General features: G+C 46.4%; 1 protein-coding gene across 2 annotated transcripts; it reads right to left on the reverse strand.

Moving 5' to 3' along the window:
• Positions 1–20,094: 20,094 nt before the first annotated feature.
• nkpd1 (NTPase, KAP family P-loop domain containing 1) lies at positions 20,095–47,616 on the reverse strand. Of its 2 annotated transcripts, none has more exons than XM_078533073.1 (3): positions 47,549–47,616; positions 39,192–39,320; positions 20,095–22,299 (listed from the first exon to the last, which is right to left on the reverse strand). In XM_078533073.1, the coding sequence occupies exons 2-3, from the start codon at positions 39,253–39,255 to the stop codon at positions 20,594–20,596; spliced, it is 1,770 nt and encodes a 589-aa protein (XP_078389199.1). In that variant the 5' UTR covers positions 39,256–39,320; positions 47,549–47,616; the 3' UTR covers positions 20,095–20,593. The 2 variants fall into 2 exon arrangements, with proteins under 2 accessions (XP_078389199.1, XP_078389198.1); XM_078533072.1 differs by lacking the exon at positions 47,549–47,616 and adding an exon at positions 47,232–47,532.
• Between the last annotated feature and the right edge of the window lie 24,473 nt (positions 47,617–72,089).

Raw genomic sequence — 72,089 nt, forward strand, 5'->3', positions numbered from 1 at the left:
GACCTCGGTGTTCTTGTTCATAAGTCACTAAAAGCTAACATGCAGGTGCAGCAAGCAATTAGGAAGGCAAATTGTATGTTGGCCTTCATCGTGAGAGGATCTGAGTACAGGAGTAAAGAAGTCTTGTTTAATTGTACAGAACCTTGATTAGACCGCACCTGGAGTATTGTGTACAGTTTTGGCCCCCTTACCTAAGGAAGGATTTACTTGCCATAGAGGCAGTGTGACAGAGGTTCGCCAGACTGATTCCTGGGATAGCAGGATTGTCCTATGAGAAGAAATTCAGGAAATTGGGCCTGTATTCTCTAGAGTTTAGAAGAATGAGAGATGATCTCACAGAAATTTACAAAATTCTTAAAGGGCTAGACTGGGCAGATGCAGAAAGGATATTTCCCCCTGGCTGGGCATTCTAGAACCAGCAGACACAGTTTCCAAATAAGGGGCAAGCCATTTAGGACAGAGATGAGGAGGAATTTCTTCACTGAGAGGGTAGGAATCCATGGAATTCTCTATCCAAGAGGCTGTGGAAGCTCAATTATTGAGCATGTTCAAGACAGAGATCGATAGATTTCTAGATACTAACGACATCAAAGGATATGGGGATATCGCGAGAAGGTGGTGTTGAGGTAGATGATCAGCCATGAACTAGTTGAATGATGGAGCAAGTCAAGGGGCTGAATAGCCTACTCCTGCTCCTATGTTCCTTCCTTCACTTTAGGAAGAATGTGAGGATCCTTGAGAGGGTAGGAACATAAGAATTAGGAGCAGGAGTAGGCCATTCGCCCCATCGAGCCTGCTCCACCATTCAATAAGATCATGGCTGATCAGATTACAGCCTTAACTCCAATTTCCTGCCTGCCCCCAATGACTGTTGACTTCCTTGTCAATCAAAATCTGTTTAACTCAGCCTTGAATGTGTTCAATAACCCAGTCTTCACTGCTGTCTGCAGAAGAGAATTCCAACTCTAACAACCCCCAAGAGAAAAAAAATCCTCCTCATCCCCGCCTTAAATGGGAGATTCCTTATTTTAAAGTTGTGCCCTCTAGTTCTAGATTCCCCCATGAGGGGAAACATCCCCTCAACATCTACCCTGTCAAGCCCTCTCAGGATATTCCATGTTTCAAAAAGTTCACCTCTCATTCTTTTAATCTCCAACCTGCATAACCTTTCTTTATTAGACAATCCCTTCATCCCAGGAATCAGCCTAGTGAGCCTTCTCTGAACTGCTTCCAATGCAAGTATGTTCCTTCTCAAGTAATATGACCAAAACTGTACATTTGTAGCAAGACTTCCCTACTTTTAATTTCCATCCCCATTTGCAATAAAGGCCAACATTCCATTCGTCTTCCTCATTACTTGTTATACCTGCAGACTGACTTTTTGTGATTTGTGCGCAAGATGACCCAAGTCCCTCTATATTGCAGCATTCTGCAGTCTCTCCTTATTTAAATAATATTCTGCAGAAGAGGTTTACCAGAATGATTGAAGAAAAGGGGATTTTAGTTATAAAGTTAGATTAGGGAATCTGGAGGTTTTTTTTATTATTCATTCAAGGGATGTGGGAGTTGCTGACTAGACCAGCAATTTTTGCCCATCCCTAATTGTCCTTGAAAAGGTGGTGATGAGCTGCCTTCTTGAACCACTGCAGTCCAAGTGGTGTAGGTATACCCACAGTGCTGTTAGGGAGAGAGTTTTGGGATCTTGACCCAGCGACAATGAAAGAACAGCGATATGGTTCCATGTCAGGATGGCATGTGACTTAGAGGGGAACTTGCAGATGGTGGCATTCCCATGCATTTGCTGCCTTTGTCCTTCTAGGTGGTAGAGGCTGCAGGTTTGGAAGGTGCTGTCGAAGGAATCTTGGTGAGTTCCTGCAGTGCATCTTGTAGATGATACACACTGCTGCTACTGAGTGTCAATGGTGGAGGGAGTGAATGTTTAAGGTGGTGGATGGGGTGCCAGTCAGGCAGGCTGGTTTGCCCTGGATGGTGTTGAGTTTCTTGAGTGTTGTGGGAGCTGCACTCATCCAGACAAGTGGACAGTTTTTCATCACACTCCTGACTTATGCCTTGTGGATGGTGGACAGGCTTTGGGGAGTCAGGAGGTGAGTAACTCTCTGCAGAAATCCCAACCTCTGACCTGCTGTTGTAGCCACAGTATTTATATGCTGGTCCAGTTCAGTTGCTGTGTGACCTCAGGATGTTAATAGTGGGGGATTCAGCAATGATAATGCCATTGATTGTTAGGGGGAGGTGGTCAGATTTTCTATTGTTGAAGTTATTGCCTGACACTTGTGGCATGAATATTATCTGCGGCTTATCAGCTCAAGCTTGAACTTTGTCCAGGTTTTGCTGCATATGTACAGGGACTGCTTGAAACAAAGGAGATTGAATGGAGATTTGATAGAAGTGTACAAGATTACAGCAGGTTTGGATAGGATAGACAAGGAAAAACTCTTCCCATTAGCTGAGGGGACACAGACTTCAGGTTTTGGGAAAGAGATGCAGGGGGAATGTGAAGAAGAACCTTTTTACACACCGAGTGGTGATGACCTGGAACTCGCTGCCCAGGAAGATGGTGGAAGCAGAAACAATCAATGATTTCAAAAGGAAATTGGATGGGCATTTGAAGGAAATAAGCATGAAGGGCTACGGGGATTGAGCGAGAGAGTGGGACTGACTGGATTCTCCGTGGAGAACTGGTTTGGGCTCAATGGGCCAAATGGCCTCCCTCTTTGCATAGTAGATCTATGCTGGTTGCCTAATCTACTTTTAAAAGGGCACGGAGATCAGGAGAGACTTCAGTTTTAAAGGGCATGGAGAACCGGAGAGACTTCAGTTTGAAAAGGGCGCGGAGAGCAGGAGAGACTTCAGTTTGAAAAGGGCGCGGAGAGAAGGAGAGACTTCAGTTTGAAAAGGGCACAGAGAGCAGGAGAGACTTCAGTTTGAAAAGGGCGCGGAGAGCAGGAGAGACTTCAGTTTGAAAAGGGCGCGGAGAGAAGGAGAGACTTCAGTTTGAAAAGGGCGCGGAGAGAAGGAGAGACTTCAGTTTGAAAAGGGCACAGAGAGCGGGAGAGACTTCAGTTTGAAAAGGGCACAGAGAGCGGGAGAGACTTCAGTTTGAAAAGGGCACGGAGAGAAGGAGAGACTTCAGTTTGAAAAGATGTGAAGAGCGGGAGAGACCAGTTTGAAAAGGGCGCGGAGAGCGGGAGAGACTTCGGTTTGAAAAGGATGTGGAGAGTGGTGGGCACTTAAGTTTGGGTACTTTGCTGGGAGTCGGAGCAGAACAGAGCAGACCTGCAGGAGACAGTCGGGAGCTGAGCAGTGCTTATAAATACAGACCAGGGATTCGAATGAGGCGCGCGCTGTTTCACTGTTTCAGCTGCTGTGGGACTGCAGTCCAGGAAAAACCAAAAAAGCAACTGTGACGTTGCATGAGGCTAGTAAATTGATTGGCCGGTAAGTGTTCAGTCTAAGGGACAGTGTGTGAGAAACCAGCTTAGGACAGGCAAGTTAAGGTAGATCTATAAATAAAAAGAACTAAAATTTTAAAATAATAAACCAAAATTTGAAAACTTTAAAATTAAAATCAAACAATAAAGATAAAAAAGCAATAAAAATAAGATAATTAAGATGAACATCTAAAACACATACCTTATAGTTAAGAAGCATATAACTTTAGTTGTCAGTGGTACTAGCATTCAATAAACACAATAAACTGTAGCATAAATAGGAAGAAATTAATTAAAGTAAATTAATTAAATAACATCAGTTAGAATGGTGGGACAGGTGTTATGTTGCAGTTGTGAAATGTGGGATCTTTTGGACGCCAAGGCGATCCATGACAAACACGTCTGCAGGAAGTGTAAGCAGCTTGAGGAACTCGGGATCAGGGTTATTGATTTGGAGCTGAAATGTAGACACTGCACAACATTAGGGAGGGGGAGAAATACCTGGATACTTTGCTCCAGAAAACAGTCATACCTCTTAGAAGAGGGCCATCTGTTTTGGTTAACAGTGATGGACAGGAGCACATGACTGTCAGTGAGGCAGGTAATGGGACCGAGCAGACAGTAGGGGAGGAGGCTCAGTCTTTGCAATTGTCAAACAGCTTTGAGGTGCTCACAACCTGGGAAGAGTGTCCTCTGCAGTCACCATCTCCATGAAGCAGTCTGGGAAGAGTGCCCTCTATAGTCACCGTTGCCGTGAAGCAGCCTGGGAAGAGTGTCCTCCGCAGTCACCAGTGCCGTGAAGCAGTCTGGGAAGAGTGCCCTCCGCAACCACCGTCGCCGTGAAGCAGCCTGGGAACAGTGCCCTCTGCAGTCACCGTCGCCGGAAAGCAGCCTGGGAAGAGTGTCCTGTGCAGTCACCGTCGTCGTGAAGTAGTCTGGGAAGAGTGCCCTCTGCAGTCACCGTCGCCATGAAGCAGTCTGGGAAGAGTGTCCTCTGCAATCACCGTCGCCATGAAGCAGTCTGAGAAGAGTGTCCTCTGCAGTCACCAGTGCCGTGAAGCAGCCTGGGAAGAGTGCCCTGCGCAGTCACCGTCGCCGTAAAGCAGCCTGGGAAGAGTGTCCTCTGCAGTCACCAGTGCCGTGAAGCAGTCTGGGAAGAGTGCCCTGCGCAGTCACCGTCGCCGTAAAGCTGCCTGGGAAGAGTGTCCTCTGCAGTCACCAGTGCCGTGAAGCAGTCTGGGAAGAGTGTCCTCTGCAGTCATTGTCACCGAGTGAAAAAAAACAGTGTGATATCACAGGAAAACCATAAGTTGGTAAGTAACTGCTAGTTTGAACTACCTATTCTAAATTGATTTCAGATTAAAGGTGACTACTGGGGCCCAGGATCAGAGGCCTAACACTTCAGCTTCAACTCCGCAGAGAGGGCAAATTCCAGTAGATTATAAAAAGTATATTTTGAATCTCTATTCTAACTTGTTTTCAGATTAAAGGTAAATAGGAGAAATATTTTACAGATTGATAAACTAAAGACCAGTAGGAAATTTAAAAACAAATTGAAAAACTAATTAAATAAAATAGAAATGCAGGGCCAGGCGATGTGTTGTAGCTGCTTGATGTGGGAGCTGTTGGATCCTATTGTGGTTCCCAGTGACCACATCTGTAGCAAACGGTTGCTCGAGGAACTCTGGCTCAGAGTTGATGAGCTGGAGTCTGAGCTTTGGACACTGCAACACATCAGGGAGGGGGAGAGTTACCTGGACGCTGTGTTTCAGGAGACAGTCACACCCCTTAGATTAACTACCTTAAATCCAGCCAGTGGTCAGGGACAGGAAGGAGTGACTATGAGTGAGGCAGGTAGATGGATCCAGGAAGTAGCACTGCAGGAGCCTCAGCCCTTGCCCTTACCCAACAGGTTTGAGATTCTTGCCCCCTGTGTGGACGAGAGCGGGGACTGTAGGGAGGATGAGCAAACTGACCATTGCACCGTGATACAGGGAACCATTCAAGTGGGGGGAGAAAAGAGAAATGTAGTTGTAATCGGGGATAGTATAGATAGGGGAATAGATGCTGTTCTCTGTAGCCAGGATTGAGAATCCTGAAGGCTGTGTTGCCCACCTGGTGCCAGGGTTAAGGATATCTCATCTGGGCTGCAGAGGAACTTGGAGTGGGAGGGGAAAGATGCAGTTGTCGTGGTCCACGTAGGTACCAATGATATAGGTAGAACGAGGAAAGAGGTTCTGCTGAGGGAATAGCTAGTGGCTAAATTAAAAAAGCAGAACCAAAAAGAAATAATCTCCGGTTTACTATCTGAGCCACGAGCTAATTGGCACAGGGTCAATAAGATTAAAGAGGTAAATGCATGGCTCAAAGATTGGTGTGGGAGAAATAGGTTTGAATTCATTGGACATTGGCAGCAGTACTGGGGAAAGAGGGAGCTATTCCATTCGGACGGGCTCCACTTGAATCAGGCTGGGACCAGTGTCCTGGTGAATCCCATAACTAGGGTTGTAGACAGGGCTTTAAACTAAATGGTGGGGGGAGGGTTCAGTTGCATGGAAATATAAAAAATCAAAGTTTAAGGAGAGGGTAAGAGTGCAGGTTATTGACGAGGCTGATTGTTACCAAAAAGTGAAAGGAAGGGACAGAGTGTGTGAATGCCATATTGCACCAAAGAATCATATAAGAGTAGGGAAAATTGACAATATGGCAAACTTAAAGGCTTTGTGTCTGAATGCGCGTAGCTGTCAGAATAAAACTAATGAGTTAACAGCGCAAATAGAGATAAATAGGTATGATTTGGTGGCGATTACTGAGACATGGTTACAGGGAGAACAGGTTTGGGAGTTGAATATCCAAGGGTATTCAGTGTTTCGGAAGGATAGGCAGGAAGGAAAAGGAGGTGGTGTAGCTTTGTTAGTAAAGGAAGAGATCAGTGCTATAGGGAGGAATGATATCGACACTGGAGGGCAAGACTTCGAGTCAGTCTTGGTAGAAATAAGAAATAGCAAGGAAAAGATGTCCCTGGTGGGAGTAATCTCACCCAAACAGTAGTTCAGCAGTAGGGCACAGTATAAACCAGGAAATACTGGGAGCATGTAAGAAAGGCACGGCAATAATCATGGGCGATTTTAATATGCATATATTCTGGACTAATCAAATTGGCAAGGGTAGCCTCGAGGGAGAGTTCATAGAGTGTATTAGAGATTATTTCTTGGAGCAATATGTTGTGGAACCAACCAGGGAGCAGGCTATTCTGGATTTGATTTTGCATAATGAGATGGGATTAATTAATGATCTCATTGTAAAGGATCCTTTAGGGAAGAGTGATCATAGCATGATAGAATTTCAAGTTCGGTTTAAGAGCGAGAAACTTGAGTCCCACACTAGTGTTCTGGAGTTACACAAAGGTAACTGCGTAGGCATGAGGGCAGATTTGGTCCTAGTGGACTGGGCAGGAAGACTACAAGGTAGGACAGTTGATGAACAGTGGCAGATTTTTAAGGAGATATTCAATTCCTCCCAAGTAAAATATATTGCAAAGAGGAAGAAAGATGGTCAGAGGGGGAAAAGCATCCATGGCTAAGCAAGGAAGTTAAAGATAACATAAAGGCAAAAACTAAGGCATACCAAATTGCAAAGGTCAGTGGCAGGCTGGAAGATTGGGAAACTTGTAAAGATCAACAAAGGGTTACTAAAATAATAATAAAAAGAGCAAAGTTAAATTATGAAGGAAAACTAGCGCAAAATGAAAAACTGATAGCACAAGCTTCTACAAGGATGAGACTGGGGAGTTAATAGTGGGGAATGCAGAAATGACAGAGATGCTTAATCAATATTTTGCCTCAGTTTTCACGGTGGAAGATACTAGTACCACCCCAATAGTAACAGGTAGTGCAGAGGGTATAGAGAAGGGGGAACTTAGAACAATCACCATCACTAGAGAAAAAGTACTGAGCAAACTATTGGGATTAAAGGATGACAGGTCCCCAGGACCTGATGGCCTACATCCCAGGGTCTTAAAGGAAGTGGCAGTGGAGATAGTGGATACATTGGATATAATATTCCAAAATTCCCTGGATTGTGGAAAGGTTCCAGTGGATTGGAAAAATGCTAATATAACACCCTTATTCAAAAAGGAGGGAAGGCAGAAAGTAGGAAACTATAGACCAGTTAGTTTAATGTCTGTCATTAGGAAATTGTTGGAATCCATTATTAAGGAAGTAGTAATGGGCCATTTGGAAAATCAAAATGCAATCCATCAGAGTCAGCATGGTTTTATGAAGAGTAAATCATGTTTGACTAATTTGCTAGAGTTCTTTGAAGATGTGATAAGCAAAGTGGATAATGGGGATCCTGTAGATGTAGTATATCTAGACTTCCAGAAGGCCTTTGATAAGGTGCCACACAAAAGATTAATACACAAGATAAGATCACACGGAGGTAGGGATAATATATTAGCTTGGATAGAGGATTGGCTAACCAACAGAAAGCAGAGAGTCGGGATAATTGGGTCTTTTTCTGGCTGGCAAGCTGTAACTAGTGGGGTGCCACAGGGTTCGATCCTTGGGCCCCAACTATTTATAATCTATATTAATGACTTGGATTCAGGGATAGAAGGTACTATCGCTAAATTTGCAGATGCCACCAAAATAGGTGAGAAAGTAAGTTGCAATGAAGAAATAAGAAATTTACAAATGGATATAGACAGGTTAGGTGAATGGGCCAAAATTTGGTAGATGGAGTTTAACGTGTGAGGTTATCCATTTTGGTCGAAAGAATCAAAAGGCGACTTAATATTTAAATGGAGAGAAACTTCAGAATGCTTCAATGCAGAGGGATCTGGGTGTCCTCGTGCATGAATCGCTGAAAGCTAGTATGCAGGTACAGCAGGTAATAAGGAAAGCAAATGGAAGTTTGGCATTTATTGTTAAAGGAATAGAGTATAAAAATAGGGAAGTGTTGTTGCAACTGTACAAGGCATTGGTGAGACCGCACCTGGAGTACTGTGCACAGTTTTGGTCCCCTTACTTGAGGAAGGATGTAGTTGCATTGGAGGCGGTTCAGAGGAGGTTCGCTAGATTGATTCCAGAGATGTGGAGCTTGTCTTATGAGGAGAGATTAAGCAGTTTAGGCCTATACTCGCTAGAGTTTAGAAGGATGAGAGGAGATCTAATTGAGTTTATAAGATGCTAAAGGGGATAGACAAAGTAGACATGGAGCAGATGTTTCCCCTTGTGGGGCATTCTAGAACGAGAGGCCATAGTTTTAGGCTAAGGGGTGGTAGATTTAAATCAGAGATGAGGAGGAATTACTTTTCTCAAAGGGTCGTGAATCTGTGGAATCCTTAGAGTGCAGTGGATGCCGGGACGCTGAATAAATTTAAGGAGGAGATAGACAGATTTTTAATTAGTAACGGGTTGAAAGGTTATGGGGGGTGTGGGAAATTGGAGTTGAGGCCGAAATGAGATCAGCCATGATCGTATTGAATGGCGGGGCTGGCTCGAGGGGCTGAATTGCCTACTCCTGCTCCTAGCTCTTATGTTCTTATGTTCTTAACCTGTCTGGATGAAAACGAAGTCTGCAAGGTGGATGAGCTGGCTGGCCATGGCACTGTGGTACAGGAAGCCATTCAAGTGGGGGGAGCAAAAAGGGATGTGGTGGTAGAAGGGGATAGTATAGTGAGGGGGATTGACACTGTTCTCTGCAGCAAAGAGCAAGAGTCCAGGCGGCTGTGCTGCCTGCCCGGTGCCAGGGTTCAGGACATCTGCTCAGGGCCGGAGAGGAACTTGCAGTGGGAGGGGGAGGATCCAGTTGTCATGGTCTGTGTAGGTACCAATGATATAGGTAGAACTAGGAAAGAGGTTCTGCAAAGAGAAGCTAGGGTCCAAATTAAGAAGCAGTACCTCAAAGGTAATCTCTGGATTATTATCTGAGCCATGTGCAAATTGGCATAGGGCAAATGAGATTAGAGAGACGAATGCGTGGCTCATAGACTGGTGTGGGAGAAGTGGGGTCTGGTTTGTGGAGCACTGGCATCAGTACTGGGGAAAGTGGGGGCTGTACTATTGGGACGGTTTACACCTGAACTGTGCTGGGATAAGTGTGCTCGCAAATCGCATAACTAGCGAAGTAGAGAGGGCTTTAAACTCAGCAAGAGGGGTGAGAAATCAAGCTTGGGTAGAGGTAGCAATTCAAGGGGTAGAGTCAAGATGGGAGAGCAAAATAGTAATATGAGAAATGAGGGTCAGAGAATGGCAGGAAGGGACAGAGAGAAAAAAAACCTAAGAATACATCAACAGTCAAGACTAGGGACTGAATTTCCCAGAACTGCACTAAGTGTGGTAGTGGGCGGGTAAAATGGAGTCCTACCCGCCGACAAAAATGGCGGGTTTTCACGCTGTATCATCCGGATCCTGCCTCATTATATATTCACTCCCGTGAAACACGCCGATTCGATGGCGGGCAGGCTCGCATTTACCCGCTCGCCATCACCCCGCTGTTGGGAGGTGTCAGCTGTGGCTCAGTTCATAGCACCCTCGCCTTTGAATCAGAGGGTTGTGGGTTCATGTCCCACTCCCGGAAACCAAGAACTGTGGTTGTACTCAAAAGAGTTGCAATCTGTGACTGTTGATAACTCGAAAGAGTATCACCCCGCTGTTGCATCACGCTGGCCGCCATCTTTAAAAGGCAGCCACCAGCGAAGCGCTCATCGCCACCAGCTCAGCACCACTGCCTGGGAGACATGGCCAGCAAAGGCAAAAAGACTGCAGCCCCCCCGCTTCAACGAGCGACTACTGGATGCCATGGAGGCCCAACGTGAGTGATGTGTCCTCTTCCACAGGTCACTGCCATACACTAATTATCTCCCCTTGCTTTCACAGGCACATCTGGGAAGCAGCCGATGGAGTCTATGACCCAGAGCCTCCAAGCAAGCCCTGGAGAAAACTCTGAAGAGGAATCTGAAGGCACCCTCCCTGAAGTCCCATTGCAGCACTAACCCACGCCCTCCACTATCACGGAGACACACACCTCGGTGGGGCCTAGCTTTAGAGTAGCCTCTGGATCACATTCTGATGAGCACATCGCACTTCCTGATCCACAGCAGGCAGAGGCAGGGACTTCCCAGGTCCTCAGCACTCGGAGGAATGCTGGAGGCCAGAACGTTGCCTCTGGATGAGCCTCTGGACTCGGTCATGTCACAGTTGCTGGAGCTGCAAAGGCAAGCTTGGGAACCTCAGGAAGGAATGTCCGCTGCACTCCTCAGATTGCAAGGCACGATGGAGGAGTCCGTCCGCCTTCAGGCTGAGGTGATAGCACTGAGGTCAACACTGGCAGGATGGCAGCAGCCATGGAGACCTTGGTCCAGGACGTCACTCCTGCACTACTGTGCGGGCTTAACTTCACCGCTGATGCCATAGTTGGCCTCCAATAGTGTGTACGTGAGATGGATGCTGGGCAGCTCGATCGCACTCCAGCTACCCCTTCCGCTCGCTGAGTCAGCCAGGGGCCCTCGGGCACCCATAGGGAGGAGGATGGCTCCGGGGCCATCCACCCAGGTGCCTCTGGGAGTGACCGGCCCATCTGACTCCCCTCTTCCTATGAACTCTGCAGATCCAGCTTCACAGGCTGAGGAGGGAGCCACTGCCACACAGCAGGACCCCGAAAGCGGGCTGGGATCCTCCAAGTCTCGGCCCTCCAGAGGACGCTCACCAAAGTCATCACAGACAGGGCGTCACAGTCAGCAGGCTGCCTCCACCTCCGCTGTGGATGTCTGGGGAGCACCAAGACGTAGCGGCAGGGTTAGAACAGGTAAGGAGAATGAACTCTTTTAGACTCAACCAAATAAACTAAATTAACAAAATGAGGGATTAAGTAAACACAGCCCCTAAATTAGGATAGCTATAAAACCAAAGACAAAGTTTAAAGAAAACTTACAAACATCAAATCAAAATGTGATTAAGGGGGTCGATAAAACACCCCAGTCCCCGCGGTGCCCACCGGACACGGAAGGTCTAGATGGTGCCGGCAGACACCGCGTGCTCCCTCTCCAGGGACACCCGGACGTGAACGTAGCCACGGAAGAGGGGCAGGCATTCGGGTTGGATGACCCCCTCGATCGGCCACTGCCTGGACCTGTTAATGGCTAACTTGGCCAAGCCCAGGAGCAGGTTCACGAGGAGGCCCTCCTCCCTCCTGGCCCCTCCTCTGCACCGGGTGCTTGTAGATCAGGAGCGTGGGACTGAAGTGCAAACCAAACATTAATAAGAGGTTCTTTAAATAACTGAAAAGGGAGCGTGGCCAACAACACCCTACATAAACATGGTCCACGGACTCCACAAGATCGCAAAAAGGAGAATTAGTTGCACAGCCTGGGCACGGGTATTAATCACTTGTATATAATGTTCACTATTGTCAATAAACCCCTAAGAATGTCTCCCTGCCTGTGGCTCCTTGTTCTGATGAGCAGTGTTTGTGTTACTCAGGTATGAAACCTTTCTGCACAAGATAAAAGGCAGGTGTCTCAGTCCAGGGCCTCTTCCCTGTGCTCTGTGCGGCCTTCAGACCACAGTGATGGTCCAGCCTCACATTCCCTGGACACATTACTGATGCTGCACCTCGGCAGTGCTGGTCATTGCTGCCAGAATGTAGTGGGCAGGCACCACAGAGTTCTCTCATTCTCTCTATGTGCTCACAGCACCTTTAAGGTGAGGCTGACCCCCATCACACCAGCACCTGCGACCAGTGATGCTGTGCACCAGCTCCTGAAGGGCTGAGGTGCTGAAGGCGGACACAGCACCAGATGCATCTAAAGTTTCATGGCTGCGCCTCTGAGATGGCCCTGATCACAGAGTGCAAGCGAGCTGACCTTGGCCAGACAGGAGTCAGATATTCTCAGAGGCCATGTGAAGATCTATGCCGTGTCCTCACTGCATGTTGTCATCATCCTCCTGCGATCGAGCGACTATTAGGGCCTCCACTGTGTCTCCATGACAGGAGTATTCTCACAGAGGGTATTGGTGCTGCAATAAGCTAGACTGGAGCCAAACGTTCACAACTGCGATGTGAGGATCTACGGGGACACCTCACTGCATGTTGTCATCATCCTCCACAAACCTGGCAGCTATGAGGGCCTCCCGCCTGTCTAGCCAGTGCAAGAGCCTCATCCCCATCGTCATCACCACGGAGGACCCCCTCACCCTCATTCCATCAGCGTCCTCCTCATTAGAGGAGACACGCAGCTCCTCCATCTCCTCAGCCAGCTTCTCACCCCATTGTAGCACCAGGTTGTAAATGGTGCAGCAGATGACGACGATGCGTAATACCCTCTGTGAACTGTATTGCAGGGCTCCACCAGACTGTTCCAGGCACCGGAGCCGCAGCTTCAGCATCCCGGTGGTCTGCTCCACCAAGTTGCGAGTGGCTGCATTAGCCTCATTATATCATCGCTCTGCTGCAGTCTGAGGCCGCCGCACAGGTGTCATCAGCCACGGCCTCTACCCTTGCCCCTAAGGAGCCGAACCTGCAGCCTCTGTGAACCCTGGAAGACTGCAGGGGATCTGCAAGCGACTCAGGATGTAGGTGTCGTGCACACTCCTTGGAAACCACACGCATACCTGCAGGATGCGTTTCTGGTGGCCACATACCAGCTGCACATTCAATGAGTGGAAGCCCTTGCGATTGATGAGGCCCATGGAGTGTAGCGACAGAGACTGAGCACTATATGAGTGCAGTCACTCGCACCCTGCACCAGTGGGAATCCCGAGATCAGGTCAAATCCAATGGCCCTTGCATCCTGGCTGTCCCGGTCCTGGGCAAAATGCACAAAGTTGTGTGCCATGGAGAAAATGGCATCTGTGACCTCATGGAGAGTTTTCCCCCTGATTCCCATTGACCCAGTTTTGCTAGGGCTCCTTGATGCCAAACTCTGTCAAATGCGGCTTTGATTTCAAGGGCAGTCACTCTCACCTCACTTTGGGAGCTCAGTCCTTTTGTCCATGTTTGAACCAAGGCTGTAATGAGTTCAGGAGCTGAGTGGTCCTAGTGGAACCCAAACTGGGTGTCAGTGAGCAGCTTATTTCTAAGCAAGTGCCGCTTGATAGCACTGTTGATGATCCCCTCCATTACTTAACTGATGATCGAGAGCAGACAGATGGGGTGGTAATTGGCCAGGTTGGATTTGTCCTGCTTCTGTGTACAGGACATACCTGGGCAATTTTCCACATAGCCGGGTAGATGCCAGTGTTGTAGCTGTAATGGAACAGCTTGGCTAGGGGTGCAGCAAGTTCTAGAGCACAAGTCTTCAGTGCTGTTGCCGGAATATTGTGAGAGCCTGTAGCCTTTGCAGTAACCAGTGCCTTCAGCCGTTTCTTGATATCACATGGAGTGAATCAAATTGGCTGAAGAATGAAATCTGTGATTCTGGGGACCTCTGGAGGAGGCCATGATGGATCATCCACTCGGCATTTCTGGCTGAAGATTGTAGCAAATGCTTCAGCCTTATCTTTTGCACTGATGTGCTGGGCTCCACCATCACTGAGGATGGAGATATTTGTGGAGCTGCCTTCTCCAATGAGTTGTTTAATTGCCCACCACCATTAATGACTGGATGTGGCAGGGCTTAGATCTGAGCAATTCGTTGTGAGATCGCTTAGCCCTGTCTATCACTTGCTGCTTATGCTGTTAGGCATGCAACTAGTCTTGTGTTATAGCTTCACCAGGTTGACACTTCATTTTTAGGTATGCCTGGTGCTGCTCCTGGCATGCCCTCCTGCACTCTTCATTGAAATGGGGCTGATCCCCTGGCTTGATAGTAATGGTAGAGTGGGGGATATGCCGGGCCATGAGGTTACAGATTGTGTTCGAGCACAATTCTGCTGCTGCTGATGGCCCACAGCGCCTCATAGATGCCCAGTCTTGAGCTGCTAGATTTGTTCAAAGTCTATCCCCTTTAGCACAGTGGCAGTGCCACACAACACAAAGGAGGGTGTCCTCAATGTGAAGGCGGGACTTTGTCTCCGTAAAGGCTGAGTGATGGTCATTCCTAGCGATACTGTCACGGACAGACGCATCTGTGGCAGGCAGGTTGGTGAGGATGAGGCTAAGTATGTTTCCCCTCTTGTTGGTTCCCTCACCTCTTTCCGCAGACCCAGTCTAGCAGCTATGTCCATTACTCAGCCTAGTGGTGCTACTGAGCCACTCTTGAACATTGAAGTGCCCCCCCCCCCTCAAAGAGTACATTCTGAGCCCTTGCCACCCTCCAAGCGATGTTCAACATGGAGGAGTACTGAATCATCCAGCTGAGGGAGGGCAGTACATGCTATTCAGCAGAAGGTTTCCTTGCCCATGTTTGGCCTGATGCCATGAGACTTCATGGGATCTGGAATCAATGTTGAGGATTCCCAGGGCAACTCCCTCCTGACTGTATCCCACTGTGCTACCATCTCTGCTGGGTCTGTCCTGCCGGTGGGACAGGATATATCCCCAGGGATGGTGATGTTGATGTCTGGGACATTATCTGTAAGGTATGATTCTGTGAGGATGACTATGTCAGGCTGTTGCTTGACTAGCCTGTGAGACAGCTCCCCCAATTTTGGCACTAGCCCCCAGATGTTAGTAAGGGGGACTTTGCAGGGTCGACAGGGCTGAGATTGCTGTCAATGCTGGGCAGTCTGTCTGGTTTCATTCCGTTTTTGTGGTTTTGTTACAACTGTGGCTTGCTAGGCTAGGCTATTTAAGAGCCAATCACATTGCTGTCTCAGCCAGCCCAGGTAAGGGCAACATTTCCTTCCCTCCCTAAAGTGAACCAGATGGGTTTTTACAACAATGGTTCCATGGCCATCACTAGGCTTTTAATTCCAGATTTTTATTGAATTCAAATTCTACCATCTGCCGTGGTGGGATTTGAACCTAGGTCCCCTGGCATTACCGCGGGTTTCTGGATTACTAGTCCAGCGACAATACCACTGCGCCACCGCCTCTCCCCTAATTGGGAAGAGTCAACATGGTTTTGTGAAAGTAACATCATGTTTAACCAATTCATTGGAGTTTTTTGAAGGAGTAACATGCACAGTGGATAAAGGGGAACCTGTAGACGTGCTGTACTTGGATTTCCAGAAGGCATTTGTTAAGGTGCCACATCAAAGACTATTACAGAAAATAAAATGCATAGTATAGTGGGTAACATATTAGCATGGATAGAAAATTGGTTGGCTGCAGAGTATGCATAAATGGGTCTTTTTCTGATTGGCAGGATGTGACGAGTGGCATCTCACAGGGGTCTGTACTCGGGCCTCTACTTTTTTACGATTTACATCAATGACTTAGATGAGGGGAGTGAAGACATGGTAGCTAAATTTACAGATGACACAAAGATAGGTAGGAAAGTATATTGTGAAGAGGACATGAGGAGGTTGCAGATGGATATAGATAGATTGAGTGAGTGGGCAAAGATCTAGCAAATGGAGTTTAACGTGGGAAAATGTGAAGTTGTTCACTTTGGCAGGAAGAACAAAAAAGCTGAGTATTACTTAACTGGAGAACGGCTGCATAATCCTGAGGTGCAGAGGGATCTAGGTGTCTAATGCATAAGTCACAAAACCTTAGTATGCATGTACAGCAAGTAATTAAGAAGGCTAATAGAATGCTGTCCCTTATTACAAGAAGGATTGAACATAAAAGTAAGGATGTTGTGCTTCAGTTATACAGGGCATTGGTGAGACTGCACCTCGAATACTGTGTGCAGTTTTGGTCTCCTTGTTTAAAGAAGGATGTAAGTGTATTGGAGGCAGCTCAAAGAAGGTTCACTAGATTGACACCTGGAATGAGTGGGTTGTCTTGTGAGGAAAGGTTAGAAAGACTGAGCTCGTTTCCACTGGAGTTTAGAAGAGTGAGGGGTGATTTGATTGAAGTATACAAGATCCTGAACGGCCTTGACAAGGTGGACGTCAAAAGGATGTTTCCTCTTGTGGGTGAGTCCAGAACTAGGGGGCACGGTTTTAAAATTAGGGGTCGCCCTTTCAGGACAGAGATGAGGAGAATTTTTTTCTCTGAGGGTTGTGCAACTTTGGAACTCTCTGCCTCCGAAGGTGGTGGAGGTGGGGTTATTGAATATTTTTAAGGCAAAGGTAGATAGATTCTTGTTAGGCAATGGAATCAAAGGTTATTGGGGTTAGATGGGAATGTGGAAATCGAAGCACAAGAAGCTCAGTCACGATCTTATTGAATGGCGGAGCAGGCTCGAGGGGATGAATGGTCTACTCCTGTTCCTAATTCTTATGTTCTTATACTCCTTGTGGTAGTGAGTTCCAAAATCTTATCATTCCCTTGGTAAAGAAGTTTCTTCTACATTCCCTCTTGGATTTATTAGTAACTATCTTGCATATATAGCCTCCTTGTTCTGGACTCCCTTATAACTTCACTAAACTACTAACCCCTTGATGACTCATCTCTTCACTTAAAGAATTGTAAAACCAAATTAAAAATGCATGTATACAGACAGGGTCTCAGACTTCCAACCCCCAATTCACAAAAACCTCTAAATTAAACCAAAGCCAGGTTTCACCTTTCTTAACACCCAAAAACAAAATATGAATTAAACTTAAAGCTATACCTTGTTCCTAACAAGCAAAGATGGGTAAATCAGTGAACTGAGCCATTAGATCAGAATTTGATTTAATTACTGGCAGAGGCAAGTCAGTTTCTCTATACGGCCTATAATTTGGGGCTGTAATGATTGGTGCATGAAGTGGAAACACCAGGGGCAGGATAATCCCCCTGTCGGGGGCGAAGTTGAAGTATGTGCGCACCTCCGACAGGCGCCCCTGGTCGGGGGCGCGACGCCATTTTACGTGGGTGGGCCAATTGAGGCCCGCCCAGCGTGACGCCTGCACAGAAGCGCTATGCACTCCCTGTGCGGGCGGGGGGGAACCCCTAAACCTGAGTGCGCTCATTCGCGCATGCGCATGAAAGAGCGCACTCATCTCCCTGAGGCTAAGTGCTGCCTCAGGGAGATCGGCTGTACTGTCAAAAATATTAAAAATAGAAAAAAAAAATCCCTGACATGTCCTCTCATGTGACAGTCACATGAGTTGGGACATGTCCATAATTAAAAAAAAAAATTCAATTAAACTTTTTAAAACCTACGTGAAACCTCATCCCGCCCATGGATGAGGTTTTGTGCTTTTTCTAATTCCCGCCAGGGCTCCTGGCCTGCCCGCCAACCTTAAGGTTGGACGGGCAGGTCCATTAATTATTTTAATGACCCTGTCAATGGCCTCAATTGGCCATTGACAGGTTGGCGGGTACACAGCTGATTTTGCTGTGCCCCCACCTAGCTGAAAATTTAAATGGGACGCGGTGACGTCGGGAGTTCCGCCCGATGTCATCCCGTGTCATTTTACGCATCGGCAAACGGGGGGGCTCATGTAATCGTGTAATCACAGTGTTCTTGTGTGATTGGCTTGTAAGTGCGATGTTGGGGCAGTGTAAAGGATACTTCATTCTGTATGTAACTCACCACTTGGTGATGTGCATGAGTTAAGTGCCAGATTGGTAACAACACCATATCAACCTTGGCTCAGCTTGGAAAGACCAAGAACCTGACTGGACACAATTTAAGGTAATATTAATACTCACTTTACTTTACTCTTTTGCATGTAAAAGCAATAATATTGCTGTCAACATAATGACTGAAAACAATTTCTGAATCGGAATAACACAGCATTAGATGGGTGTTCAGTTTAGCATAGATTATTTGTAAAATTTAATCTACAAGATTACAGTAGGTGTTTAACAAAGTTACATAGAATTTACAGCATGAAATCAGACCCTTCAAGCCAACTGGTCTGTCCAGTGTTTATGCTCATTATGGGCCTCTTCCCCCCCTTCTTTATCTCTTCCTATCAACATATCCTTCTGTTCCTTTCTCCCTCATACACTTGTCATAGCTTTCCCTTAACGCATCTATTCTTTTGGCCCCAGCTACTCCTTGTAGCAAGTTCCACATTTAATCACTGTCTGGGTAAAGAAGCTTTTCCTGAAATCCTTATTGGATTAATTAGAATCATAGAATGGTTACAACATAGAAGCCATGCTGGCTCTCTGAAGGACCAATTCACCTTGTGCCACTTTCACACCTGCAGCCTTGCACATTCTTCCTTTTCAGATAATAATCCTCTTGAACTCCTCAGTTGAATCTTCCTGCATTACACTCTTCGGCTGTGCATTCCAGATCCTAACCATTTGTTGGATGAAAAAGTTTTTCCTCATGCCACCGTTGCTTCTTTTGCCAATTACCTTAAACCTGGAAAAACTCAGCAGGTCTGGCAGCATCTGCGGAGAGGAGCACAGTTAACGTTTCAAGTCCGAATGACCCTTCAATTCTGTTGAAAGGTCATTCGGACTCGAAACGTTAACTGTGCTCCTCTCCGCAGATGCTGCCAAACCTACTGAGTTTTTCCAGGTATTTTTGTTTTTGTTTTGGATTTCCAGCATCCGCAGTTTTTTGCTTTTACCTTAAACCTGTGCTTTTTGGTTCTTGATCCTCCCACCTATGGGAACAGTTTTCCCTAACTACCCTGTCCAGATCTCTCGTGATTTTAAATACTTGTATCAAATCTCCTTTCAACCTTTTGTTCTCCAAGGAGAACAACCCTGCTTTACCAATCTATCCAAGTAACTGAAAATCCTAATCCTTGGAACTATTCTCATGAATCTTTTCTGTACTGTCTCTAATGCCCTCATATCTTTCCTAAAAGATGGTGCCCAGAACTGGACACAATACTCCAATTAAGGCCAAACCAGTGTTTTGTATAGGTTTATCATAACTTCCTTAAGTAGAATAAACTAGTTGGCATTATATAGGTTTATGGAATAGTTGAGCTCGAGTATAAACACACTGACACATATGGATATACCTAGGGTGACTGGAGATGAAGACCCTTTTGCAATAATAATCAGAAGTGATAATAGGACAATGGAGCACCATTCTTGTGCTGTCTCAGATGGTCCCACTACTCTTTCTCCATAGCCCTGCAATTTGTTTACCCCTTCCAAGCATTTATCCAATAGCCTTTGGCAAGTTACTATTGAATCTAATTTTACCCTCTCAGGCAGTGCATTCCAGGTCATAACTCCATAAACAAAACAATCTCCTCACCTCCTCACCAATCTCCCCTCTGGTTCTTTGATTATCAATTCAATTATCTTTAAATTGACTATCTTATGGGCCCTAGTTTTTCAGTTAGCCTTTGTAATTTAAACAGCAAATGAACAGAAATGGGTTTTAAGTCTATTACTTGGATGGTATTTGTATAAGACAAATGATATACAATGTCTTTTTTTGGGCAGCATATTTAGAGTTCAATTTTTGCAAATTAAATATTTGAGCTAGGCACTAGTCATTTTTAACATCGATGAGTTTTTTCAAGCTCTGAAGTCTATTAATGCAGGCTTTGGAAGTATGTAATCACTCTCCCTAATTTTCATTCTCTGATTTGTTACTGATTTTCTTTTCCTAATTTCTAGCTACACATCTTTCCTATACTTAGGATTTTATTTTATTACATTTTTACATTTTTTTATTTTACATTTTTATTTACATTTACATTACATTTTACATTATTACATATAAATATTACATTTGCGTTAACTGAGCGACGCTGTTGGATTATACCTTCTATGCCTCTGACATTGTCACAGAAACAACCGATGAAATGCAGTTAAAAGGTTCATTTTGAAAGCCTCAATTTATGAAGGTCTTGGAGATGGTGCAGAGGAGCTTTGAGGGAATGGTAAAGCAGGGATGACGGATATCAGTTATATGGAAAACTGAGAGAGGCTAAAATCTTAGAACAGAAAAGGTTATGGGGAAATGTAATTGAGGGATAAATGTTGGCCAGGCCTCTGGGAAGAACTCTCCTGCTCATCTTCAAAATAGTGCTGTATAATTGAGGTGCTCTCCGACTGTTCAATTCATGGGAAAAGCTGTTTTTATCTGCTTCAAATCCTTTATTATTATTGTATGTTTGAGGTAGTATGATTCAACAGTTGGGCCAGTATACTTGAGGAATCATTGACCCGTAGAGAAGTAACCTTTTAAGTGTGGAGTTTGTTTTATCTTTTTTCCCTCACTGTATGACCCCTCATTCTAAACTCGTAGCATTGGCAGGGGATGAGCTTGCTCTTCTCCCTAATAATCTGCATCCGAGAAGTAATTCCATCTTCCTCTTTAAGGAATAATCTAGATTAATTGTATATGGCAGGATAATTTTTGCATCTTTAACGGTGAATTTGTAACTGATTGATAGAAACTTCTGAAAGATTTCGGGATCTCCATCCAGTGTCAATAATTTTTCAATGCTGGATTGAATTAATGTCAGCCTGTCTGAGGAGTTTTCAAAAATGGTCCACAGTAGCATATTGTCATTAATATTCTTTTCATTGCTTAACTCATTCCTCTGCTCTTCATCTTCCAAGCATTGCCAGATCCAACTGAGGCGGCATGGCCAGCAGCTGGCTAGAATAACCCATGCTGCAATTCTTTGAGGAGGAAAGGAACTCATTGAAACATTTCTTTCCAGCATGAGCCCCACCATAATTGGAATTATGTTTACTATCCTCCTCATCTGCAGGAAGTTGTCCTCAATGTACTCATGCAGGTTACTTTCTCTTTCCATTAAGCACTGATAGGCCTGTCGGATGTGATGACCTGTTTTCATCTTCCCATTTCTTTCCTTAGAAGGTTGGCCATGTCCACTAGAAATGTTAATCAGCGGCACAATTTCCAAAGGGTTTCCCTGACATTTGTTTGCTACAGGTCGTTCAGGCTCCAATGGGGTGTCTTCCATAAGGGCACTCTTGCCATCCACTATCTGCTGAATAAAATTGAGTTTGGTCTCACTGTCCATTTTTGGGACAGAAAATGGCAGCGTCACAATCCTGTTAAGGAACTCGTAGCCATTATCTGCCATACCCTTGAGAGTATTAGATTTCTCCACACAGGCAACGATAATGCTAGGATCAACAGCCAACACTGAAATAAAAGGAGCGTCTGAATCTGAAAGAAGGATGTTCATAGCATCTAAGACTCCGACAACTTTATCTGGAGTACACCTGTCAAGGCTCACGATTTTCAGCACAATTCGAATCTTTCTTCGTTCAAAGATTTCTATGTAGTGGATGAAGTTTGTAAGAATTTTAACTTCTTGCTTTACATCATTCATGAACCCTAGTTGAGTGCTGAAGTCTGATTTGTTCATTAGGCTTTCCATTTTGGCCCTTTGGCTGACTAAAATATTCTTGCCCACCATGACGGAGTTCTTCATTGTAAGGAGAGCAGAACATCCAATTAATCCAAAACCAACACCTTCCAAGGCCATGAGGTAATCACTCCCCGTTTCACCAACAGAAAAGCCAAACTTTGAGATGACTAGTAATAGTGCCAGAGCTATCGACAGGAGGAAACTGAAAATAAGCCAAACTGGAATTCCAAGGATTTTTTTAGATACCCATTCACAGCTGGATTCACTTGTTTGTATAGTGGCCTGGTGACCAAGAGCCCTAACAATGCTGGTTGGAATGCATCCAAACTGATCTTTAATGCTATCACACAATGTTGTTATAAGTCCAGCCCACAACTTTTCACTTCCCGCAAATTGCCATGCACTGAATTGAATGAATATAAATCGGACATTTTTCCGCTTTTGATATCGTTCTGTCAGTTGAGGCTGGAGGAAAACCAAATGCAACAAAAGGGAAACAAATCCAAGACCAGTGGTTGTCCGAGGTTTCTCCTGGGTCCTCGTCAGTTCTTTTTTCTCTCTGTTAAGCACTTCTGATATCATTTGTTCTATAAAAGGATGATATTGTCAGCACACACATTTACTTTTAAAATACAAATGTTTAGGGTGACATTTATAAACTTCAGCTGGGAATGTGCATTCATCCTTGGTTCACAGGTACAAATTGAACTTCCTGTACTTTTTTCAATTATTAACATCTCCCTCCATTTGCTAATTATCCCTATTATTCTGTAGACAGAAAGAGCTCCCATTTATAAAGCACCTTTTACAAACTTGGGGTGTCCCTAAGTACTTTTCCAGTAGCATAGTAAATATATGTATGCTATTGCACTGTAGGGTCAAAGGGTTAGGCAGGACCAAGATGGTGAAGGGAGTTGAGATGCTCTTCATTAACAAAAAGTTGCATATGATCAACACCTCAAATAGCCTCTCCTAATCAAACTCCTATAGCCCGTGCTGATCCCTTTTTAGAACTGTGGGTAGAGATGTAAAGGCAAGTGGTTGGCACTTCAAAACCAGAAAACTCCAAGTATGTGTGGCTCTTCACCCTTGGCTGGCAGCATACCTATGAGAGGGAAAACTTTGTTTTAAACCCTTGCCACCCATCTATGGACCAAATAGTGAAGTCCTTGTCAGTTGACAGTGCGGAAGAACACAGCCACTGCCAACGGACTGGATGGCAAAGGAGAAAGGGCAAATGAGATTCTCCAGCTTGTTTAGCAAATCATCTAGGAGAACAACTCCAAAATTAAAACTCGCATCCTCTCAGCTGCTGTGCTTGTGGCACATGTTGCACCAGTGTAGAATTAGCTGCCTCAGATGGGAGAATGAGAGCACATCTGCACAATTCCACCCACAGAAATAGGACCTTTTGCTTTACTCCAGTTCGACCTGTTAGAGTTGAAATGTGGGAAATTGTAATCATTTACAGTCACAATGTAATGCATGTTCAGGTGAAGAATGAAGTCAGTAAGAAGTCAGTTGAAAGATAATGTAACTAAGTTTGGATATGATATACCCCCCTCCCTGAGCTTTTGACTGTGTTGTGGAAGAAGTTGATCTATTACCAAATTCAACAACATACTAAGGAGTTGAGAAAACAAACTGATAAGTACTGGATCCAGTTGGTCTACAATTTGGAATTGGAATATGAATTTTGAGGTTCATCCTTGAATAAGGATTATACATCAGACCTTGATGCTGGTGCAGTTAACAATAGTGATGGACCTATTGGCTGACTTGTTTTGCTGGGCGAAGAAGATGAAAGCAAAGAAGTTAAACAAATTAACGGCCCAGGTGTACCAAAACCTTGAACCTTGTAATACTCAAGCTGCCGCCTGTGTGCACAATGAAGTGTAAGGGTGCATCTTGCAGAGTGTTAGGAAAGCGTTAATGGGCTGACTACAAGTTCAAAGTAATGTTTGTTATGTGGAAACCAAATAGGTGTAATACTTGCTAATTACATCGATATTTGTTAATAGCAGTTATACTGTTGAAATGAATAGAACAATTTGAATTGAACTGTTTATCACAGCAAACCAGTTGAAATCAGCAGAGGCTGATTGAAACCAGACATGTAATCACAGGAGGGCAGGCTAAGCCAATGGAAGACAACTTGGGAATATGCAAACCAACCAACAGACAGTCATGCACCCAACTAACCAATCCATATCCAGAAGAGGATTGTGCAAGAGTTTTTTCAATAACTATATTCTGTATGTAACCCCCTGAAAGAGTCTGACACCAAAGCACTCAAAAAAGAGGACAGGAAAAAAGATACATCAATGGGTAGAATGGGTAGGTCTCAACAAGGAAGAAAGGAGATACATATCAATGGGAAGATTCCAGGTGAACTAAGCAGTCAACAATCCTAGTCAGCAATCACTCCAATGTGGTCTACAGTAATCTCAGACTGACCACCTAATGGTAACTATGATTCAATTAATAGAAAATGCCGGAAAAACTCAGCAGGTCTAACAGCATCTGTGGAGAGAAAAAAAAAACAGAGTTAATGTTTCAGGTCTGGGAAGAGTGTCCTGTAGTCAGCATCACGATGAAGCAGTCTGGGAAGAGTGTCCTGCAGTCAGCATCGTGGTGAACCAGTCTGGGAAGAGTATCCTGCAGTCAGCATTGCGGTGAAGCAGTCTGGGAAGAGTGTCCTGCAGTCAGCATCACTGTTAAGCAGCCTGGAAAGGGCATCCTGCAGTCAGCATCGTGGTGAAGCAGTCTGAAAAGGGTATCCTGCAGTCAACATCGCTGTGAAGTAGTCTGGGAAGCGTGTCCTGCAGTCAGCATCACAGTCTGTACTGGAGTGCTGCTTTGGGAGTTCGGTGAGGAGGGGACGAGGTGATCCTTTGAGTACGGCCAGGTAAGTATTTACTACTTTTATCACTTATAGTTTTTAAGGTCTTATTTTGTGGTTCATCATTTGTAAGGGCTATATTCTGTAACAACGAGGGGCAGGGAAGAAGGGCCCGAGAGTAATTGATATTATTTGATATTAAGTATCTTCCAAAAGGTTTAATTTAATTTAAAGGGGTCAGTCATGGCAGGAGAGCTCAAAGCCGTGGTGTGCTCATCCTGCTCTATGTGGGAAACCAGGAACACTTCCAGTGTCCAGGGCCAGCATGTATGTGGGAAGTGTCTCCAGCTGCAGCTTCTGGAAGCCCGGGTTTCAGAGCTAGAGCGGCGGCTGGGGACACTGTGGAGCATCCGTGAGGAGGAGAGTATCGTGGATAGCACGTATAGAGAGGTGATCACACGGCAGGCTAAGAGTCCACAGGCAGGAAGGGAATGGGTGACTGCCAGGCAGAGCAAGAGGACTAGGCAGGCAGTGCAGGAATCTCCTGTGTCTATTCCCTTGCAAAACAGATATACCACTTTGAATACTGTTCAGGGGAATGGCCTCTCAGGGGAAAGCAGCAACAGCCAAATTCGTTGCACCACGGTTGGCTCTGCTGCACAGGGAGGAGTAAAAAGTGTGGGAATGCAATAGTTATAGGAGATTCAATTGTAAAGGGAATAGATATGCGTTTTTGTGGCCTCAAACAAGACTCCAGGATGATATGTTGCCTCCCTGGTGCTAGGGTCAAAGATGTCTCAGAGCGACTACAGGACATTCTGAAGGGGGAGGGTGAACAGCCAGTGATCGTGGTACACATTGGTACAAACAACATAGGTTAAAAAAGGGATGAGATCCTAAAAGCAGAATATAGGGAGTTAGGAAGTAAGTTGAAAAGTAGGATCTCAAAGGTAGTGATCTCAGGATTACTACCAGTGCCACAGGCTAGTCAGACTAGAAATAGCAGGATATATCGGATGAATACGTGGCTGAAGAGGTGGCGTGAGGAGGATGGTTTCAGATTCCTGGGACATTGGGACCGGTTCTGGGGAAGGTGGGACCAGTACAAACTGGACAGGCTACACCTGGGCAGGACTGGGACTGATGTCCTAGAGGGAATATTTGCTAGAGTGGTTGGGGAGGGTTTAAACTAAAATAGCAGGGGTTGGGAACCTATGCAAGGAGTCACAGGAGGGGGATTCAAGGACAAGAACAAAAGACAGAAAGGGGAATAAGAAAACTGATAGGCAGAGAAATCAAGGGCAAGAATCAAACAGGACCTCAGTGAAAAATAGTGGCAACGGGACAAGTAATGTTAAAAAGACAAGCCTTAAGGCTTTGTGCCTTAACGCGAGGAGCATTCGCAATAAAGTGGATGAATTAACCGCGCAAATAGATGTAAACAGGTATGATATAGTCAGGATTACGGAGACATGGCTGCAGGGTGACCAGGGATGGGAACTGAACGTCCAGGGGTATTCAGTATTTAGGAAGGACAGACAAAAAAGAAAAGATGGTGGAGTTGAATTGCTGGTTAAAGAGGAAATTAACGCAATAGTGAGGAAAGATATTAGCTCCGACGATGTGGAATTTGCATGGGTAGAGCTGAGAAACACTAAGGGGAAAAAAAACATTAGTTGGGGTTATATATAGACCCCCAAACTGTAGTGGTGATGTGGGAATGGCATTAAACAGGAAATGAGAGACACATGCAATAAAGGGATATCTGTAACTATGGGTGACTTTAATCTGCGTATAGATTGGGCAAATCAAATTAGTAACAATACCGTAGAGGAGGAATTCCTGAAGTGTATACAGGATGGTTTTCTGGACCAATACATTGAGGAACCCACTAGAGAAAATGAGGCCATCGCACTGGCCAGATGAGGCAGGTGCACTCGGAAGGCCCACGTAGCTGCTAGATTCGTGGAGGATGATGATGTCATGCAGTGAGAGAAGTCTATAGATTTATGCATAATCTCTGAGAATGTCTGTCTGCTGTCTGGCTGAGAGCAGCTCGCTTGCCCTCCGTGATCAGGGCCAGACACAGAGGTGAAACTTTAAATGCACCTGATCCTTTGTCAGCCTTCAGCACCTGCTGATGATATGCATAATTCTCAAATCCTGCATATTTGACAAAAAAACCACCAGCAAGAAAATCCAGATGCCATCAAGCCAAACACATGCTGCAGGCCAAACTAAAATCATTAAAGAGCCCATGGTGGGGACAACAAGGCTGCAGAGCTTCAGGAAGCTGCTGATGAGCATGAACTGAAGTCTCTCCGTAAAGGCCTCTGATCTGTGTATGGTCCCAAAACCAACGGTACAACACCCATCCTCTCAGCAGTCAGCAACCAGCTCCTAATGAGCAAGCATGAGATTCTCTATTGTTAGGAAAAACACTTTATTAATCTCGTGAACCAAGAATCCACAGTGTGTGTGATGATGCCATTTAATCACTTCCACAGTATCCTGTTCTGGACGAGGTTGCCCTTGATCCATCCCAAGCTGAAGTCATCAAGACTATGAAGCAACTGTCTATGGGTAAATCTCCAGCAGTTGATGGCATTCATTTTTTTAAAACACAGTCATGTGATGTGGGCATCGCTGGCTAGCCCAGCATTTATTGCCCATCCCTAATCATCCTTGGTGGTGAACCGCTGCAGTCCATGTGGTGTAGGTATACCCACAGTTAGGGAGGGAGTTCCAGGATTTTGACCCAGCAAGAGTGAAGGAACGGCGATATATTTCCAAGTCAGGATGGTGAGTGGCTTCGAGGGGAACTTCCAGGTAGTGGTGTTCCCATGCATCCGCTGCCCTTGTCCTAGATGTTAGTGTTGGTTTGGAAGGTGCTGTCTAAGGAGGCTTGGTGAGTTCCTGCAGTTTGTAGATGGTACTGCTGCCACTGTGCGTCGGTGGTGGAGGGAGTGAATGTTTGTGGAAGGGGTGCCAATCAAACAGGCTGCTTTGTCCTGGATGGTGTTGAGCTTCTTGAGCGTTGTGGGAGCTGTGCTCATCCAGGCAAATGGAGAGTATTCCATCACACTCCTGACTTGTGCCTTGTAGATGGTGGACAGGCTTTGGGGAGTCAGGAGGTGGGTTACTTGTCGCACGATTCCTAGCCTCTGACCTGTTCTTGTAGCCACAGTATTCTGGTCAATGGTAACCCCCAGGATGTTGATAGTGGGGGATTCAGCGATGGTAATGCCATTGAACATCAAGGGGTGATGGTTATTTTCTTTCTTGTTGGAGATGGTCATTGCCTGGCACTTGTGTGATGTGAATGTTACTTGCCACTTGTCAGCCCAAGCCTGGATGTTGCCCAGGTCTTGCTGCATTTGGACATGGACTGCTTCAGTATCTGAGGAGTCATGAATGGTGCTAAACATTGTGCAATTATCAGTGAACATCCCCACTTCTGACCATATGTTTGAAGGAAGGTCATTGATGAAGCAGCTGAAGATGGTTGGGCCTAGGACACTACCCTGAGGAACTCCTGCAGTGATGTCCGGGAACTGAGCAGATTGACCTCCAAGAACCACAACCATCTTCCTTTGTGCTAGGTATGACTCCAACCAGCGGAGAGTTTTCCCCCTGATTTCCATTGACTCCAGTTTTGCTCGGGCTCCTTGATGCCATACTCGGTCAAATGCTGCCCTGATGTTAAGGGCAGTCACTCACCTCGCCTCTGGAGTTCAGCTCTTTTGTCCATGTTTGAACAAAGGCTTTAATGAGGTCAGGAGCTGACTGTTCCTGGCAGAAGCCAAACTGAGGGTCAGTGAACAGGTTATTGCGAAGCGAGTGCCTCTTGATAGCACTGTTCATGACCCCTTCCATCACTTTACTGATGATGGAGAGTAGACTGATAGGGCAGTAATTGGCCGGGTTGGATTTGTCCTGCTTTTTGTGGATGGGATATGCCTGGGTAATTTTCTATCTTCCCAGGTAAATGTCAGTGTTGCAGCTGTACTGGAACAGATTGGCTAGGAGCATGGCTAGTTCCGGAGCACTAGCCTTCAGTACTGTTGCCAGAATATCGTCAGGGCCCATAGACTTAGCAGTATCCAATGCTTTCAGCCATTTTGTGACATCACGTGGAGTGAATTGAATTGGCTGAAGGCTATCATCTTTGATGCTGGGGACCTCCGGAGGAGGCCTGGATGGAATATCCACTGGGCACTGTTGGTTGAAGATTGTCGCAAATGCTTCAGCCTTATCTTTTGCAGTGAGGTGCTGGGCTCCAACATCTTTAAGGATGGGGATTTTTGTGGAGTCTCCTCCTCCAGTGAGTTGTTTAATTGCCCACCACAATTCATGATTGGACTGCAGAGCTTGGATCTGATGTGTTGGTTGTGGGATCACCTAGCTCTGTCTACCACTTGCAGCTTACACTGCATGGCATGCAAGTAATCCTCTGTTATAGCTTCACCATCTCATTTTTAGGTATGCCTGGTGCTGCTCCTTGCATACCCTCCTGCACTCTTCATTGAGCCAGGGTTGATCCCCTGGCTCTTTGGTAATGGTCGAATGGGGGATGTACCGGGCCAATCTTGAGCTGCTACATTTGCTCAAAATGTATCTCTCTTAGCACAGCGCCACACAACACGATGGAGGGTGTCCTCAATGTGAAGATGGGACTTTGTGTCCACAGGGACTGTGCGGTGGTCACTCCTACCAATACTATCATGGACTGATACATCTGAGACAGGTAGATTGGTGAGAATGAGGTCAAGTAGCCTTTTCCCTCTTGTTAGTTTCTTCACCACCTGTCACAGACCCAGCCTGGCAGCTATGTCCTTTAGGACTCAGCCAGCCTGGTCAGTAATGGTGCAACCAAGCCACTCTTAGTGATGGCCATTGAAGTCCTCCCAACCAGAGTACATCCTGCATCATTGCCACCCTTAGTGTTCCCTCCAAGTGGTGTTCAGCATGGAGGAGTACTGATTCATCAGCTGAAGGGGGTACATGGGTAATTAGCAGGAGGTTTCCTTCCCCATGTTTGACCTGATGCCATGAGACCTCATGGGGTCCAGGTCCTGAAGTATTCAAGTACGGAAGAGCTCACATGGTTAGGAAACTTGCTTCCTTTGTCTGCTTAATCTGGAGATAGGGCATGTGTCCCAAGATTACAAGGATGCTTCCATAATTCACCTTAACAAACAGAAGAGAAAGAAATGATAGCTATCGTGGTATTTCACTTCTCTCCACATCAGAAAAAATTCTTGCAAGGGTTATGCACAACAGGATTGTCACTCACTTTACAGACTTAATGTTTCCAGAATCATATAATGGCATTTGCGCCGTACGAGGAACCATCAATATGATCTTTGCAGCACATCACATTAAAGAAAAGCCCCATGAGCAGAACAAGGACCTCTACCTAGTGTTCAATGATCACTCATCCTAGGTGTCTACAACTACATTTCATATTTTAACATGAGAGATGTAATTTACAAAGAGCTGATAGTCAATGAATACAATTAATGGATTGCTTAGGCCCTGGAATTTAAACCTCTTCTCCTCTGGGAGAAAAAACAGAAAGGCAGAGTATTTCTTAAATGGTGAGAGGTTGGGGGGTATTGATGTCCAAAGGGACCTGGGTGTCCTTGTTCATGAGTCACTAAAAGTTAGAACGCAGGTGCAGCAAGCAATTGTGAAGGCAAATGGCATGTTGGTCTTCATCACAAGGGGATTTAAGTACAGGGGTAAAGATGTCTTGCTGCAATTGTATAGAGTACAGAGCCATAGTGAGACTGCACCTGGAGTATTGTGCACAGTTTTGATCTCCTTAACTAAGGAAGGGTGTATTTGCCATAGAGACAGTACAAGGGAGGTTCACCAGACTAATCCCTGAGATGACGGGGTTGTGTTATGAGGAGAGATTGAGGAAACTGGGCCTGTGTTCTCTACAACAATGAGAGGTGACCTCATTGAAACTTACAAAATTCTTACAGGGTGTGACAGGGTGGATGTGGATAGGATATTTCCCCTGGCTGATGAGTCTAGAACCAGGGGACACAGGCTTAAAATAAGGGGCAGGCCATTTAAGGCTGAGATGAGAAGGAATTTCTTCACTCAGAAGTTGGTGAATCTTTGGAATTCTCTACCCCAGAGAGCTGTGAAAGCTCAGGCATTGAGCATGTTCAAGACAGAGATTGATAGATTTATGGATACTAATGACATCAAGGGATATGGGGATAGTGGGGAGAAATGGAGCAAGAGGTAAATGATCAGCCATGATCTGTTTGAATGGTGGATCAGGCTTGATGGACCAAATGGCCTATTTCCTATGCCTCTAAGTTCTATTTGGCATCTATTTTCAAAAGATATCATAAACCCAATTTACTATAGATCCATTACTTTAGTATTAATCACCACAGTACAATCAGGCAGAGTCAATATGGTTTGGTGAAAGGGAAATCATGTTTGACAAATTTATTAGAGTTCCTTCAGGATCTAATAAGCAAGGTGGATAAAGGGGTACAAGCAGATGTAGTGTACTGGCTTTTCCAAATGGTATTCAATAATGTGCCACCTAAAAGGTTACTGCATATGATAAGGTGGAGGTGGGATCCATGTGTATGGAAAGTGTATCCAGCTGCTTCCGCTCGAGCTCAGGGTTTCTGAGCTTGAGGGGCAGCTGGAGTCACTGCAGAGCATCAGGGAGGATGAAAGATTCCTGGATTGTACATTCCAGGAGGTGGTCCACGGGCAGTGAGAGGTCAGGATAACGGGTGGGTGGCCACTCAGCATGGTAGGAAGAGGCAGGAAGTACAGGAGCCTTCAGGGTGTGTGCCAGGGTGTGTGTGGAGATTACAGGGAGTGTCAGTGCCTTGAAGGATTGCAACCCAAATCATGGCACCAATGGCCAAGGTATAGAAATGCAATTGTCATAGGAGCTTACATAGTCAGGGGGACAGACAGGCATATCTGTAACAGGCACCATGAATCCCACATGTATGGTGCCTTCCTGGTGTCGAGGTAAAGAACATCACGTGCAGAATATTCTGCAGGGGGAAGGGAGTGAGCCAGTAGCTGTGATACACGTTAGTACATAGAGAAGGTAGACATCAAGGTCCTACAGTCAGATTTTCAGGAGCTAGGGATGTTAAAAAGTAGAACTTCAAAGGTTGTGATCTCTGGATTACTTCCAGTGCCACATGCTAGCCAGAGTAGAAATAGGAAGATAGTGAGGATCAAGGTGTGGCTTGAGGCATGGTGCAGGAGGGAGGGCTTCAGATTCTTGGGACATTGGGACCAGTTCTGGGGCAGAAAGCACCTATTCAAAAGGGATGACCAATGTCCTCACAGGGAAGTTCACTAGTGTGGTTGGAGAGGTTTAAACTAAATTGGCAGTGGGATGGTCACCAGCGTATAGAAGTAGAAAAGAGGAATAAGGTGCATAAATTGAGAATAGTTAGCAGTGCTGGAGAAGGGAATAGTTCCACATTAGATAGGAGCAGACTAAGAAGAAATAGTAAATTAGTAAGTAAATTAGTAAGTGGGTTCAGAGTATGGGAGAAAGTAATAAAGTCTAAGTTAGGGTTACTGTGCATGTATTTGAATGCGCAGAGTGTGATAATGAAGATTGCTGACTTAGAGGCTTAGATTGCCATGTGGAAATATGATGTTGTAGTTATCACAGAGCCCTGACTCAAAGAAGGGCAGGTGTGGATTCAAAGTCAAAGGTGCTTGTGACACTGATGGCCCCCTGAGAATCTGCATACATGAACAATTCTCTCCCCTTTGATTTTGTTAGTGAATGGGCTTCTGATACCCCAAGAGCACTCTGACCTTTAAGAGAAATTTTGTAATACTATTCAGCTACCTTGTGTTCCATCCACATGCAACACATAACTTGCTTCCAACCTTTCATCCTTCATCTGCCCTGTTCTGCAAACATTATTTTTGGTTCTTTGAATGCACAAGACAAACTTTCAGGTTTTCCTGTCTGCAGTACTTCAGCAACTGCCCCTTATCTCAATATGGGCCATCTCTTGGCCTGGACACTTATCATTCTCAGTCTTTTTGTTTTTGTTCATTTTGTTCATGTTCGGAATTAAACCACATCAGACCTAATTAAAGTGCAAGTGTAGTCTATTTACAAAAGTGTAAGAACATTAACAATCATAGTGCACTCGTGCAACCACATGTGAAATCATAATGTCTTAATCTTTTGTTCCCTACCACTTCACCTGGGTGCTCCCCCGACACCCGCAGCAGAGGTGGAGGCAGCCTGCTGACCTGATTGCCCTGTTGACTTGGATGACCTTTGCAGCTGTCCTCTGGGGATATGAGGCTTGTAGAACCTGGCTTACTTTGGCTGTCCTGATGTGGGGCAGCTGCTGCCTCACTGGTCACAGAGGTTGAAGCTGAAGGTGCCACAGGCAAGGCGGATTTTGAAGGGTCAGACACACTCAGAGTCCTGAGTGGAGGGCTCAGGGGTGCCCAACAGCCACTCCTCCTCCCTTGGGTGCCCAAGGGCCCTTGCCTGACTCCTTGGGCGAAGGGGCACCTGGAGAGAGATCAAGGTGCCCCTTCGCCCTTTCTCGAAGGCACAGCTGGATCTCACCCAGCAGTACAGCAATGGAGTGCAGGTCTGTACACATCTCTGACAGAAACTTGGCACTCTGCTGGACGAGGCTCTTCATGGTGTTCGCCATCCTCCCCATGGAGACCTCCATGTACACACAGGTTGGAACCACTTCATCAGAGAGCAGGCAGATTGACTCCTCCACCGCACATGTCGCTCTGGGAGGGTCTCCTCCACCTCTCTCAGATGTTCTCCTGCCTCTTGCAGCATCTCCAGCATGTGGGGCAGGGCCGATCCAGGGGCTTGTTATCCGATGTGGACATTGCAGATGCCTCTTCCCCAGCGGTCCTCTGAGTGCCATTGAGCTTGGTTGACTGTGCCTCCTCCTGCTGTGGACACATGTCCGTGAAGTGACCACCAGAATGTGAGACCCTGCCTGAACTAGATTTAGTACCCACCGAGGTGTGTTTTTCTGCACTGGTGGAGGGTGCAGGTGATTGCTGTGACGGCTCTACAGGTGCACTTTCTTCCTCCCCCTCAATGTCCTCGGTCCTGCTGGAGGACAGTGCTTCTTCTTCTGGCCTTCCCCTCTTCCTGCTGGCACCTGTAAGTAAGAGAGGAGAGAGCCAGTGACTGCCTGTGGTTACTCCAAAAGGGAGGAGTGCATGACCCTCAGGTTTCAATGTGACCATATTATGCATGGACCCTTATGGGATGGAGGCCGCCCACTGTTACCAGCTTGGTCTGGTTCCTCCCCAGCCAGCTTGCTGCCCACTTCTCGATCTCAGTAAGGTTCTTCAGGTCAGGCCAGCCCCACTCCCATCTTCTCTCGCTCTCTCTCCTGTTGTGCCTTAAGATTTCCTGCAAAAAGAGAGTAGATGGGGTTGAGAGCAATTGGGTTTCATTTATATTTCTCATGATTCCACTTTTACAAATAACCCACTGGACTGTGTGCCATGTGATTAATGTGCTGCAGGTTGTCCACAAGGGTTCTGGGCAACACCCTCCAGAGCAGTGAGCCCATGCAGATAGAAGGATAAGGCTCACAGAGGCATGTCATTAGTGGTGCTTGTTGTGCCCTCAATGACTAACCCCCTTCCCCCACCACCCCCTGCCCAGACAGCATTTGAGCTCAACCAAAACCATAAATTGCTGGAAAAACTCAGCTGGTCTGATGGCGTCTGTGGAGAGGAAGACAGAGTTAACGTTTCGAGTCCGTATGACTCTTCATCAGAGCATTTGAGCTCTCTGTGTGGAAGGGTCAGGGACCAGCAGTGACCTCTCCCCCTGCAGAGTAGATGGACCGCAGTGGGCTATGAGGCATCACCTTATCACATTGAGTAGCTCTTTTATGCATGGGCCACACGGATTGTGCCCTTTCGATTGAGGCCCATGTCCCCTGCACCATTCAGTGAGGTGAGCATGAGGAGCTGAGGGTTAATTTACCCTGGATGAGGTCATTCATCCATTTCCAGCACTGCAGGGTAGTCCTCTGGTGGAGGCCATGTGCGGTGGAGGAGTCACTCTGCCTGCTCTCTGATGAAATGGTTCCGACCTGTGCGTACATGCAGGTCTCCATGGGGAGGATGGCGAACTCCTGGCGACTTCCTCCCATGCAAGTTTGGTCACATGGCTCAGCTCCTCCTTCCACCCTCGGGGTAGCGTATGCTCCTCCTGGCCTCCACTGCATTGAGCAGCGCATTGAGGGAAGCTTCACTGAATCTGGGGGCTGGAGCTCCCTGGGATCACCAGGCCATCTCCTCCTTCCATGGTTGGCACGCGACAAACGAGTTGATGCCCAGACACCTAGTAGATATGGCGCCCAAATATGACGGCAGGGCACGCATCATCAAACCCGCCCTGCCAAGCAACAGGAAACACCCAACTGCATAATCAATGAGCCCAGTATCGTGAGATTTGGCACAAATTTCCGCAGGGCTCCAAGGCGAGAAACACTCCCAGTTCCCGCCCCCACCATGGAACTTAGGCCCAGAATGGAAAATCCCGGCCATGGTGCTTTTACATCAGGATTTTTCATTTTACATCAGCATGTTTCTGAAACCTTACTTGCTAATAATGTTAAACTAACCTCCTGCAGTTGCTGGGACTGTCCTTACATCCTTTGTTGATTAAGGGTGTCATCTTTGCCATTCTCCAACCTTCTGGCACCTCACCCCAAGCCCTTCCACTATCTCCATCCCCAATTCCTTCAGGAACCTGAGATGCAAACCATGTGGACCAAGCGACTAACCTACCCTAACTACAAACAGCCTTTCCAGTAAGTACCTCCTCCCCCTCAATTTTCACTCCATCCATTATTTCTACTCTATCTGCTTCTACAGATATTTTGTCAGATTCTTCATCCTTAGAAATTACTGGTACAAAGTTCTCAAGTATTCTAGCCTTGTCCTCTGCCTCTAAGTATATATCACATCATTTGTCCCTAATAGGAGCCACCCTACCTCTTACTACCCACTTACTATTTACATGCCGGTAGAAGATTTTTGGGTTCCTGTTTATGTTGACTGCCATTCTATTCTCATACTTTCTCTTTGTCAGTCTTATTTTTGTCTTCACCTTCCCTCTCAATCTATTGTATTTGACCTGGTCCTCACTTGAAGAATTCACCTGACATGCATCACACACCCTCTTTTTGTTTCATGGTATTCTCTATCTCCCTCATCATCCAAAGAGGCCTGTTTTTGGTTCCTCCACCTCTCGCCCATGCTGGAATGTACCTAGCTTGTACCTGAGTTAGTTCTTCCTTAAAGATCACTAATTGTTCTGTTACAGTTCTTCCTGTCAGGCTTTGGTTCCATTTTACCCTGGCTAGATCCCTTCTCGTTGCATTGAAATTAGCCCTCTCCCAATCTAGACATTCTATTTTATAGCATAATAGAGACAGAAGGTGCTGGAGGGTGGTGGTGGGGGAGGGGGCGCGGTGCTCAGTAGGTCATGCAGCATCTATGGCGAGAGAAGCAGAGTTGATAAGAGTTCTGAAAAAGAGTCAATTGGACTTGAAATACTGGGCTCTGTCTCTCTCTCCCTCCACAGGTGCTGCCAAACCTGCTGAGTTTTTCCAGCTCTTTGTTTTTATTCCAGATCTCCAACATCTGCAGCATTTTGCCTCTACTATATATCATTCCTTGCTTTTCTCCACTACTAATCTAAACCTTATGATATGATGCTTATTCTTAGCATAGACAGTTAGGACCTACCTTATTTCCCAGCACCTGATCCAGCAATGCCTCCTTCCTAGTTGCACCGAAGGCATCCTGACCAAGGAAGTTCTCCTGAATACATTTCAGAAATTCCTCCCCCTCCTTACCCTTTATCCTAACATCATGCCAATCGATATTTGGGTAATTAAAGTCCCCCAGTATCACCATTTTATAGCTTTTGTACTTTTCCCTGCAGTTTTGCTCCTGTATCTCTCTCTCTCTCTCTCACTATTTGGAGGCCCACAGAATTCCTCCAGTAGTCCGATCATACCATTTTTGCTTCTCAACTCTAACCAAATTGATTCTATCCTTACCCCCTCAAGGACATCCTCTCTTTCCAACACCACATCTTCCCTAAACAGTACTGACACCCATCTCCCTTTATTCCTTCTATATCTTTTCTAAACATTTAAACCCTTGTATGTTAAAAGCCCAGTTCAAACCCCCATTTTAAGCCACATTTCCATTATTGCCACTACATCATATTCCACACAGCTATTTGTGTTTGTAGCTCACCAACCTCATTCACACTTTTTGTGTTTACATACATGTATTGTAATCCTGTCTTTGCATTCTCCTTAGTTCTCCTTAGTGCATTCCTATCTAATATTTAACTGCTGCCTTCCAACTCTTTCACTTTATGCACCTTATTCCTCTTTTTTACTTCTATATATCCCTGCCAATTTAGTTTAAACCCTCCTTAACCACCTCCTCATGAGGACATTGGTCCAAGTACTATGGAGGTGTAACCCATCCCTTTTGGATGGGTGTCTCCTGCAGCAGAACTAGTCCAAATTCCCCAAGACTCTGAAGCCACACATTGATCCTCACTATCTTCCTATTCCTATTGTGGCTAGTGAATGGCACTGTGAGTAATCCAGAGATTACTGACCTCAAGGTCCTACTTTTTAACTTCCTCCCTAGCTCTTAAAAATCTGACTGTATGACCTTGATACATGCCCTCGCTATGTTGATGGTACCAATATGCATCACAACTTATGGCAAGGGAGCCCTGCAGAATATTTTGCACCCTGTCCATGATGTCATTTACCCGGTACCAGGCAGGCAACATACCATGTGGGACTCACAAAATGTTAAAAAATGCCAGTCTGTCCCCTGATTATGAAATCTTTTATAAATCTCCTATAATAGCAGTCCATGTCCAAAAGCAGCAAGACCTGGACAATACCCAGACTTGGAGTGACAAGTGGCAAGTAACATTTGTGCCACACAAGTGCCAGGCAATGACCAACTCCAACAAGAGAGAATCTAGCCATAGTCCCTTGACATTCAATGGCATTACCATCGCTGAATACCCCACTACAAACATCCTGGGGGATTACCATTGACCAGAAACTGAGCTGGACTAGCCGTGTAAATACTGTGGCTACAAGAGCAGGCCAGAAGCTGGGAATCCTGCGGTGAGTGGCTCACCTCCTGACTCCCCAAATCCTGTCCACCATCTACAAGGCACAAGTCAGGAGTGTGATGAAATACTCTTCACTTCCCTGGATAAGTGCAGCTCCAACAACACAAGAAACTTGACACCATCCAGGACAAAGCAGTCTGCTTGATTGGCATAACATCTACAAACATTCACTCCCTCCACCACCGATGCACAGTAGCAGCAGTGTGTACCATCTACAAGATGCACTGCAGAAACTCACCAAGGCTCCTTAGACAGCATCTTTCAAACTCATGACCACTAGTATCTAGAAGGACAAGGGCAGCAGGTACATGGGAACACCACCACCTGGAAGTTCCCCTCCAGGGCACTCACCTTCCTGACTTGGAAATACATTTCAGTTCCTTCACTGTCACTGGGCCAAAATCCTGAAACTCCCTCTCTAACAGCACTGTGGGTGTACTTATACCACAGGGACTGCAACGGTTCAAGAAGGCAGCTCACCAGCCCCTTCTCAAGGGCAACTAGGGATGGGCAATAAAAGCTGGCCCAGTCAGTGATGCCCACATCCTGTAAAGGAATGAAATTTCTGATTTACGTTTAACAGACGTATTCATATATTGTGCAAAACGTACCATTCTTCTTACTGTGATTTTGCAAAACTTACTCATTTTAAATCTGTGTTCATTTTCCTATCTAGATGAATAATCAAACCTGTCAAGCGTGACTCTTTTCTGTCAACTTGACATAATTTATGACGAGATTTATTGATGCATTACGATGCCCTTTCCAATATCCAGACTATCAGGCACCAAGCTTGTCCATCAGCATTCCTTCCCTATTTCTTCATGCTTTTTAAATTCCATATGTCGCAACGTCCAGGCACCTGATTAAGTTCGATAACTACTCATGGTCCATGAACCTGTCTGCCCCAGGAAATCAACTTAAGTCTCCTAAAAGTGGTGATATGTAAACAAATTTCTCCTCACTCAGGCCTGATCAACTTGAATGAGACTTTTGGGCAAGATAAATAGGTTGTATTCGTTCCTTGCCATTCAACAGTTGTATACAATAAATACTGTTATTAATCAATGTGTATTAAAGCTTGTTTCTGTCAAAACTAACAACCCTTCATTACAGCTGTAATGACAGCAATTCTGTTACAATGTCTAATGAGTCCATGGCACTAGTTACTTTTGGTACCAGTCTCATGGGCACTGCATGTGATGGGCTGTAGCACTGTTTTGACAAATAAAATATATTAATCAGACATCTCAGAATTTCTTAGTCCTGAACTTTGCATTAAGGACAAGGATAAATGACTATCCTATTAAACAAACAGATTGGGTATGCCAGTTAAAGCCAGATGGATAAGGATTTAGCTGAAACTATACAACCGCAGTGATTTAAGCAAAAATGTCAAAACAGAGAGTACTTACTTTCTACATTGTGCAGCAGCCGGTTGATTCCAGATCCCCAGCGTGCATACAACCCTACTGTCATGGGGGTGGGAATATAGCACAAGGCTTTACCAAGGCATTTTGCATAAGTATCGTACTCAGTTTGACCTGAGAAATTCAATGCAGTAAAAATAGTAATTCATTGACCTATTTTGACTTTAATCAGAAGTTCAACAGAATCTTTATAACTGAGCTATCCCTTTCATTTTATCATACATGAAGGGGAACCCATAGATGTGGTGTACTTGGATTTCCAGAAAGCCTTTGACCAAGTGCCACATCAAAGGCTACTCCACAAAATTAGAGCTCATGACATTGGGGGTAACATATTAACATACATAGAGGATTGGTTAGCTAACAGGAAACAGAGAGTAGGGATACATATGTCATTTTTGGGTTGGCAAGATATAGCGAGAGGAGTGCCACAGGAATCAGTGCTGGGGCCTCAACTATATCAATGTCTTGGGAGAAGGTACCTGAGATATGGTAGCCAAATTTATGGATGACGCAAAGAGGGTATAAGGAGTCTGTAAACGGATATAGGTAGGTTAAGCGAGTGGTCAAAAATTTGGCATATGGAGTATACTGTGGAAGAATGTGAACTTGTCCACTTTGGCAGGATAGAAAAGCAGCGGATTATTTCAGTGGAAAGAGATTGCTGAACTCGGCAGCACAGAGGGGTCTGGGTGTCCTGGTACATGAATCAGAAAAAATAAGCATGCAGGTACAGGAAATGATTAGGAAGGCAAATAGAATGTTGATTATTGCAAGGGGAACGGAATATAAAAATAGGGAGGTTTTGCTACAACTGTTGGTGAGACCATGGGCAGGGCCAGTCCTGCCAAAAGTCCATGGGACCTAAGGTATGGTAGCTAAATTTGCCAATGAACTTTTGGCTGTGTCTCCAAAATTCTGTTACCACCCGTAATGGTTCCCACCATGGGCAGGACCGGAAAACTGCAGCCCACATCTGGAGTACTGTGTACAATTTTGGTCTCCTTATTTAAGAAAGGGTGTATTTGTGTTAGAAGCAGTTCAGAGAAGGTTCACCTGGCTGACTCCTGGGTCGAAGGAATTGTCTTGAGGAAAGGTTGGGTTTTATACCTTGGAGTTTAGAAGAATGAGAGGTGATCTTATTGCAACATAAGATCCTGAGGGGACTTGACAGGGTGGCTGCTGACAGGATGTTTCCCCTTGTGGGAAGAGTCTTATGGGTTGAATGTTATTCGGAGGTGAACAGCTCATCCCCCTGGAAGCAAAGTCAGCTTGGAGCTGACTCACTCCAAGCCAGCCCGCCCTGCAGCCTTAATGTGCTGCGAGCAAACCAAACAAGGTGAGTGGGACTTGCGCCCCTCACAGGATAGGAAACCCGCCATCGGGAGCTGCCAGCCAGTTCTATTGATCCCAGCAGCAACAAGAGCACGTTATTTGGTGTTGCCAGGACTGCAAGAGGAAGAAGAAGAAGGCCCATGAATCCCTGGAAACAGCTAAGCCCAGGGTAGTGGGCAGGGAGGGTTTGGGCAGGTCAGGGAGGTGGGATGGGGTTGTGGGGTGGATTTAAGGCTGCGGGTGAGTAAGAAGAAAGGGGGTGTCTCTATTTTTGGGGGGCTGCCCCCTGAACGGCACCCACCTGACTACCCACGCTGTGTTTCATCGCGAATGTGGAAATCTCTTCACAAGAGAGTGGAGGAGGCAGGGTCATTGAATATTTTTAAGAGTGAGTTAGATAGATCCTTGAATGACAAAGGAGTCAAAGGGTACAGGGCGCAGAAAGGAAAGCAGAGTTGAGGCTATAATCAAATCAGCCACGATCGAATCAATTTTTTTCTCTCATCATTCGAGGGATGTGGGCTTCGCTGGCTGGGCCAGCATTTATTGCCCATCCATAATTGCCCTTGAGAAGGTGGTGGTGAGCTGCCTTCTTGAAGCACTGCTGTCCATATGGTGTAGATACACCACAGTGCTGCTAGGGAGGAAGTTCCAGGATTTTGACCCAGCGACAATGAAGCAATTGTGATATACTTCCAACTCAGGATGGTGAGTGGCTTGGAGGAGAACTTACAGGCAGTGGTGTTCCCATATATCTGCTGCCCTTGCCCCTCTAGATGGTAGTGGTTGTGGGTTTGGAAGTTGCTGTTTAAGGAGCCTTGGTGAGTTTCTGCAGTGCATCTTGTAGATGGTACACACTGCTGCTATTGTGCGTTGGTGGTGGAGGGAGTGAATATTTGTGGAAGGGGTGCCAATCAAACAGGCTGCTTTGCTTTGGATGGTGTCAAGCTTGTTTCCTGTTGTTGGAGCTGCACTCATCCAGGCAAGGGGAGAGTATTCCATCACACTCCTGACGTGTGCCTTGTAGATGGTGGACAGGCTTTGGGGAGTCAGGAGGTGAGTTACTCACCGCAGGATTCCCAGCCTCTGACCTGCTCTTGTAACCACAGTATTTATACGGCTAGTCCAGTTCAGTTTCTGGTCAATGGTAACTCCCAGGATGTTGATAGTGGGGGATTCAGTGATGGTAATGCCATTGAATGTCAAGGGGTGATGGTTAGATTCTCTCTTGTTGGAGATGGTCACTGCCTGGCACTTGTGTGGCATGAATGTTACTTGCCACTTGCCAGCCCAAGCCTGGATGTTGTACAGGTCTTGCTGCATTTGGACATCGACTGCTTCAGTATCTGAGGAGTTGTGAATGGTGCTGAACATTGTGCAATCATCAGTGAACATCCCCACTTCTGACCTTATGAGGGAAAGGTCATTGATGAAGCAGCTGAAGATGGTTGGGCCTAGGACACTACCCTGAGGAACTTCTGCCTTGATGTCTTGGAGCTGAGATGACTGACCTCCAACAACCACAACCATCTTCCTTTGTGCTAGGTATGACTCTAACCAGTGGAAAGTTTCTCCCCAGTTCCCATTGACTCCAGTTTTGCTAGGGCTCCTTGATGCTACACTCAGTCAAATGCCGCCTTGATGTCAGGGGCAGTCACTTTCACCTCACCTCAGGAGTTCAGCTCTTTTGTCCCATGTTTGAACCAAGGCTGAACTGAGATCAGGAGCTGAGTGGCCCTGGTGGATCCCAAACTGGGTGTCAGTGAGCAGGTTATTGCTAAGCAGGTGCTGCTTGATAGCACTGTTGATGACCCCTTCCATCACTTTACTGATGATCGAGTGTAGCCTGAAGGGGAGGTGATTGGGTAGGTTGGATTTGCCCTGCTTTTTGTGTACAGGACATACCTGGGCAATTTTCCATAATAACCAGGTAGATGCCAGTGTTGTAGCTTTACTGGAACATCTTGGCTAGGGGCTTGGCAAGTTCTGGAGTGCAAGTGTTCAGTGTTGTTGCTGGAGTATTGTCAGGGCCCATAGCCTTTGCAGTATTCAGTGCCTTCAGCTGTTTCTTGATATCACACGGAGTGAATCACATTGGCTGAAGTCTGGCAATTGTGATGCGGGGACTTCTGGAGGAGGCTGAGATGGATCATGCACTCAGCCCTTCTGGCTGAAGATTGTAGCAAATATTTCAGCCTGATCTTTTGCACTGACAAAGAAGAACAAAGAAGAAGAAGAACAAAGAAAAGTACAGAGATAAAAGCAAAGAACTGCGGATGCTGGAAATCCAAAACAAAAACAAAAACAAAAATACCTGGAAAAACTCAGCAGGTCTGGCAGCATCGGTGGAGAGGAGCACAGTTGACGTTTCGAGTCCGCATGACTCTTCAACAGAACTAATTAAAAATAGAGGAGGGGTGAAATATAAGCTGGTTTAAGGGGGGTTGGGTTGGGACAAGAAGAGCTGGATAGAGGGCCAGTGATAGGTGGAGATAACCAAAAGATGTCACAGACAAAAGGACAAAGAGGTGTTGAAGGTGGTGATATTATCTAAAGGAATGTGCTAATTAAGGGTAGAAAGCAGGACAAGCAAGGTACAGATAGCCCTAGTGGGGCTGGGGTGGGATGAAGGAATCGAAAAAAGCTAAAAGGTAGAGATAAAACAATGGATGGAAATACATTTAAAAATAATGAAAATATGTGGGAAAAGAAAAATCTATATAAATTATTAGAAAAAACAAAAAGGAGGGGGAAAATCGGAAAGGGGGTGGGGATGGAGGAGAGAGTTCATGATCTAAAGTTGTTGAACTCAACATTCAGTCCGGAAGGTTGTAAAGTGCCTAGTCGGAAGATGAGGTGCTGTTCCTCCAGTTTGCGTTGAGCTTCACTGGAACAATGCAGCAAGCCAAGGATGGACATGTGGGCATGAGAGCAGGGTGGAGTGTTGAAATGGCAAGCGACAGGGAGGTCTGGGTAATGCTTGTGGACAGACCGAAGGTGTTCTGCAAAGCGGTCACCCAGTCTGCATTTGGTCTCTCCAGTGTAGAGGAAACCGCATTGGGAGCAATGAATGCAGTAGACTAAGTTGAGGTAAGTATAAGTGAAATGCTGCTTCACTTGAAAGGAGTGTTTGGGCCCTTGGACGGTGAGGAGAGGGGAAGTGAAGGGGCAGGTGTTGCATCTTCTGTGGTTGCATGGGAAGGTGCTGTGGGAGGGGGTTGAGGTGTAGGGGGTGATGGAGGAGTGGACCAGGGTGTCACGGAGGGAACGATCCCTACAGAATGCCGCCAGGGGGCTGAAGGGAAGATGTGTTTGGTACAGATCCTTCGGCCCTCCAAGCCTGCGCCAATCATATTGCCTGTTAAACTAAAACATTTTGCACTTCCGGGGTCCATATTCCTCTATTCCCATCCTATTCATGTATTTGTCAAGCTGCCTCTTAAACACCACTATCGTACCTGCTTCCACCACCTCCTCTGGCAGCGAACTCCAGACACTCACTAACCTCTGCGTAAAAAAACTTGCCCCGCACATCTCCTCTAAAGTTTTCTCCTCTCATCTAGTAATTGACACTTCCATCCTGGGAAAAAGCTTCTGACTATCTACTCTGTCCATGCCACTCATAATTTTGTAAACTTCTATCAAGTCGCCCCTCAATCTCTGTCGCTCTAGTGAGAACAACCTGAGTTTCTCCAACCTCTCCTCATAGCTCATAACCTCCAGACCAGGCAGCATCCTGGTAAACCTCCTCTGCACCCTCTTGAATGTGTCCATATCCTTCTGGTAATGTGGCGACCAGAATTGCACGCAATATTCCAAGTGAGGCCTAACCAAGGTTCTATACAGCTGCAGCATGACTTCCCAGCTTTTATACTCCATACCCCTGCCAATGAAGGCAAGCATGCCATATGCCTTCCTGACTACCTTATCTACCTGCGTTGCCACTTTCAGTGACCTGTGGACGTGTACACCCAGATCCCTCTGCCTGTAGATGCACTTAAGGGTTCTGCCATTTACTGTATAATTCCTACCTGTATTAGACCTTCCAAAATGCATTACCTCACATTTGTCCGGATTAAACTCCATCTGCCATTTCCCGCCCAAGTCTCCAACCGATCTATATCCCGTCGTATCCTTTGACAATCCTCTTCACTATCTGCAACTCCTCCAACCTTAGTGTCGTCTGCAAACTTACTAATTAGCCCAGTTACATTTTCCTCCAAATCATTTACGTATACTACAAACAGCAAAGGTCCCAGCACTGATCCCTGCGGAACACCACTAGTCACAGCTCTCCATTCAGCAAAGCACCCTTCCACTGCTACCCTCTGTCTTCTATGACCAAGCCAATTCTGTATCCATCTTGCCAGCTCACCTCTGATCCCGTGCGACTTTACCTTCTGTACCAGTCTGCCATGAGGGACCTTGTCAAAGGCCTTACTGAAATCCATGTAGATAACATCCACTGCCCTTCCATCGTCAATCATCTTTGTCACTTCCTCAAAAAACTCGGCCAAGTTAGTGAGACACGGCTGCCCCTTCACAAAACCATGTTGCCTCTCACTAATATGCCCACTTGCTTCCAAATGATAGTAAATCCTGTCCAATCTTCTCCAATAATTTCCCTACCACTGACGTAAGGCTCACCGGCCTGTAATTTCCTGGATTATCCCTGCTACCCTTCTTAAACAATGGAACAACATTGGCCATTTTCCAGTCCTCTGGGACCTCACCCGTAGCCAGTGAGGATACAAAGATTTGTGTCAAGGCCCCAGCAATCTCCTCCCTTGCCTCCCTCAGTACTCTGGGGTAGATCCCATCTGGCCCTGGGGACTTATCCACTTTAATATTCTGCAAGATGCCTAACACCTCCTCTTTTTTGATCTCAACATGATCCAGGCTATCTACACACTCTTCCCTAGACAAATCGACCGCTAAGTCCTTCTCTTTGGTGAATACTGATGAGAAGTACTCATTTAGTATCTCTCCCATTTCTCCTGGCTCTACACACAGATTCCAACCTCTGTCTCTGAGTGGGCCTACCCTTTCCCTGCCAACCTTTTGCTTTTTACGTATGTATAAAAGGCCTTGGGATTTTCCTTAATCCTGGTTGCCAATGACTTTTCATGACCCCCTTTTAGCCCTCCTGACTCCTTGCTTAAGTTTCTTCCTACTTTCTTTATATTCTCCATGAGCTTCATCTTCGTCTTCATCGTGCTGGACTCCCCCGTCATTGAGGATGGGGAGAATTGTGGAGCCTCCTCCTCCAATGAGTTCTTTAATTGTCCACCTCCATTCACGACTGGATGCGGCAGGACTACAGAGTTTAAGTCTGATCCGTTAGTTGTGGGATCACTTAGCTCTGTCTGTCACTTGCTACTTATTCTGTTTGGAATGCAAGTAGTCCTGTGTTATAGCTTCACCAGGTTGACACCTCATTTTTAGGTATGCCTGGTGCTGCTCCTGGCATGCCCTCCTGCACTCTTCAAGGTTGATCCCCTGACTTGGTGGTAATGGTAGAGTGGGGGATATGCCAGGCCATGGGGTCACAGATTGTGGCTGAGTACAATTCTGCTGCTGCTGATGGCCCACAGTGCCTCATGGATGCCCAGTCTTGAGTCTGAGTTACTAGATCTGTTCAAAATATATCCCATTTAGCACAGTGGTAGTGCCCTACAACACAATGGAGGGTATCCTCAATGTGTAGATGGTATTTCATCTTCACAACGACTGTGTGGTGGTCACTCCTACCGATACTGTCATGGACAGATGCATCAAATCGCGGAGGAGGCTCCAGGGGACGAATGGCCCACTCCTGCTCCGAATTTGTATGTTCATATGTATGTTTGTACCCTCAGTCCTACTATGGGTTGGAAAATATTGCCAGCAGAGCTAGTCCCTCACTTCCCCAGGTCACTCAGCCTGGACTACGGGTGAGCCCAGTTCTGGTGCCCACAATGGTTTCTCCACTCAACCATGATCTTCTTTCAACCAACATCTGTTTTTGTGGCATCATCTCCTTGTAATTCCACCTTTATTATCATAAGTATAAACCTCATTGTTTCTCTGTGTTTTCGAAATGATAACTGTTGTTGAAGCAGAATCCATGAGTACATTTAAAAGGAAATTAGGTTGTTTCTTGAAAATGAGCAATATTGAAGGTTATGAGGAGTGAACGGGATAGTGAATTGAACTCGATGGGATATTAAAGGGCATGAGGATCGAGCACGGACTATGGGATTAGACTAGGTGAGATATTAAAGGAAAGGGGAGGGAGCAGCAGTGGAATTAGATGGGTGGCTTTTGTGCAGGGAAACAATTTAAACAACAAAAGATCGCAAGGTAATTTCAGTGTATCTTAATCCATCCATCTAGAATGACGCTAAATTCCCCCCATCTACAGCGTTCTGAATGATTTCGAACTTCATTACTCATCTATTGTGGAGCTGAATAATTAAGAATAATTACATTTGGAATTATCTAAAGTGAGAATTAGCAGTTTAGATTTATGAGCGGCGCAATAAAAAATGAAATTACCTGTACAGGTAATATTTTAGCTTAAGGAAGTTGCAGTTACTGATGTTAGATACATCGAGGAGAATTCATTTTCCTCACAATACCAGTAACTGACCAACCCAATGCAATAAAGCAAACTTTACTATCTGAGTCTGACTTAAAGCATTTTCTTACCATTGAATTCACTGTTGGACATCTTAGTTTGTGCTGCTTTCTGTAGAATTACACAAAGGCTGCTGGTGGTTACGGATAACTTCTGAATTGTGAGAACATTTACATTCTGCTGCTGTTTGCAAATCTGTTCAGACGTGAAGGAAGGTGGTTCCACAGGTTTTGGATTGTACACACTTATCTGGGCGGTCTCTTCTCCAGGGAACGCCATCTGCATTCTCACCTCGACAGTCCCCTTCCTAAAGAATGGTGCCCAGAGCTGAACACAACATTTCAACTGTAGTATAACCTTTAATTTATAAATGATCAGTATAACTTACTTGTTAAAGCCGAGTCTTAATAACGTCAAAGTTCCCATATGTTTTTTTAACAGCTTTCTCAACTTGTCCTGCCACTTTCAAATACCTATCTACATCCACCCTCCCAGGTCACCAAGTTTGGGTATGGGTTTGGATTTCCTGTGTATTGATGGGGTGGGGCGGGTGACACACCTTTCTGCAATGAGGAATATGTCTGCGGCTGTGATCACCCTGTGCATAGACGGGTCAAAACACCAGTCAGCCTCTGTGTGTCCTCGATCGATGTTTGCCTCTCTGGCTCGACATGAATTAAAGGTACCGGGGGACGTGAAGACATTTTGTGCTCAGTGATGGTGGGCAGAATTTTCTGCTTCGGGCCTGAGTTCGTTGGTGAGAGCGGGAAGTCGGAGTGACTTCCACTGGAGAGCAGGGCGGGTGTGCACATCGAATGGTGTGCTGCTCACCTGATTCATTATGTAGCTGGGAGGTTTATGTTGCATCGGGTGCTGAGGCGGGCAGGAAGTCTCGTACCCTGCCCTCATGTCGGAGTACCATATTTAGGAGCACCCGGACAGCCCGGGACATTAGGGCATCGAGATGGCCTCCAGAAAGCAGCATGCACTGGATTCCACCCCCCCCCCACCACCCCACCCCGGTTCAATGTAGCCTCCCTGGAGATTTCCCCCCTGGTTGTGGAGGACAGGAGGTACATCATCTTTCCATGGGATGGGACCAGGAGGCCCACCAGACTCACCACAGCAACCTGGGAGGAGGTCGCCAGAGTGGTCAGTGCCACAGGCGTGCACTGGAGGAGTACCCTCCACTCGTGCCCTCCACATCTATGCCAATAGGTAAGTGAACCCTCTACTTTCAAGTCTCACCTCACCATTTTCTGAATCTCATGGGACATGGGCGTCAATGGCAAGGCCAGCTCTGCCCATCCCTAAAAGCCCTTGAGAAGGTGATGCAGTGCTGCCTCATGGCCCCCTGCAGTCCATGTGGTCTGCTGGGAGGGAGGCAACTGCGTGTTGCTGACCCAGCCACGCTGAAGGCACAGCCATTTGGGGAGTGGGTGGTGGGAGGGTGGTGGTGGGGATGATGGAGTAGAGGGCAAGTTACAGATGCTGCTGATGCCATGCCTCTGCTGCCCTTGTCCTTCTAGCTGCTAGAGCTCGCAGGTCTGGAGGGGACTGCCAAAGTAGCCCTGGGGACTAGCAGCAGTGCCTGGTTCGCATAGCGCACACACCTGCCACTGGGCTGGATGGGGTGCCATCAAGCAGCCTGCTTCACCCTGAATGGTCTCCAGCTTCCTGAGTGCTGTTGGAGCTACATCTGTCCAGGCAGGTTTGACAGTATTGCCTCATATGTACCTTGTACATGGTGGACAGGCAATGGGGAGTTGCAATGTCACTTGTCAGGTTTGAGAACCCCAAGAGAGAGGGTAAAGTGGTGTGCAGGGCAACTGAGTGAGGTGGGATGTGAAATTTTGATTTCCTGATGGTGGGTTGCTATGAGAAGATTAAATTAGTGACAGTGCAGTATTTCAAGCCTTGTGCCATTCTGTGGTGGGTTCATATTTTGTAATACATATTAACAACTTTTTTAATAAAGTGCTCCCTTCAAGATAAAATCAGTAGTGCATGAGAATCTCATGGCACCCTGTTCACCTTTGTTTAAAGATGGCACACACCAGCCGGCTTTGTGCAATTGTGTCCGAGGTCAGGGTTTTGCTTGTTTAACTCTGCAGCACAAGGGAGGGGAGTAGGAGAATGGCTGCTTGGATGGAGGCTCAGACTTGGCAAGGGCGAGGTGGGCTGGTAGTGGGGTTGAAAGGTTAGGATTTGGTTACACGAAGGATTGGAAGTGGGAACAACAGGAGGGTAGAGGGTGGGGTCAGGGCATGAAGGAGTGAAGTGGGAAGGGCCTGGAGTCCTGGGTGTGATGGGGACAGTCAGTAAAGGTCAGAAAATGAGGGGCCTATCAGTACTGTCCAAATGTGGGTACTCCTCAGGGTGTTGGCTGGGAGAGCTCTTACAGGGTTCTGAGTTCATCTACAACCTTTCAAATATCCCCGCAGAGATTACTCTTGGGCAATCTCCTTTATAATGTATAGAAGGGAGGACCAGCTGAGGCTGAGAGTAGTGAAGATGTGGATTTACACAGAAGCTCAGAGAGGGGTTGAGAGAGAGAGAGGTATGGATTTTCATCTTTGAGGTCAGGCCATTCCTGCCTATGATATTTTCATCATGGTGTGCACTATCCTGCACTACTAAAAATTGCCAGCAATGGAATAGGGGCAGAAATCCTGGAGCCAGGATCACCGTTGTTAAAGCCCATCCAGCTCTGTTCCAACACAGACAGAGACATGAAAATCCAGCCAAGGAATAGTATTTGGACTGTCTCTTACACAATAAAGGAAATGTCCCTAATTCCCCTGTAATCATCAATGTACCTCGGCATGGGAGGACAATTAGGTGTGTTGGCTCACACGGAGGGGAATTGGACAGGGCGGTGGAATTTTGCAGGCTCTGCTGTTCCTCCCTTCTATGCATTGTAAAGGAGATTGTCTGAGATCACTTCCAGCAGGGATAATTGAAATGTAGTAGATGAACTCAAAGCTCTGTAAGGGCTCTGCCAGCCAGCACCCTGAGATGGACACAAAATGAATACTGACCACACCCTCACTACTTATCTTGACTGACTGAGCCCACCAATCTTCACCACACCCAGGATGCCATGCCCTTTCCACTTCATTCCTCCATGCCCCAACCTTACCCTCAGTCCTGCCTGAGATCCCTCTTCCATGCCCCGGACCCCACTCCACAATCCCCCCACCCGCACCACTGACTTTTGTTGGTCCTGAGCCTCCAGGCGAGCTAGCATTCCCCTGCTCCCCTCCCTTGTGCTGTAGAGCTAAACAAGGGAAGCCACTGACCTCAGGTACAACTGCACAAATGCCATTTTAAAATAAACATGAACCGAGTGCAACTATATGTTCATGCACAACTGACTTTATCTTGAAGGAATTTATTAAAATAAGTTTTACACAGATGATTATTCATGGCATTGAAATGTGTTACAAGTCTGAACCTGCCACAGGCTGGCATAAGACCAGACATACCACAAACACACTGTTGATTTTATCTCTGCATCTCAGCCTACCAACAGGAAATCAGTATTTTGCATTCTGCTTAATTCAGTCACCCCACACGTCATGTTTCCCCCTCTTGTGGGCTTCATCAAATCCTCCTGGTCTGTTCACTGGGAAGGGGGAATTAGACACAGTTGGTTCACAGGGAGGGTAATAAAACAGGTATGATAACAGGGAGGGTAATTAGACAGAGGGTCTGCACACAGAAAGAGTAATTAGAGGGGAGATGCAGACGTCTACTGTCTGCAGGACTTACCCAGCGCAGGATACTTTGACGTGACCTTCAAGAATGTTGCTGTGCGCATGAAGCCATCGAGGACAAGAGAGACCTGCCACAGCTGAGCCACTCTTTACCCTGCCATCGCAATGGGACCACGTGGTGACTGTGCACCTCTACAACCCCCATGTTCCTGTCACCGATGTGCTCACCTTCCTTGCCAGGTATGTCAACAAGGCCGGAAACTACACCGAGGTCAAGGATGCCTTCGGGATTTGGACCAGCAAACGGCAGGGTAAGGTGGCTCTCAAGACAGATGGTGAGGGAGCAAACCTCCACCCTCCCTCCAGCTTCAGTATCGGGGGAAAACATAGCTACCTTATCTACACTGGGCAGCCCAAGGTTTGTCGATCCTGCGGAAAATCTGGTCATGTGGCGGCCAACTGCAGCACCACCATCTGCAAGAATTGCAAGCAGGAAGAGCACCAGACAAAGGACTGCAAACAGACTAAGTGCTGCAACCTGTGTGGCGAGGCAGGTCACCTCTACAGGACCTGCCCCAAATGCTGCCTCAATTATGCACAGGTGGCGAAAACCAAGGAGGGGCAAGCAGACAAAATGGTAAGTGTGACTACCGCTAAGGAGACTTCCAAACCTCTACCCACCAAGGCCCCCAGAAAGCACAATGGGACAAAGGAGGACAGGCAGGGGTACAAGAGGAAGGAAAAGATTGAGGCAGCAGATGGCCAAACAACTGCATCATTTCCCGAACCTCCCACTCTTCAGCAGAGCGAATCAATGGAGGAGGAACCAGCAGACAATCAAGCGGAGGAGTGGCAGCTGGTGAAGAAGACCAAAAAGAAGGGGCCAAGAAGGGAACCAAACCACTTCCCAGACAAGTGGCAAGAGGCGACTCCCATCCGACATGGTCAACAGGGGCTGCTGCTCTTTGGACGAAGAATGGCAAGGGTGGCACCTACAGAAGAAGTGGCAAAGCTCTAGGGAACTGGAGGAGGAGACAGCCAAGCTCCAGACCATTGAAGACAATGAAAAGGCCAGTGCACCCCAGCCCCAGGAAGCTGGGAGCAGTGAAGTGCTCAGTGCATCCCAGTTCCGGGAAACTAGGAGCAGCAACACCCCTGAGAGGGAATGGATTGGAGAGACTTCTCCAACAGAGAACAATCCAAACCTTGCTCCTTGCACGAACACTGAGCAGAACATTTCTAACAGGGCGGCTCAGGAGTTTCTTTAATCCATCAAAAGTGAGACAATGTGCAAACATTATGGGTATGCAGGAGTAGACCAAAAGACTGGAACTGTCAAAGATAACAGGTCTGGTACGTGACAATATCCTTTAAAATGGGGATAAAGATTGTGCCCATTTTCGTGCGTAGTGTTAAATCTACGACGCAATGGGCAGGATTTTTGCATCATCAGGTAGTCACGATGGGCAGGCCCAGGAGTGGCCGGGAAATGGTCCATCACCCGTGATTGGCCCCGGCCAGGGATTTCATGCCAGCTAGCTAATTAACAGCCAAGCAGCATGAAACACGTGTTGAAAGGCTCAGCGCTGCCAGGATGGAGGTGGGAGGAGGGCGAGCGCTGAAATCTGCGCAAATGCCGGGGAGCGCGCAATAAACGCTCCCTGCAGACAGAGAGCTACCAACCATAAGTTTGGACGGGCAGCAAAAAATCTGTCTTAATTAATACTTTAATGGCCTTAATAGGCCTCTTAATTGTCGGCAGGTGTGCTGCTGACTCTCGCGTGCGCCCACTGACTGAAATATTGCGTGCTATTTTATGCCCAATTGGGTCAGGTGCATGCCCGCCTGCGGGATGTAAAATTCTGCCCAATGTGTTGTGACCATGGATTATCTTGCTAAGGTTCAAATTAACCTGCTGTTTCTGCAGGAGTGTGCCATGCCACACCTCAGCTCCTACAGGCAATGGTCACGATGGTGGTCCCATGGGCCATCGACCTGGTCGGGATATTCCAGCCTGGATATTCTGCTGTGGGGAGGAGACTTCACCATCTCTGAGGGTAAGGAGATGGTGGGCAGGTGCCTCTCAGCAGCAGATGTATTGTACAAGGATGTTTCACTCCAGTTAATTAACGTGCATGCCCTGGCTCAAAACAGCGAGCTTTCCTTTGGTAGCTCCCGCTGCTGCTGGCAACTTCCAGGCTGGTCATTCTGGGTGTTGACTTCACCTGAATCATCGATACAACTGGACGATCCAACAGGGCCAACAGCAGACTGGACGCCATGTCCAGACTCCTGATGGAAACAGTAAAGGATACCAAGCTGAACAACATCTTCAGCAACCCTGCAGATGGAGCTCAGCATAGATACCCCTTGTCACAGCCAGACGGACCCATCCATTCCAGGATAGACTTCCTGTTTGTATCTCAAGTGTTCATGGTCAGATCCACCACTGTCAAGCCGGTATTCATCTCTGACCACTGCCTCCTCCTGGCCGCCTGTCACTTACAGAAGACCAGAGAGTTGGCAGGGGAACAAGGAAGCTGAATGTGGAACTTTTTATTATGCGACATATAATGTGTGCCAGGCGGATCAAATCCACAAGGGAAACTCGATCACGCAGTCACAACAATTTTGCAATTTGTATTTTATTTCGAGACGTATGCCATGAGTTTGAAAGTAATAAGTCCACCAAGACTTAGGGAAAAATTTAGGGGGGAGGTGCAGAAGCGGGTGCAGGCGGGCGAGCCTCCAATCAGCGCTCCCGATTGAGGGCGCGCTGCCATTTTGTGTGGGCGGGCTAATTAAGACCCACCCAGCGTGACGTCCACAAGGAAGCACTATGGCGGATTCCTTCAGCCGGGAGCGCGTTCTTTCACGCATGCATGTGAAAGAGCGCACAGATCTCTCTGAGGCTAAGTGCTGCCTCAGGGAGATCAGCTTTGAATTAAAACTTTTAAAATAAATGTTAAAAAAATTCCTTGCCATGTCCCTTCATGTGACACTGTCACATGAGTTGGGACATGCCCATCGCTTTCATTGAAAGATTTGATAAAAATTTAAATACCCTCATGAAACCTCATCCTGCCCGTGGATAAGGTTTCATGCTTTTTCTGAAGCCCGCCAGGGCTCTTGGCCTGCCGGCCAACCTTAAGGTTGAATGGGCAGGTCCATTAATGCCCTTAATTAGATTTTCAAAGGCCTCAATAGGCCATTGACAGGTCAGCAGGCGCGCAGCTGACTTGGCTGTGCCCCCGCCAACCTGAAAATGGAAATGACGTGGGGTGAAGTCGGGAGTTCCACCCGACGTCATCCAGCGTCATTTGACACATCGGTGAGCAGGACCCGCCTCCACTCTCCGACCGGAAGATCCTGCCTTTAGATTTTTTTAGAAAACTAAATTAAACATTTATTAACAAAAAAAAAGATTTCAAGCACATAAATACGTTTACAAATTACTAATATAATAACTCCAAAACCCCTAATTAACCTGGCTTCCAGTTACACCCCAGTTAAGGCAACAGTGAAAATAAATTTAATCAAATCCAGGAAAGTCAACACAATACCCTGGACAGCAGAATTCAAAATAGCTTTCCCCAGGTTTTGTTTCTGTAGGCAGCAAGCTTAATGCACAACTACTGGAGGCTTTTCACACTTCTGGGAGATCTTGCAATGCCTTCTCCTTTCTTCATGTTTTTCCCTTTTAATGCAAATCCATATGTTCCCAAATGTCTTTGGAACTTTACCTTTCTCATAATATAAATATTTTCATGGTGCTAATATTATCAGTAACCTTTGGGAAAAATGAACTCTCCACTTGGCCTAGCTTGTCTGGCTAGGTGTAACATCCTACCATCTCTTTGTAATTCTAACTACCTTGATTTATTAAAAAAAAGCAATTTCTCATTACCTCACAGTTTAAAACTATGTTTACATATTTAGCATTTCAAACCTAGCTTCTTCTGATGAGTCAAAGCCTCCAGGCCAGCTGTCTCCAATGCAATTAAATCCCACACACACGCATACACACAGAGAAACTATCCAAACCCACTATTAACCTAATTTTACAATAAATTACAATAATATTATGAGAATTCTTATATTTTTGTGACAAACTGTTGACCCCAGAGAACACTGAGGAATTGAAGAGGGATTCTAAAGGTTGGAGAACCATGAAACCCCTCTTTGAGTCCCTGACACACTAGTGGGAAGCGATCAAGGAGAACATCAAGAGGTTTTTCATCCTCAAAAGGCGTTCATAAGGCTCGAAAGGAACAAAGGGAAATGTCCCAACTCCAGAAAAACATGCAGAATCTGCTCCGGCTGCAGTCGTTGGGAGTTGATGTCAAGGAGGAACTCCAAGGGGTGAAGAGCCAGCAAGCCTCGCTCTTTGCCTCGGAGGCCTCCAAAACCATCTTCCAGTCCAGAGTCTGCTCCATGAAGCAGGATGAGACGTCCTCACGTTTCTTCCTCCAAAAGGTACACAGAGAGAGCTCTGTGATCAGCAGCCTGAAGGAAGAAGGCAGCTCAGTAAAGACATTGCAGTCCAACATTTTGACGATCAGCAAATCCTCTTATGCTAAATTGTGTGCTGTGAAGCTCAGAGACAGCATGGCCTCCCAATCATTCCTGTCCTATATCATGGAAGTCTTAGACAACAGTACACGGGAGAGTCTGGACAAACTGCTAACTCTGGGTGAACTGACTGAGGCCCTTGAGTCCTTCAAGAAGAGTAAAATTCCCGGAAGCAATGGCTTACCGGCTGAGTTGTAATCGGCTCTGTGGGACTGGATCGGCCCAGACCAGCTGAAAGTGTACGAGAGTATGCTTCTGGCCGGCAGCGTGTCAGAATCCATGAGGAAAGGCATCATCACCCTCATCTAAAAGTGGAAAGGGGGAAAGGAGGAAATTAGAAATTGGCAACCCATTTCACTGTTGAATGTGGACTGTAAAATTCTGTCCAAGGCCATCACCAATTGGGTCAAGTCTGCTCTGGAGTTGGTGATCCACCCTGACCAGACCTGCACTGTGCCGGGCAGGAAGATCTCTGACAGCCTCGCGCTGCTCAGTGATACGATTGCCTATGTATGGCACAGGGGTGTGGACACCTGACTCATTAACCTGGACCAGGAGAAGGCATTTGACAGAATATCACACACCGACATAGTGGATGTGCTCTCCAAAATGGGGTTTGGGAAGGGAATCTGCAATTGGACCCAACTGCGCTACACAAACATCTGTAGTGCAGCTTCAATCAATGGGTGGGAATCAGACTGATCAACATCTGTGACCAGTTCAAACTGGCCTTGGGTGCCAAGGTAAATGGTGGCAACAGTGAGGCCATGTTATTTGGGAACTGGGCTGACTGATCCCTTGTCCCCTTCACTGTCAGGTCATACGGCCTGAAGGTGCTGGGGACATGGTTTGGAGGGACAAGGGCATGTATCAGAAACTGGAAGGAATGGGTAGCCATGGTGAAAAAAAAACTGGGTATGTGGCATGTAACGTTCCTTCTCCATTGATCTGTGCAAGTGGCCTCAAGATGGTGAGGGCTGAGGAGGCAGATGGAGGTGTGAGGGTGTGTGTGAGAGAGTGAGTGGTGATGTCCCTTTAGCTGACATTGATTGAGTTGCCAGTGAATGTGTAATGGGTTTAGAATGATGAGATGGCCACCTTACCCTGGCGACATGGATGAGATCATTCACCCTCTATCTGCATTGGATACCAACCTTTTCTGTGCAGCTTTGGCACTGATCTCCACTGCCATTGCTTACCAAGCTGGAGTGATAATATTGCTGCCCCTCCAGCCAGAGCAGGGTAGAGGACATCATAGCAGGTCTCCATGGCATCCAAAAGGCGCTTGAGGGATGCATCACTAAACTGGGGGGCTGCAGTCTTCTTGCCTTTTGGGGCCATGTCTTCTTTGCAGCGGTCCTGGGCTGGAAACACTGAGAGGTGTGCATGGCTGCACTTTAAATGTGGCGTCTAGAGTGATGAAGCTGCAAGGTGACGGGTGAATCGGAGCCCACCCGCCATTGAAACAGCGTTTTTCCCGATACGCCGTGAGAAGCCACATTGCGGGCAGTGGGTAAAATGCCCTTTTTCCCGCCCACTACTGCACTTAGTGCAAATCTGAGACAATTCCGCCCTATATGTAGATTAAAGTCACCCATGATTTCTGTAGCACCTTGTTTAATGCCATCCCCTACTTTATCACTACTGTTTGGAGACCTATAGACAACTCCCACTAATGTTTTCCCCTCTTATTGCTTCTTGGTCCCACCCATCTAGATTTTCTGAGCAATTGTCCTCTCTCACTATTGCACTGATTTCTTAACTAACAATGCCACCTCACCACCTTTTCCTTTTTGCCTGTCCTTCCTAAATATTGAGTACCTTGGATATTCAGTCCCCAACCTTGGTCACCCTGCAGCCATGTCTCCGTAATTGCAATCATATCGTACCCGTTTACATCTATTTGCACTGTTAATTCATCTACCTTATTGCAAATGTCCATGCATTCAGAGACAGTGCCTTTAGACTTGTCTTCTTAACATTTTTACACATCTTTTTTTGTACTATGATCCTGTTGTGGTCACTTTGACAAACGGACCACAGGAGTCCCAGGTACAGGTCACGATCGTTTATTCGAGCAATTGCAAGGGGAGAACCATCTCAATGCAGCTTGCGATAGCACTCTGCTAAACTACAAGTGTTCACCATATTTATACATTATTGAGCACATACAAGAACAGTTTCCAGATTCTGATCTTGTCAACATATAGGTTTACATTAAACAGACATCTCTCTAGTAACAAAGGTACCAAGGTACAGGCATCATCTGTCCCTACTTTCACCCCCGGGCGGAGACCTTCCCTCCCATCTCAACTAGGACCATCTGTTCTTTCCCTGTCTGCTATAAACAGACCCAATCTTGGTTGTTTTTCAACCTAAGTCTGACTCCTAAGACACCCAATCTATCATATTTGCATTCCTCTCTGTTCGGCCTGGCCTTACTGATGGTCACAGGCTCTGAGAGTGTGCAAGGATCGGGTTCCTCTCTGTCCAGCCTGGCCTTTAACTGTACTTGCAGGCACTGGTTGCTTGGATATTTTAAGTAGCCCATTCCCTTTCAATAAGTTCTTAATGTACCCCTATATTCCCCCCTAACAGCCTAGCCCAAGATAGCCAACTACAGTGGTACTGTCCGCCCCCTTTACGTACCGCCACCCATTGATACTGGCCAGGTATCCAGCTTTGGTATGTAAAAAGTACAGGTCAGACCATCTGTATCCTCGGGTCCTTTAATTTAAGCCTCTGACTTGCCAAATTCCTTCTCCACCTGTTAAAACTCCCCCAGCGCCACCTTTGTTGTGATTTCCGGGTGTGATGAATCAAGTATGTTAGATAATCAATATCAGCTGAAGTATAACTAGGGCACGAATCCAGGGCTGTATCTGTACGTTTGAGTCCCAGTTCCACAGGTCCTCCCACCATGTGGAAGAATCTATTTGTTTGATATCCTCCTTTAAGACTCTAGCCTGTTGCTGCAGTGTATAGTAAGTTCTGTATATCTGTTGAGCCTGTCCCTGAATCGTGGTTAGGTGCTCTGGTAATAAGGGAATTTCACAGGAGAACTGGTTCAGATACTGTGTCAGGTTATCTTTAAGGTTTTCCACGACCTGAATAGTAGCCAATCCTCTCTTGTATATTTCAACCAGTTCTACCTTCCCCACCCTTGCTGGCACCTGTGGGTGTAGGCACACTGAATGATTGTGGATGGGGCATATCCATTTACCCCTGTACTGGATTCTTTCCTGCCACGTGATACAATATCTTCCATTCCTCGTGTATGCAACATGGGTCGGTTCTTTTTGCAGCCCATATAGTTTCCATTGTACAGTTTGCTGCTGCTTTAAATCCACACTTTGCTTCCTCTGTCTCATATATCGGATGTGCACATACGACTGCAGTGGCCTCTATCCTACACCCTTCTAATGTGGTGCTAACTATATTCCCTTATATGTCTACTGCATATGGTGGAATATCGTAGTACTTAATATAGTAATCCCCCCGTATAACCCCAATATTTTCTACTCTATGTAATGTCCTGCCGGGTGTTGACACAGGTATAACAGGTATCACTAAGACAATTAGCATATTATTATTTACTATACATTCAACATTCATTCCAATTACGCATATTAAACCTCTGAGCTGGTAATTGGTCAAGTCATGATCCTTGCGTCGTGAAAGATTACATAAATGTTCATTAGTTACCCATAAAGGAACTACCCCTTCATTAATCTGTCTTAAATTCTCTCGGGCTTGATCCAGTGCCCAAGATCCATAGGTGCTGCAAACATAATTTCTGCTCACTTTGTCTGAAATATTTTTCCCTATTTCAATTAATTTATTGATAGTCCCCGCATGACTTTTGAGCACGGTAGCCAGGCTTTGGATTAACTGTGTCATGTCCTGGTCCGTATCTAATTGGATATCCTGGATCCCCTGTCCCCGCTCTAGAACCTCCTTAAGCTTAAAGCTCAGGGTCCGGATCTTCTGGTCAACAATTGCCAGGTTCTGAATTAACCACTGATGTCCCTATATTGAATATTGTAGCGGCACCGTTTATCAGGCTGCGCTTAACGCAGTCCCCTCCCAAGCCTGATCGCATCTCACCGTCGAACTGAGAGGCTTCAGTAATCAGCTGGCCCATTCGAGCCGTATATAGTGCTCGAATATGTGTTGAGCACCACTGGGGCGGGGCAATTCCGGATATGTTCAAGACCACGGGTACCAGCTCATGGTGTACATTATCATACAAAGCTTCTGATTAACCAGTACCAAACCATTCGTTGGTCCTGGATGCATAGTCGGCCATGGTGGGTCAGTCAGTGTGGTTTGAGGGGCTTCAATTATCTCTACTCGGACTGTGGAAATAGACGTGGAAGGTGGCTGGATAGTGGCAGACCTCCCACGCCCGATCTGAAGCAAACGCTTACGACAATTCAAAATCGCTTGTTCTCCTACTGTTACATTTATCATTCCCCGTTGCGTGTCACGTTCGGCACTGTCCGTGCTGTACCAAAGTTCCTCCTGCGGTGCGGGATGAACAGTGATGATCCCCGACCTTGTTGCCAGTACTGATACGCCCACGACCAGGATCGTAGATCTGTGGAGACATTAACATTGGCTCCCATTCTCCAGGTTACCGCTTGGTCAATTGTCATGTATCTTTTACTGTGTGTAATGCCTCCATTTACTTCCCATTCTCATATCTACAAGTGTGCATGTATCACCTGTCATAATTACCTCGTATGGTCCATGCCTGTTTGCTCCGGGCTCACCTTGACCATCACCTGTTGGTCTCTGACTTCCTTCCTTAACTCATGCAATTGCTTACTTATTTCCCTCACATAGTCTCGCATCCTTCCTTTTACTGGTCCTACATCTCCCACTCCTACTATGATTCCCTTGGGTAGCTGCATTGCTCTCCTTGTGATTATTTCAAATGGGGTGAACCTGGTGGTTCTACTTGGGGTAGCCCTAAGGCATATTAGAATATTGGGCTGTCCCCTGTCTCTTGAATTGCTTTTGTGATTGATGTTTTTTTTTAAGTTCAGTTCATCCTTTCCACCATCCCCGAGCTCTGTGGCTGATAGGGAATGTGGAATTTCTGTTTATCTTTAAATTTATACATTTCTTTAATAGCTCTTCCTGTGAAATGAGTTCGCTGATCTGAATCCATCTGGATAGGCACCCTCCAGTCCGTCCAATCTACTGTCTCTTGCTGCTGTCCCATGTTGGACCTCAATTTCTTAAACTGCCTACGCAACTCTACAATGCACCTTCTTATCCTATCTTTCAATGGCTTAGCATCTTCACTTCCAGTGATGGTTCTCTCTGGGAGCTGCTTAACTGTCTCATCATAGTGTTAATCTTGTGATCTTACTTTTTGTAGCTCGCAGGCACATTAATACAATCAGTAATACAAAACAAAGATAGAATTACCTGGAAAAACTCAGCAGGTCTGGCAGCATCGGCAGAGAAGAAAAGAGTTGATGTTTCGAGTCCTCATGACCCTTCAACAGAGCTGATTAATATTAGGAGAAGGGTGAAATATAAGCTGGTTTAAGGTGGGGGGGTGGGGGGAGAGAAGTTGGGGGCGCTGGGTGGGTGGTTGTAGGGACAAGCAAGCAGTGATAGGAGCAGATAATCAAAAGATGTCACAGACAAAGTAACAAAGACGTGTTGAAGGTGGTGATATTATCTAAACGAATGTGCTAATTAAGAATGGATGGCAGGACACTCAAGGTACAGCTCTAGTGGGGGTGGGGTGGAAAGACTGACAGGGCATTAAAGGTATAGATTTAGAAATAATGGAAATAGGTGGGAAAAGAAAAATCTATATAAATTATTGGAAAAAACAGAAGGGAGGGGGAAGAAACAGAAAGGGGGTGGGGATGGAGGACGGAGTTCAAGATCTAAAGTTGTTGAATTCAATATTCAGTCCGGAAGGCTGTAAAGTGCCTATTCGGAAGATGAGGTGCTGTTCCTCCAGTTTGCGTTGGGCTTCATTGGAACAATGCAGCAAGCCAAGGACAGACGTGGGCAAGAGAGCAGGGTGGAGTGTTAAAATGGCAAGCGACAGGGAGGTTTGGGTCTTTCTTGCGGACAGACCACAGGTGTTCTGCAAAGCGGTCGCCCAGTTTACGTTTGGTCTCTCCAATGTAGAGGAGACCGCATTGGGAGCAACAAATGCAGGAGACTAAGTTAGGGGAAATGCAAGTGAAATGCTGCTTCACTTGAAAGGAATGTTTGGGCCCTTGGACGGTGAGGAGAGAGGAAGTGAAGGGGCAGGTGTTGCACCTTCTGTGTGGGCATGGGGAGGTGCCATAGGTGGGGGTTGAGGAGTAGGGGGTGATGGAGGAGTGGACCAGGGTGTCCCGGAGGGAACGATCCCTACGGAATGCCGCCGGGGGTGTGAAGGGAAGATGTGTTTGGTGGTGGCATCATGCTGGAGTTGGCGGAAATGGCGGAGGATGATCCTTTGAATGCGGAGGCTGGTGGGGTGATAAGTGAGGACAAGGGGGACGCTATCATGTTTCTGGGAGGGAGGAGAAGGCGTGAGGGCGGATGTACGGGATATGGGCCAGACATGGTTGAGGGCCCTGTCAACCACCGTGGGTGGAAAACCTTGGTTAAGGAAGAAGGAAGACATGTCAGAGGAACTGTTTTTGAAAGTGGCATCATCAGAACAGATGCGACGGAGGCGAAGGAACTGGGAGAATGGGATGGAGTCCTTACAGGAAGCGGGGTGTGTGGAGTTGTAGTCGAGATAGCTGTGGGAGTCGGTAGGCTTGTAATGGATATTGGTGGACAGTCTATCACCAGAAATTGAGACAGAGAGGTCAAGGAAGGGAAGAGAAGTGTCAGAGATGGACCATGTGAAAATGATGGAGGGGTGGAGATTGGAAGCAAAATTAATAAATTTTTCAGGTCCCGACGAGAGCATGAAGCAGCACCGAAGTAATCATCGATGTACCGGAGAAAGAGTTGTGGGAGGGGGCCGGAGCAGGACTGGAACAAGGAATGTTCCACATACCCCATAAAGAGACAGGCATAGCTGGGGCCCATGCGGGTACCCATAGCCACACCTTTTATTTGGAGGAAGTGAGAGGAGTTAAAGGAGAAATTGTTCAGTGTGAGAACAAGTTCAGCCAGACGGAGGAGAGTAGTGGTGGATGGGGATTGTTTGGGCCTCTGTTCAAGGAAGAAGCTAAGGGCCCTCAGACCATCCTGGTGGGGGATGGAGGTGTAGAGGGATTGGACGTCCATGGTGTAGAGGAAGCGGTTGGGGCCAGGGAACTGGAAATTGTTGATGTGACGTAAGGTGTCAGAGGAATCACGGATGTAAGTGGGAAGGGACTGGACAAGGGGAGAGAGAAGGGAGTCAAGATAACGAGAAATGAGTTCCGTGGGGCAGGAACAGGCTGACACGATCGGTCTGCCGGGACAGTTCTGTTTGTGGATTTTGGGTAGGAGGTAGAAGCAGGCCATCTGAGGTTGGGCAACTATCAGGTTGGAAGCTGTGGGAGGAAGATCTCCAGAGGAGATGAGGTCAGTGACAGTCCTGGAAACAATGGCTTGATGTTCAGTGGTGGGGTCATGGTCCAGGGAAAGGTAGGAGGAAGTGTCTGCGAGTTGACGCTCAGCCTCCGCGAGGTAGAGGTCAGTGCGTCAGACAACAACAGCACCACCCTTGTCAGCGGGTTTGATGACAATGTTGGGGTTGGACCTGAGAGAACGGAGTGCAGTAAGTTCAGAGAGAGACAGGTTAGAATGGGTGAGACGGCTAATGTCACGCCGACAGTTCTCAATGAAAAGATCAAGAGAAGGTAAGAATCCAGAGGGAGGGGTCCAGGTGGAGGGAGAATATTGGAGGTGGGTAAAAGGATCCGTTGAACGGGGAGAGGACTCCTGCCCTAAGAAGTGAACACGGAGATGAAGGCAGAAGAAGAGTTCAGCATCGTGCCGAGCCCGAAATTCATTGAGATGAGGTTGTAAGGGTATGAAACTAAGTCCTTTGCTGAGCGCTGAACATTCAGCATTGGAGAGGGGAAGGCCAGGGGCTATAGTGAATACACGGCTGGGGCTGGGATTGGAAGATGGGGTGGGGACAGAGGGACAGGCAGGGGTGGAGGGTCCTAGATGGGTGTTGGTGTCGATGAGTTGTTGGAGCTTGCGTCCCTTAGCACTTGAGAGAAAGAGAAAAAGTTTCTTGTTGAGGCATCGGATGAGGCGAAGAATAAAATGAAACTGGGGGCACGCGCAGCTTTGAAAAAGGGTGCGGCGGTGCTGCTGGAGGGAGAGGTCAAGTGTGTTCATATGGCGGCGCATGGCACTGAGTGTGGATCTCAGAATGCAACGGGAACAGCAGTCCGAGAAACATTTTATGTCCCGGAGATACCTGTAATCCTGGGTGGGTTCGAAACAAGAGGGATGGAATTTCAATTGAAATCCACGTGGGGTGAGTCGGAGACGGAGACAGTCACTGAGAAAGAAATATGGCTGTGAAAGCGGGTTTTAGTAAACACCTTGTCAAACACCAGGAGAGAAATGGAAAGCAATGAAGGTGAACAAGGCAGAAGAGACAGGTGGAAATCCTGTCAGAGATCAGAGCAGTACTTCTTCAAGGTAGGCATTTCTTGAAGAGGAGTGGCAGTCAATCAGTAATACATCTATTTAGCTTTTTTCCAGCTTTCCCTTTACCTGTATCCATCTTGTGGTAAATTGTTGGTAAGTATTATTTCTCCTTACATTTCAATTCCTGAACTATAGATTCCACATAGTTTTACCTCTAAGTTTTTTTCCCCCCTGACCATGATCATCCTAAGGTGTCAGTTTCTCTATTGTCTTGATTGTTTATAATGTTTCCTTGCTCTTTAGGCCGTATTAATTATTCTATGTCAATGAGGATCTGTCTCTAGATCTTTGCTTATCTCCCCCTGTGCATTTCCAATGCCTCAGTTGATGGCCAGATTATCAAATTCATTTCCCTTAAAACAGTTTGTATATTGTGTCCTCTTCCCCTAACTCATTCTCCTACTTGCCTCATGCCATTTAACACATGCAACTGCTACCATCTTACTTTGCTCAGGTTGCCTGGAGAGACTTTAAACAGTTTTAAAAACAGAAATCAGGCATTGACATGTTCCTTATCTTCTTCTCAAACAACATTTTATTGTCTCAAAAGTAACCCACTAAATTGTGTCTGACCCGTTTCTTAGAATTAACCCAGATCCATTAACTCAGCCAAAAATTGGATTTCTGCCAAACTTTGTCAAGGTCTTCAGCTTAGCTTCGTATTTTGGGAACAGATTTACAAATACAAAAGCTTGCAGCATTTGAATTAGTGCCAATTGTTGTCAAAACTTTTAAAACAAAAATTCCCTTTTAAGAAATTATCAGGAACCAAACCTCAAAATTTTAAACTTTGTAAGAAATGTAATTGACGCTATCAAAATTAAAACTACCTCTTTCTTATGTGTATTGATTTGTATCCAAGTTATATTTCCCATATGTTTATCGACACATTCTCTACTTTTGGATAGCATCCTCGTTATTCGTAGTAACCTGTTAAATTACACTGCACTTTACATCTCCAGATTGTCCCAAATTCAAATTACAGTGCTGTTGGGATGCAGATATCCTTTCATATTTAATTCATCTCTTAAAAAGATTTATCCATTGGAACCGCTTTGACCGTGTGTTTATGCCTTTTGGTTTTCCTAGAATTGCTTGAACTTCAGGTAATCTTTTTTTTTCCTTCAGAATTTTAGAATACTAACTCATATGAGTTAATGCAACTTGTATGTATCAATCCCAATCAGTTTGGAAGCTGGTGATGCTAGTCTGCAAAATGGATGGTACAAAGGTTGGTTCATCTAACCCTGCCTAGCTTCATGATACCTTCAAATTATGACCCTTTTTGCCAGAAATCTCAACTCAAACCTCATACTCAAACCTTTGGAATGTATTAGTGTACTTTTCCTTTAATCTAACATAGGGCTTTCAACCCTAAAGTGCTGAACTACACACACAAATGACCATTTACGGAAGAAAACACATTAAAGCTCACATACAAATGCTTCCTTGCACACAAACAAACATACATTTAGAAGTATGTATTTATATTCCTGTATCCTTAACTTAAAGACTTAAAACTCTCATATTCTAAACGAAACTTCAAATAGCAGTGGGGGAGTAAAGGGACCTTGAAGGCTCCACCGATAGGGACAATCAAACTGATGAAAGCTCACATTTCCCCAGCTCCTGTCTGTCAGTGCTTATTAACCCCCCATTTCTCTCTTTCTCTCTCTCTCTCTCTCTCTCTTCAGCACAAGCAGCTCTTGTAACTTAGATCAATTCGTTTTTTAAGTTACAGAAAATTCCGTAGCGGACCTTTCGGGTCCCAATCATCCTTCCACATTTTCAGGAAAATCTTGTCATCCCGCATGGAGCATTATACACCCCCAATTCGTTTCTCTCTCCCCCAAGGCTTCCTTAACCGCCTCCTCAAAGTCCCTGTGCAGGGCTGTCACCTTCCCCCGATCTGGGACGTCCCCAGGTTTCGCCCGGTCATCACTTCTAATCTGTAGGGGCAATCTTCCCCAAATATCCCCTGGGCACTTCGCCTTCACCAGTATATGGGTATCAAGGGGGTGCATTGCATGGAAATCTTGCATTTCCCGCAGTTTGGTCCAAAAATCTGGGTTGCTATGCCGAGTTTTAAGTCTCAGCAATTCTTTAAGCAAAACCTGCTTCTCCCCGTGCTGAATGGTACGTGCTTAACTTTCTCCGTAACCCTCTCAACCTCCTCATCCTCCCTCTATTCCTCAGCCCCCTTTCTCCCTTCGGCTTTTAATTAGCCTTTCCTGACTTTACTTTTCCTAACAGTTACTGCCATCGGGGCCGTGGGATTCAACGGGCACAGTGGGGGCGATTGGTTCGTATGAGGGCGGTTTTGTCCCAACTCCATCATAGGTTTCTCCTTCGGAGCTCTCCTCCTCTTGATCAGTATCACTGCAAGCTATCTTCACTGCTCTGATCTGTCCTGAATCTGACTTTGTCTTTCTCTCTCTAATCGACTGGAACTTAGTATTAATACGTCTACATAACTGTAGGTACAAGATAATAATAACCATCACCCCTTTCTTTTCCTTATCTTTTTTCTGCTCTATCCACCACTGTTTATGTTCTCCCTCTGGGTTCCACCCCTCCTTCTGCATTTTAGTGATTAGTCTCGGCTGCTGTTCTGCTATGAACCTCGTAATGGAGTCCGCGGTACCCCAGTCGAGTTCCATAGCGCTATCTGTTTCCCTGACAGTATTCTGTTCTTATTCCCGTCTATCTCTGCACGGTACATTCGCACGGCCCTAACAACTTAGTTCCTTGCGGTATGTGCAGTTTCACTTATTGCATTGGGGTCTGGCCTTCCTGCGCGACTTCGGTTATGGTTATATTTCAAACTGTAACCCGCCAGCACGGCTCTGCCTTCTCTTTTTGGTAGTGGTCTAGCCTTCCTGCGCAGCTTTGGCACTGCTAGCCCGCCTGTGCGGCTCTGCCCCCTACTCTGCCACCTCCTACCTCCTGTACTGAGTCCTCCTCCTGATTCTTTGATACTTGACCGGACTGTTCTTGGGTAGGCTTGCTGCACTAACTACGGGTGGTAAATAAAATATACTCACCCACTTTGCAAAGCTGTCCCGAGGATCCAATCCAAGTATCCTGCCGACTACGCCAAACTGTTGGGTATCAAGGGGGTGCATTGCAAACTGTTGTGGTCACTTTGACAAATGGACCACAGGTGGCTCAGGTACAAGTCACGATCGTTTATTCGAGCAATTGCAAGGGGAGAACCATCTCAATGCAGCTTGAGATAGCATTCTGCTAAACTACAAGTATTCACCATATTTATACATTATTGAGCACATACAAGAACAGTTTCCAGATTCCAATCTCGTCAACATATAAGTTTACATTAAACAGACATCTCTCTAGTAACAAAGGTACCAAGGTACAGGCATCATCTGTCCCTACTTTCACCCCGGGCGGAGACCTTCCCTCCCATCTCAACTAGGACCATCTGTTCTTTCCCTGTCTACTATAAACAGACCCAATCTTGGTTGTTTTCTGACTCCTAAGACACCCAATCTATCATATTTGCATTCCTCTCTGTTTGGCCTGGCCTTGCTGATGGTCACAGGCTCTGAGAGTGTGCAAGGTTCAGGTTCCTCTCTGTCCAGCCTGGCCTTTAAGTGTACTTGCAGGCACTGGCTGCTTGGATATTTTAAGTAGTCCATTTCCTGTCAATAAGTTCTTAATATACCCCTATATTCCCCCCTAACAACCCTATTTGCTGCTAGCCCTTGTTTCCTCTGCCTTCCACTTTTGCTTTCTACTTAAAATAAAAGCAAAAAACTGCGGATGCTGGAAATCCAAAACAAAAATAAAAATACCTGGAAAAACTCAGCAGGTCTGGCAGCATCTGCGGAGAGGAACACAGTTAACGTTTCGAGTCCATATGACTCTTCAACAGAACTGAGGAAAAATAGAAAAGAGGTGAAATATAAGCTGGTTTAAGGGGGGGAGGGTAGAGCTGGATAGAGGGCCAGTGATAGGTGGAGATAACCAAAAGATGTCACAGACAAAAGGACAAAGAGGTGTTGAAGGTGGTGATATTATCTAAAGAAATGTGCTAATTAAGGGTAGAAAGCAGGACAAGCAAGGTACAGATAGAACTAGTGGGGGTGGGGTGGGGGGAAGGGATCGAAATAGGCTAAAAGTTAGAGATAAAACAATGGATGGAAATACATTTAAAAATAATGGAAATAGGTGGGAAAAGAAAAATCTATATAAATTATTGGAAAAAAAAGTGGGGGGATCTGAAAGGGAGTGGGGATGGAGGAGAGAGTTCATGATCTAAAATTGTTGAACTCAATATTCAGTCCGGAAGGCTGTAAAGTGCCTAGTCGGAAGATGAGGTGCTGTTCCTCCAGTTTGCGTTCAGTTTCACTGGAACTGTCCGCAAGCATGACCCAGACCTCCCTGTCGCTTGCCATTTCAAGACCCCACCCTGCTCTCATGCCCACATATCTGTCCTTGGCCTGCTGCATTGTTCCAGTGAAGCTGGTGCTTCAGTACAATCAATTACAGACATTTCAAAATGGTCATAACAGACAGTCAGACAGTGCAATGGTATTTAAATTGTCTACATAGATCATATTGCACTCTGAGGTGCTTCAATACAACTGTGATGCATGTAATATTTACTGCATATTTTCAATGTGAGTCATACAGTCCGAGGAGACTATACAATTCCCAGCCCCTCGATGCACTGTGGCAGAAAGGTCTTAGACAGTGACCTTTCCCCATTGCGCCTTTGCGGCGGCTGCTCCAAGCTTTAGTGCGTCCCTCAGCACATAGTCCTGGACCTTGGAATGTGCCAGTCTGCAACACTTGGTTGGGGACAACTCTGCACTGGAAAACCAACAATTTTCAGGTAGACCAAAGAGTGTCTTTTACCGAGTTGGTTATCCTTCAGCTGCAGTTGTCGCTTGTCGCAGTGTGTGTCCCTGGGAACAGCCCGTAGAGCACAGAGCTCTGTGTCACAGAATTGCTTGGGTTGAACCTTGACAAAAACCACTGCATCTCTCTTTAGACCTTCTTTGCAAAGGCATACTCCACAATGACATGGACAATGGTCTCATTCCTGCCACAGCTACCTTGAGGGCAACGTGCAGAGGGGGTAAGACCCCTGGCATTTGGGAAGGATGTGTTGGGGAGGGCCTTTTGCACCACCTTGGTGCTTGTTGGAAAGTCGTGGCGATGAGGCATTCTGCCAAATGACTTTGACAGTCTGCTCGGGGACCCATTCAACAGGATCCACCATCTCCTCTTCCCGCAGGGCCTCTAGGACATTACGTGCCAATCACTGCCTGATGGGCTTGTGGTCAAAGGTATTTCTCTGCATACATTTTTCCATGAGGTACAGGTGGTCCAACTACTTGGAGTGTTCCGGGGCAGCGCGGCCAGACCCATCCTTCACAATGCCAGGGACAGGGATAACCTCAGCCCGTAGTGACACTTGGTGTTTGCGTACCGAGGGTCTACGCACAGCTTGATGCAACCGCACATAAAGGCGGCCATCAGGATGAGGGTGATGTTGGGCATGTTTTTTCCCCCTTTATCTAGAGGTTTGTACATCGCGTCCCTGTGAACATGGTCCATTTTTAACCTCTAGGTAAAGTGGAAGATAGCTCGGGTAATCGCTACAGTACAGGAGTGAGGAATGGGCCAGACCTGCCCCACATACAGCAACACTGAGACCAGGTTCTTGATGACCAGGTTCTTGCCCACAATGGAGTTTGCCTGGTTTTTTTCACCATGGCTACTTGTTCCTTCCAGTTCCTAATGCATGCCCTGGTTCCTTGGAACCATATACCAGCACTTTCGGACCATCTGACTTGATGGTGAAGAGGACAAAGGATCAGTCAGCCCACTTCCCAAAGAACATGGCCTCGCTCTTGACACAAGTTACCTTGGCTCCCTAGGCCAGTTCGAACTGGTCGCGGATGTTGATCAGTTTGCGCACCGACATTGACACCGAGCTGAAGACGGTGATGTCATCCATGTACAGGGAGGCTTTGACCTGAGTGCCTCCACTGCCTGGGATCATCACTCCTCTTATGCCAGATGGACTCAACAAAGGGTTCTATGCAACACACAAACAGGACAGGGGAGAGGGGACAGCTCTGCAGAAACAAGTGGTCCCTTTTTGCAGGCAACCTACCTGAGTCTAGAAGCTGAAATTTCTAAGCAGCCCCAAGGTGATCAAAGCAGCAGCTACTCACTTCAGAGTTGTGGAAGAAGTCAACCTCACCAGGTGCACTCCGCTTATACACAGTTGTAAATGTGAATGTTCTAACTTCTGACTGGCAGGGAGCTTAATTTGGAAGAGGAACTTAATTCTAGTGAGCTGGCCTTTTAATGAGCATGTGTGACATGCTACTGCATGCAAGAGGACTTCCCGACATTGTTCATCAGGTAGCTTGACCCGCTTTTAAAGGCCTGAGAACATACTCGCAAAAGTTCATCTTGCCGTCAGAAAACTGATTTTGGCCCTCCCGCCAAATTAAGTTCCCCCAGCCGCCCAGCTTCCCACTGCTGGCAGGACCGGTAGATTCCAGCCACAGTTTGTGGTTTAGTACTTGAAGCAGCAGCAGCAGATGTGCGGCGGACATCTGGTGGAATTCCTTGCGGCAAGCTCCAGCTCTCCGAGTGGAGGATTCTGTGGTGATGATGAGCTCACTCAGGTCTTGGAGGCTGAAGCGCATGAGCCTCTCCCATGAGGGATTGGCCAACCTCATGGAGAGACACATGAGGCAGCGTTTGAAGCGTATGCATGAGGGAAGCAAGGTGTCATTGCAAAGACATACAATACACTCAGTGGCATGGAGCAGTCCGCTCAGAACATGATTCTTTATTTCCACGGAATACGTGAGGAGCTGCACATCCACAACAGGACACCTGCGCTTGTGGGAAATTGTAAAAATGTTGTTAATTCTCTTTGAAGATATCCTTATTAATGTCTTGTTTTTCTATTGCTTATGGAAAAGTTTTGACTTGTATAATGACTAATTGATTGCAATGTTGCTACAAGAACACTAAAGGGTTAATTATAAATAAAAAGCGCACTTTCCACAGTGAGCTCCTGCCGGTTTGGCGGCAAAAAGCGCACCTTGGTATTGTGTGTTTGGCAAATGGCACAAAATTGCGCCAGCGAGGCTAGGGTTGGATGACCAGGCCTCATTGTTGTCAAGGGGTCAGTTACCTATCAGATCACACCTAGGCAGGGGATAGTGTGCAGTAGGCAGTCCCTGGCAGGGTATAAAAGTGGGAACCTCGATGACTTTGGCACACAGGAGGAGGAGCCACAGATGAGAAGGCAAGTTGAATGTTAGTGATAGGATGAAAGTTTGCAGACAGGGTCCTGAAGAGAACACTGGAGACCTCACCTGACAGCTATATTGCTTTTATGTTTTTTCACAACGACAAGCTCCTCTGACCCCAGCTGCAGGATTTGACCAAACTCCATTTACTTCCTTAAGTAGATCTGCCCAGGACTAAGATCAGCTTTAGGGTATGCCATTAGCCCCTTGGACCCTTTTGGAGGATCATGTTTTAAGAGCTTGGGACACGGTTAAGGGTAGTATTCAGACCAAGCGACCAGCCACAACAAAGCCTCTTCATACAGTGGAGGGGCCACAAGCAATGCTCTGGCACCCAGTGCACTTTCTGGTAAACTACAGGGACCCTGTTATAACTGTGGATGACCTGGCTGTTTGGTTTGGGACTGGAGGAGTGCTAAGTCCCCAAGGAAAAATGGCCCACCTAATAGGGAATTCCCTGGACCACAGCCAAACACTTCCCAGCCCCTGCCTACCACTGAGGCCAGAATGGATCAATTGGCTAGTGATAGGCACAAATTAAGAGCAGTATGACCACCCAAGCCCATAACCAGTGTGCAGCCACCACCCTGCCTCCAATGGACCCAGGGCAAAGGCCCGCATGAAGGAGTGAGGCCCCCTCTTGGTCAGACGTGTGATTCCAATGTGATGCTGATGGATGACCGGCCATGCTAGTAAT

The sequence above is a fragment of the Cetorhinus maximus genome, chromosome 32 (assembly GCF_964194155.1).
Source record: "Cetorhinus maximus chromosome 32, sCetMax3.hap1.1, whole genome shotgun sequence".
Lineage (NCBI taxonomy): Eukaryota > Metazoa > Chordata > Chondrichthyes > Lamniformes > Cetorhinidae > Cetorhinus > Cetorhinus maximus.

Excerpts from the sequence above, each read along its gene's own strand:
- nkpd1 (XM_078533072.1), bottom strand. The coding sequence starts at position 47,445 with ATGCAGATGGCGTTCCCTGGAGAAGAGACCGCCCAGATAAGTGTGTAC. Across the intron at positions 39,321-47,231 it reads GTCCAACAGTGAATTCAATG|GTCAAACTGAGTACGATACT; the intron begins GTAAGAAAATGC and ends TGAATTTCTCAG. Across the intron at positions 22,300-39,191 it reads GCTGCTGCACAATGTAGAAA|AACAAATGATATCAGAAGTG; the intron begins GTAAGTACTCTC and ends ATCCTTTTATAG.